The sequence below is a fragment of the Oncorhynchus gorbuscha genome, linkage group LG05, assembly GCF_021184085.1.
Source record: "Oncorhynchus gorbuscha isolate QuinsamMale2020 ecotype Even-year linkage group LG05, OgorEven_v1.0, whole genome shotgun sequence".
Taxonomy (NCBI): domain Eukaryota; kingdom Metazoa; phylum Chordata; class Actinopteri; order Salmoniformes; family Salmonidae; genus Oncorhynchus; species Oncorhynchus gorbuscha.
Window position 1 is genome coordinate 63,386,407 of NC_060177.1, and position 72,089 is coordinate 63,458,495.

The 72,089-nt window shown below is 43.4% G+C and overlaps 1 protein-coding gene across 7 annotated transcripts; it reads left to right on the forward strand.

The window, feature by feature from the left end:
- Window positions 1-6,577: 6,577 nt before the first annotated feature.
- On the forward strand, window positions 6,578-49,864 carry fgfr1a (fibroblast growth factor receptor 1a). Of its 7 annotated transcripts, none has more exons than XM_046350621.1 (18): window positions 6,578-7,273; window positions 20,242-20,422; window positions 36,173-36,421; window positions 36,549-36,638; window positions 37,270-37,442; window positions 39,280-39,403; window positions 40,524-40,714; window positions 41,361-41,511; window positions 44,413-44,603; window positions 45,045-45,190; window positions 45,321-45,442; window positions 46,064-46,174; window positions 47,353-47,579; window positions 47,661-47,783; window positions 47,902-47,972; window positions 48,100-48,237; window positions 48,422-48,527; window positions 48,771-49,864. In XM_046350621.1, the coding sequence occupies exons 2-18, from the start codon at window positions 20,335-20,337 to the stop codon at window positions 48,945-48,947; spliced, it is 2,478 nt and encodes an 825-aa protein (XP_046206577.1). In that variant the 5' UTR covers window positions 6,578-7,273; window positions 20,242-20,334; the 3' UTR covers window positions 48,948-49,864. The 7 variants fall into 7 exon arrangements, with proteins under 7 accessions (XP_046206577.1, XP_046206575.1, XP_046206574.1 ...); XM_046350619.1 differs by having other exon boundaries at window positions 6,579-7,289; window positions 44,413-44,609; XM_046350618.1 differs by having other exon boundaries at window positions 6,579-7,273; window positions 44,413-44,609.
- The last annotated feature ends 22,225 nt before the right edge of the window (window positions 49,865-72,089 follow it).

Consider the following 72,089-nt stretch of genomic DNA (forward strand, 5'->3'; position numbering starts at 1 on the left):
TGTCCTCTAGTAATTAAAATGGCTACTGACTCTCTCAAAGAAACTAAGATTAAACAAATGAATCTCAAAATGTATAGCCTCTTTTGCCTTTGCTATCCTATCATTATAGTGTTTGACAGAAGGCACTTATGAAAAATATAAATATAAAAGTAGACATTTCTTGGAAGAACTATATTAATCTGCTTCCTCAGATGGGGGTTGGAGTAAAGTATCCGGTTAAAGGAACCGAGTGAATAAATCACTAATCCATCAGCATATGTTCTGAATTTGGTCCCGTCTTTCATGTGTCTTTGGCATAATTCTGTAACTTCAAATTCATACCCCACACATTCATTTTCATAGTTGATGACCTAATGCTTTTATGGGCTCCTGAGTGGCGCAGCGGTCTAAGGCCCTTCGTCTCGGTACAAGAGCCGTCACTACAGACCCTGGTTCGGTCCCGGGCTGTATCACAACTGGCAGTGATCGGAGTCCCATAGAGTGGCGCACAATTTGCCCAGCGTGAAACCATCCCATTTACATCTAAGCTTTGTGTGATGAGCCTAGCTTTGGCAAGATTGAGTGCTGTGTAATAACGTGATGTGGTTTTTCAGCACGTCTGGGGCTTTAGCTCATGTGCTCCCCACTAATATGTAATTTGCCCAAGTCCTATAGTATGGGTTTTTGGTTCTGCTAAGCTGAGTGTTAGGCTTAGATGTCTAGGTCGTCTCAGATCATCCTTTGATAAGATATCTATTTCGAGTAGATTGTGTGAGGCACGATTATGCATAGATTTCATAATGAAGAGGCACTTTTGATACAATGCCCGAAAAATGAACGTGTTTTCTAACTGCATACAACCATCAACTCATGTTTCTGATCGCCAGTTCCAAGGCCACCTTACCCTTCCCAGCCCTAGAGCCTCCTTTTATGTTTGTGATGATGAACAGATAGGAAGATATTGGGGTTGTGAGGAAATTAATCTACCAAGTAGAAACTCTGCACTAGTTGCCTGGAGCTGTAGCCAATGCAGCAGCAGCAGGAAGATTATGCTTGTTCAGTTTTTCATTCGAGGATAATCGTACACCTATAATACCGGAGGAACACAATGCCATTGTTTGAGGCTTGTGAGATAGCTGGGGGGTAATTTCCACCAGTAAATCTATACAGCAGCTTTTATCCTGAGTGTCAAGACGGAGTTAGTGATAAGCTATGTGGTTGCTCCTCACATTGCATATCCATACAAATAAGCATAACCATACTCTGTCACCAACATAAACTCTGTTTTTTTTTGTATTTATCAATACAATAAAGACAACAAATTAAATAATACGAATTGATTTACTTTTTAATCCTATAGAATATTGATTTTGGCCTATCCCTTCCATCTCTGCCCCCTTCCATCTTCTGTACGGCAGAGCAAACTGGGACACATGTGTCAATGCATATGAGATTAGGAGAACTTCATTTATTAGACATGCAAATCAAATGAGACATGGCAGGGGTGACATAGCATCAAAGACAATATAAAAGAGAATATAAAAGAATATAGAGAATATAAAAGATGTGATTGATCAGAGTCAGAGAGCAGTTGCTTTTATGTTTTGTAGTGAGTAAGTTACCAGATGTACTCATACTGCTGCTATTTGAAATAGTGCCAATATCCTCATATGGTTCTCTATCAAGTTACTGTGAAGTGGTTTTAGATGTGACATACAGTATTAGCTTGCTATTGCCATCAAACATGGGTTTGACATTTCTGATCTCTTGGAATGTCTCAGCCAGAGAAAAAAAAGAAAAGCACATTTAATATTCACCACAAAACCTTATGTCTGACAGGATTTTATTTACCGGTATGTGTCATTATCTGTTGCATAGATACATCTTTAGGGTGCTTATGTACATCCTTCAAACCAGTTTATTTTATTTGTCCCCCTCCTCTCTCTCTCCCCCCTCTCTCTCTCCCTTCCTGCCCCTCCCTTCCCACTCTCTCTCCCTCTCCCTCTCTCTCTCTCTCCTTCTCTCTCTCTCTCTCTCTCTCTCTCTCTCTCTCTCTCTCTCTCTCTGAGTATGCTCCTCATTAGTCTCTGTTGGTCTGGTTCACACCTCATTGCCACCTCCATTCATTGCTATATTTGGTGATAAGCTCTCTTTATTAGGTCAATGGGGGCCTTTCAGATCTGCCTGTGTGCTCTCAAAAAGAATAAGACTGGGGGTAATGGACAATTAGGTAGATTTATTCTTTCTTTCTGGCATTTTCTGTAACAAGCTTCAGTAACTGCTTCCTGTTCTAAGCAACTAACTTGTAGCCCAGCCTGAGATGAGGTATTTGTCTTTCAGTAGCAGAATCTGTAGCATAATCTGAGAGTGCTCTCTATCAAGCTCAAAGTGGAAGGGATGTACAATCCTTTATATATATATATATGCCATTTAGCAGACGCTTTAAAAATATGTTGGGTGTGGTAGTTCTTTCACCAAAAATATACTGAAATGATATGTCTAATTGCCAACACATTGACCCTCATAAAGGGAAGAAATAAAGTTCAGATAGGGTTACATCTGGATTTTGTAGGTCATATGAAATGTTTCTTTGTCACATGTTTTGTAAACAACATGTGTGGACTAACAGTGAAATGCTTACTTACGGGCCCTTTTCAACAATGCAGATAGAAAGGAAATAGAGAAATAATAGAAAAGTAAAATACGTAATAATAAAAGTAATAACAGATACACAATGAGTATGTCAAGTTCTCCCTTGGAGAGGTGGGTGTGGAGTCAGGCGCAGGAGAGAGCAAATTGCAAGAAAGGGCGTTTATTTACAAGTACAAAGAACAGGAACAGGACCACAACAGTAGCCACAAAACGACAGGAACGCAGTCCAGAAAAAACACCTGTTCAACAGAACAAACCAAAATGCAACCCAAACAAATGACAGCTACATGAACAATCCCGCACAAACCCAAGAGGGTAGGGTGAGAATAAATACCCCACTGATAACCTAAACTAGAACCAGGAGAGCAACAAGACAGACAATAGCAATCGAAAAAGAAAAGGGATCGGTGGCAGCTAGTAGACCGACGACGACGACCACCGAGTGCCGCCCAAACAGGGAGAGGAGCCACCTTCGGTGGAAGTCATGACAGAGTAACAATAATGTGGCTATATACAAGGGGTACCAGTACCAAGTCAATGTGCTGGGGTACGAGGTCATTGAGGTCCATACAGTATGTACATATAACTAGGAAGAAATTGACAGATAGTAAACAGTAGCAGCAGCGTATGTGATGAGTCAAAATAGTTAGTGCAAAAAGTCAATGCAGATTGTCTGGGGTAGAAGCTGGCTTGGGAGTAGAAGCTGTTCAGGGTCCTGTTGGTTCCAGGTTTGGTACATTCGTACAGCTTTCCATGCGGTAGCAGAGAGAACAGTCTATGATTTGGGTGGCTGGAGTCTTAACATTTTGGGGACTTCCTCTGACACCGGTATAGAAGACTGGTATAGAAGTCCTGGATGGCAGGAAACTCAGCCCCAGGGATGTACTGGGCTGTACACACTACCCTCTGTAGGGCCTTGCAGATTGGATGCCAAGCAGTTGTCATACCAAGCCGTGATGCAGCCAGTCAAGTTGCTCTCAATGGTGCAGCTATATAACATTTTGATGATCTGAGGGCCAATGCCAAATCTTTTCATCCTCATGAGTATGAGGAGGCGTGGTCGTGCCCTCTTCAAAACTTGTGTTGGTGTATTTGGACCATGAAAGATACTTAATGATGTGGACACAACGGAACTTGAAGCTCTCGACCCGCTCCACTTCAGCCCTGTCGATGTGAATGGAGGCGTGCTCAGCCCTCCGTTTCCTGTAGTCTTCGATCAGCTCCTTTGTCTTGCTGAAGTAGAAGGAGAGGAAATATCACATTTACATAAGTATTCAGACCCTTTACTCAGTACTTTGTTGAAGAAACTTTGGCAGTGCTTACAGCCTAGAGTCTTCTTGGGTAGGACGCTAAAAGCCTGGCACACCTGTATTTGGGGAGTTTCTCCCATTCTTCTCTGCAGACCCTCTCAACCTCTGTCAGGTTGGATGGGGAATGTTGCTGCACAGCTATTTTCAGGTCTCTCCAGAGATGTTTGATTAGGTTCTAGTCCGGGCTCTGGCTGTGCCACTGAAGGACATTCAGAAACTTGTCCCAAAGCCACTCCTGTGTTTTCTTGGCTGTGTGCTTAGGGCTGTTGTCCTGTTGTAAAGTAAACCTTCACCTCATTCGGAGGTCCTGAGCGCTCTGGAGCAGATTTTCATGAAGGATCTCTCTGTACTTTTCTCTGTTCATCTTTCCCCGATCCTGACTAGTCTCCCAGACCCTGCCGTGGAAAAACATCCCCACATCATGATGGGGATGTTTTTCCACCACCATGCTTCACCGTAGGGATGGTGCCAGGTTTCCTGCAGACGTGACACTTGGCCTTCAGGCCAAGGACTTCAATATTGGTTTCATAAAACCAGATAATCTTATTTCTCATGATCTGAGAGTCCTTTAGGTGCCTTTTGGCAAACTCCAAGCAGGCTGTCATGTGCCATTTACTAAGGAGTGGCTTCCGTTTGGCCACTCTACCATGAAGGCCTGATTTGTGATGTGTTGCAGAGAAGGTTCTCCCATCTCCACAGAGGAACTCTGAAGCTCTGTCAGAGTGAACATGGTCATCTCCCTCTATTGCTCAGTTTGGCCGGGCAGCTAGCTCTAGGAAAGGTTTTGGTGGGTCCAAACTTCTTCCATTGAAGAATAATGGAGTCCAGTGTGTTCTTGGGGACCTTCAATGCTGCAGAAATGTTTTGTTACCCTTCCCCAGATGTTTAGCCTCGACACAATCCTGTCTTGGTGCCCTATGGACAATTCCTTTGACCTCATGACTTGGTTTTTGCTCTGACATGCACTGTCACTGGACCTTATATAGATAGGTGTATTCCTTTCCAAATCATGTCCAATCAGATGAATTTACCACAGGTGGATTCCAATCAAGTTGAACATTTCAAGGATGATCAATGGAAACAGGATGCATCTGAGCTCAATTTCTAGTCTCATAGCAAAGGATCCGAATATGTATGTAAATAAGGTATTTCTGATTTTAATGTTTTATAAATTTGAAAAATATATATAAAAAAACATTTTTCCCCCTTTGACATAATGTGGTATTGTGTGTAGATTGATGAGGATGTTTCATTTATTTAATCAGTTTTAGAATAAGGCTGTAACGTACTGTAGTTCACCGTGGCCTGCTGCTGCTGCTGACTATTAGTCAGTGAGCTGGCTGTTGCTGCGTGATTGAGTAAGTGATTGGTGGGGTTGGCTGGAGGGCTGTATGTGTGTTGAGAGCACTGGCTAAGAGAGCGCTGGAGCCGGCCGCTGAGTCATTTGCGCAATTCGTGATAACTTTTTAACAGTTGTACGTAGGCTATTTAGATTGTCATTATAGAGACATCTATTTCCAACCCTCTTCCCATTAAACATATGAACATGCGCATCAAGAAATAACAGCGACAAAGAATTGGAAAACAACATTAGGTGCATTAGAGCGCTTTAGATAAATTCGCTCAGAGCTGGTTTAAAGTTAACTGCATTCTAATGTCTGCTCATGGAAAACCGTATCAAGTTCTGGGGTTTTACGAATGCTTATTTTTTGGGTCTCTAGCCCCGCCGCGGCGAGTGGACATTTGAAATGGATGTTATGGAAATTCTATGCTTCTGTTATGGGGGGTGCGAAGTCCACAATGAAACTGACATTAAACGTGGAGAATGACACATTTGCATCTGTTGGCCATTTAGTAGTCTATACATTTGATTTGTGCCATTGAAGGCTACTGTAGCCTAACGTTACCATTTGATACGAAAAATATGTTGAAATTATGATATCGCTGGAGTCATTGCAAATCAATTTGTGCCACTTGTGTAGCCTACCTGGAGCTGGCAAACGGATTTAATAAATTTCCCATAATTTAAGTTGATTGTTGTTGTAGCCTTGTGTTATTATTCAAATATTCATGACCATGTTTAGTTCATTAATTGGAAGTTATGAATTGTGATCATGGTCACAGCTCCATCGCAAATGTATCATTCTCCATATTTATTGTCAGTATTATTGTGGACCCTGAAATTAGATGTAGACCTATCGGGGGCTATAAGCTACTTGCATCTAGCTCAGTAACTCATGGCAAAATTGAATTACAATCATAAAGCCAGATTTTATTCAGTAGCCTGTGCTTATTGAAATGACAAGTCAATTTCACAAATAGGTATTTTGGTGCGGCAGGTAGCCTAGTGGTTAGAGTGCTGGGTCAATAACCGGAAGGTTCCTGGATCGAATCCCCGAGCTGACAAGTTACAAAATCTTTCATTCTCCCTCTGAACAATGCAGGTAGGCCGTCATTGTAAATAAGATTTTTTTCTTAACTGACTTGCCGAGTTAAATAAAAAAATAAAATAAAAATAATTAACATCTGGCACATAGTAGTATCAATGGCGCTGTCCATGCTAAAATAGGTTTTTGGGTACTATAGTCCTCTATGGGTACGCTACAGCGGTGTTGCGGATGGGATGGCAGGGGGAGCCAGGTTTCTTCAATCCGAGTGATGCGAAAAGGCATTTGCTATGCGATGCTTAGGGGGAAGGCTTCCACGAGTCCGGAATCTCGTTGTCTATGCAGTCATTTGACCCAGGGTGGTGAGGAGAAGCCTGAGTCGAGAGAAGTTAGATAGGCATGAGCGCACAATTATTTTTTATTTTTTATACATTTACCCTCTGGTCTATCGGACAGTTAAATCATAGTAAAGGAATATTTGAGCCGGTTTGCTTTTTCTTCGTGAGTAAATGGATTTATGATAAAAGACGAACGGATTTTCTATCGATTCTAAAATCTATTAGAACTGGAGTAGGCGAAATTTGTGACAAAAGTACAACTAGACTCAATCATATTTTATTGTAGCCGATGTAGGCCTATGCTAAATGTTTTCCTCTTTCTACGTAGCTACTGACATTCTGAGTTCTATGTTCTGGGATTGGGCACGCTTTTCTCAGGAGCGATTTTTCTCTTGAAGCCTTGCGGATTTTATTTTATTTTAGGCAAGTAGGGTAAACGTGGGTAAAGACAAATCTCTTCTAAAAGTTTCCTCTTGATACTGGAGCGTCTTTACGGGCTAAAGTTAACGACGTTGGATATTCAAGCTTTTGTAAAGTTTTAACATCAAATCTCGCACTCTGAGTACGACATTTTTCTACGCTGGCTGTTTCGTCGACCCTCAAGAAGGTAGGTTTTTTTCAAGGTGGGAATTGGAATCATGACTTATTAAGGCTACATGTTCGGCACAGAGCGTGCGGTTAGAATAACTTTTAAGGAGGTATCTAGCATGATTTAGATCTGTATCAGGTATCCACATTATGACAGATACACACAGGTCTCAGCAAGGACATTTTGTTTGTGTTTTTTTACAGTTTGTAGTAGCACTAGACCCCCCTCCTATATGGAGTCCTTAGAGGGCATGTGTTTCTAGTTTGGAAACAAACCCTGACACTAATGACGCGACTAGAGCTTTTCTTTCCCCCTTTTTCACAGATTTTAGAATTTTGTTTTCCCTCTTGTGAAGTCGGTTGACAATTTATTAACATTTGGTGGTATTTTGTATTTTAATTTGTTTTTCATGTGCTTCATTGGTTGGGAAGAGTGGGGGGCAATTCATTTGCCATCTGTGGGCGCTCAGTCACCACTGCTAACACTTAGAGAGATAACATTAAAGTTGTCAGTATTTGTTGTAATTTATTGTGACTTTCCTGCTTGATCTCTTCAATTAGCCCACACATAAACTTACATTAGGATTCAAATGACCCTAGGTCAGTGTGCCATGCAAAATGTAAGTACATTTGGCATAGGGTTGTGCATCAGTTTGCATTTTAAATCAAGAAATGTTAGGGCATGGTGGCTATGCAATGTATTTTACTCTTTTCTTTATAATGTTTGATTTAATCATTGTTTGTCATTCCCAAGCTTTACCAAAGATATTATATAGCCTTTTCCTCCCTCACCTATGCTACTGACAAATTACAAATACAAGTCGGTGCTTGTTTTGACATAAAACACTTTTGCGCAATAATTAGCTTGAGTGCATCTTCAAAATTGCCAATCATCTGAAATGAATATCTGAAGAACAGTTTTAGTTTCCTTAGCATGGTTCATTTACACCAGCGAGATTGGAAGTCGGTGCCCTTACCTTTAAAAAATTAGAGGGTGTCATACTTTAAAGGTAGATGGGTCACCTTTTGCTTTAGAAGAAATCAGAGGAAGGGGACCACCATGCCCCTGCTCTCTCTATATATAGCACATCACTTCTTTTCTCGGCAACATTTCCAGTGGAGTCATGAAGTCATCACCCATCCTAACATCCCCAATCTTTTCAAGAGGGAAGACTCCTGATTTACACCAGCCAAGTCACTACACCATCATAGTCCATCTCCCTCAGGTTCAGCATCTTTGGATAGTTTTTAGGGGAAAGATGCTTCAGTACTCAAGAGGTGTTCTGTTAAACAAAAACAAGAAAAATATAAACAGGTTTTCGAGAATGAGCTCAGTCAAAAATGACACGCAGTGGCAAGAATGCACACGTTGAATGTACACAAAAAAAGTGTTTAGTGCGAAACAAACATTTACATTTAGCATACGCTCTTAACCAGAGCCACTTACAAACATACTCTCAAATGCTTATTGATTGAATCAGGCTTTCTTACTGTACAAGAACACTGCTTAGAGGTTTCAGTTACAGGTTTTGATTTCGGCCCCTCGGTTGTCAGTCCCAGGTAGGGGTACATACTTACTGGGAGAATAGCATATACAATGCAAACAGGTGACCGTGCTGTTTGCCGATTTAATCCTTACTTGTGACTCTTCTTGAAAACAACTGACCGAGATCTACCATCCCTTGCTATGTGAATTAAGGTAAAGGAAAATGTCCATGACACTCCATCTGGGTATCATCCTTTTGGCCTATGTGTTGCAAGGAAAATTTCTCCCTTCACTTTCTGTAGTACACACCTCAGTGAAACTCACTATGTGAAATCATCTGTCCGTCCCTAAAGCCCGCTTTGCCAATTTTAGTGTTGCTGATGTTGCCTTTCTTTGGAAGCAGGGTACGAATGGATAGTGTCAATGCACCCGAAAAATGTTACTCCAAGTTGGTTTGAAATAAGAGGGAGAGAATGGATGGTTGAGCTAAGAGGCATTCCCTTAAGGAGTTCACCAGGAAAACAGTTGTTCTGTTGAGCTGTAGGAAAGGGAGTTAAGAGTTTTCCTGCCCTCTAATTTACTGGGCTGCTGGGTTGGCACATCATTATTGTTGCTTGCTGTTGATGTGGAACGTTGTGGCGTTAAATAACTTAGCAATATGTTCTCGAATGTAGATTATGTATAACTTACACTGAGTTTACAAAACATTAAGAACACTGACTAGGTGAATACAGATGAAAGTTATCATCCCTTATTGATGTCACTTGTTAAATCCACTTCAATCAGTGTAGATGAAGGGGAGGGGACAGGTTAAATAAGGATTTTTAAGCCCGGAGACAATTGAGGCATGGATTATATATGTGCCTCTCAGAGGGTGAATGGGCAAGACAAAATATTTAAGTGCCTTTTGAATGGGGTATGGTAGTGTTTCTAATGTTTGGTTTACTCTGTGTATATCAAAAAATAGACTGAAGTTACACATCTTTTGAAATGGAGATCAGCTACAATACAATAATGAATGTGCATAATAACTCAAAAATAGTTGTACACTTGGGAAAATTCGAAGGACCTAACAAATGTGAATGCTGCCGTCATGTGAAAGCATAATAACTGGGTGTATTAGACACACTTAAGTCCTCAAAATTGAACTGACAACAAGGTTGTAGGCATGAAAACCAACAACAACGAGTCAGCCTATAGGGAGAAGGTAAGTGAACTGGCATTGTGGTGCCAGGACAACAACCTCTCCCTCAACATCAGCAAAACAAAGGAGTTGATTGTTGACTACAGGAAGAAGAGGAGGGAATACGCCCTGGTCCATATCAATGGGACTGCAATTGAGAAAGTCCACATCACCGAGGATTTGACATGGACCAACAACACCACCACTCTTGTCGGGAGGGCGCAACAGTGCCTTTACTTCCTAAAGTGGCTGAAGAAATGTGGCATGCCAGCCAGGTCCTCTCCAAATACTACTACTGCACCGTCGAGAGTGTCCTGACCAGTTGCATCACAGCCTGGTATGGGAATTGCTCTGTCCATGACCGCAAGGCCCTCCAGCGGGTGGTGAAGAAGGTTCAGTATATCACTGTGGTCGTGTTCCCACCCATCCAAGACATTACACAAAATGGTGCCAGAGGAAGCCCAATAGCACCATCAAGGACCCAGCCACAAGCTGTTCACTCCCTTACTATAGGGTTGATCTGAGCACCTGCACTGACTCCCTGCACCTTAGCACACACACACACCTAGACATACAGTGCCTTCAGAAAGTATTCACACCCCTTGACTTTGTCCACATTTTGTTGTTACAGCCTGCATTTTAAATGGGTTAAATTATAGATCTTGTGTCACTGGCCTACACACAATTGCCCATAATGTCAAAATGGAATTCTGATTTGACAAATTAATACAAAATGAGAAGCTGACATTTGAGTCAATAAATATTCAACCCCTTTTGTTATGGCAAGCCTAAATAAGTTCAAGAGTAAAAATGAGCTTAAGTCCCAATAAGTTGCATGGACTCACTCGGTATGCAATAGTGTTTAACATGACTTTTTTAATCATTACCACCTATTTGTACCCCAAGCATACATTTATTTGTAAGCCCCTCAGTCGAGAAAGTGAATTTCAAACACAAATTCAACCACAAAGACCAGGGAGGTTTTCCTTGCAAAGCAGAGCATCTATTGGTAGATAGGTAAAACAAACAAGACAATGCAGACATTGAATATCCCTTTGAGCAAGGTGAATGATTAATTACAGTTTGGATGGTGTATCAATACACCCAGTCACTACAAAGATACATGTGTCCTTCCTAACTCAGTTGCCGGAGAGGAAGGAAACCACTCAGGGATTTCACCATGAGGCCAATGGTGACTTTAAAATGGTTACAGAGTTTTATGGATGTAATAAGAGAACTGAGGATGGATCTACAACATTGTAGTTACTCCACAATACTAACCTAATTGACAGAGTGAAAAAAGGAAGCCTACAACTATTCCAAAACATGCATCCTGTTTGCATCAAGGCACTAAAGTAAAACTTCAATATAAACTGGCAAATAAATTGTCTTTGTCCTGAATACAAAGCATTATGTTTGGAAATCCAAATTCAGCAACACATCACTGAGTACCACATTCATATTTTCAAGCATGGTGGTGGCTGCATCATGTTATGGGTATGCTTTAGCCAGCAACATAGCACCCTACATCCCACTGATAGCTTCTCTCTGAAGCTAAGCAGGGTTGGTCCCTGGATGGGAGACCAGATGCTGCTGGAAGTGGTGTTGGAGGGTCCTTAGGAGGCACTCTTTCCTCTGGTCTAAAAAATAAATAATTATCCCAATTCCCCGGGGCAGTGATTGGGGGCATTGCTCTATATAAGGTGCCTTCTTTCCGATGGGACGTTAAACTGGTGTCCTGACTATCTGTGGTAGCTAAAGATCGCATGGCACTTATTGTAAGAGTAGGGTTGTTAACCACGGTGTCTGGCTAAATTCCCAATCAATCATACCATCATGGCAACCTAATTATTCCGAACTTCCATTTGGCTTATTCATCCCCCCTCCTCTCCCCTGTAGCTATTCCCCAGGTCGTTGCTGTAAATGAGAGTGTGTTCTCATTCAATTACCTGGTAAAATAAGGGTATAAAAGTAATCGGCAAGGACTAGGGAGGGATTTGGCATAAAACAGAATAGAGCTAAGCACAGGCAAAATCCTAGAGGAAAATGTGGTTCTGTCTGCTTTCCAAAAGATACTGGTAGACAAATTCACCTTTCAGCTTGACAATAACCTAAAACACATGGGCAAATCTACACTGGAGTTACATACCAAATAGTACATTGAATGTTCCTGAGTGGCCTAGTTAGTTTGGACTTAAATCGATTTGAAAATCTATGGAAAGACTTAAAAATGGCTGTCTAGTGATCGACAACCAACTTGACAGAGCTTAAATAATTTTCTAAAGAATAATGTGCAACTATTGTACAATCCAGGTGTGGAAAGCTCTTAGAAATGTACCCAGAAAGACTGACAGCTGTAAGCGCTGCCAAGGTGATTCAGGGGTTTGAATACTTTTGTAAATGGGATATTTCTATATTAAATTGTCAATAAATGCGTAAAGGTTTCTAGCATATTTTCACTTTGTCATTATGGAGTGTTGTGTGTAGATGGGTGAGAAAATATATTTAATCAATTTTGAATTCAGGCTGTAACAAGATAATGTGGAATAAGTCAAAGAGTATGCATACTTTCTGAAGGCACTCATACATGCTGCACACACACATTACAATGCATTATTGCAACCACTTGAAAGGAATTCCTCCCTCTGCAACTTTGTTGTCCACCTACAGTCCCATTTCCTGGTCGATCAAGGAAGTGGTTAATTTTATTTATTTAACCTTTATTTAACTAGGCAAGTCAGTTAAGAACAAATTATTATTTTCAATGACGGCCTAGGAACAGTGGGTTAACTGCCTGTTCAGGGGCAGAACGACAGATTTGTACCTTGTCACCTCGGGGGTTTGAACTTGCAAACTTCCGGTTACTAGTCCAACGCTCTAACCACTAGGCTACCCTGCCGCCCCGTTAATAGAAATTGGCGCATTATTTCACAGCGACCCCAGTTTTGGTAAAGCGTTTGAATCCGCCCTGAGGTTTTTCCTATAAAAGACCCCCAAATTTAAGGAATTGCTTAAGGTCAGATTTGCATCCCCCAAAAAAGCATAGCATTTCATGTCTATCATTCTAGGTGGCAATTTCCCCTGTCACAGCTACGTTCACTGTTATGACATGATCTGAGGGAGCTCTCTTATCCATTCTATTCGGCTGACAGGAGAAAGGTTTGAGGTTGAATAACCTGTAACATTAAATATGTTGTATATCTCCTTAAGTGTTCCTCTAACTGAATGACACAGCAGTCTTTTTACGGGCTCCTGACCAATTCTGACCAAAACCCCTTCAACTCATCCAGAACGCCGCAGCCCGTCTGGTGTTCAACCTTCCCAAGTTCTCTCACGTCACCCCGCTCCTCTGTTCTCTCCACTGGCTTCCAGTTGAAGCTCGCATCCGCTACAAGACCATGGTGCTTGCCTACGGAGCTGTGAGGGGAACGGCACCTCAGTACCTCCAGGCTCTGATCAGGCCCTACACCCAAACAAGGGCACTGCGTTCATCCACCTCTGGCCTGCTCGCCTCCCTACCACTGAGGAAGTACAGCTCCCGCTCAGCCCAGTCAAAACTGTTCGCTGCGCTGGCCCCCCAATGGTGGAACAAACTCCCTCACGACGCCAGGACAGCGGAGTCAATCACCACCTTCCGGAGACACCTGAAACCCCACCTCTTTAAGGAATACCTAGGATAGGATAAGTAATCCCTCTCACCCCACCCCCCTTTAAGATTTAGATGCACTATTGTAAAGTGACTGTTCCACTGGATGTCATAAGGTGAATGCACCAATTTGTAAGTCGCTCTGGATAAGAGCGTCTGCTAAATGACTTAAATGTAAATGTAAAATTGTGTTATTTTGTAGAGTTTGTTTCTGCTGATCTTACCTTTTTATGTACATAAGTTCCCGACATTGTTTCCTATGACTGTAAAGAGCTTCTGGACATCAACAGTGATCACTATCCTCGATTTGGATGAAGATCTCTATTTCAATGAGTCGGAAGCGAAGAACAAACTGCTCATCCAGGACCAGGCCCAAATCCCTGACACCCAAGAATGCCAAGGTAACATGTCTAAATGACCAACACCCCTTAGAGCGAACATCTGTAGCCATGAAATGCTTTCAAAGGCTGATCATGGCTCACATCAACACCATCATCCCAGACACCCTGGATCCATTTCAATTTGCATATCGCCCCAACAGATCGAGAGATGACGCAATCTCTATTGTACTCCACACTGCCCTTTCCCACATGGACAAAAGGAACACCTACTTGAGAATGCTGTTCATTGACTACAGCTCAGTCTTCAACACCGTAGTGCCCTCCAAGCTCATCACTAAGCTAAGGACCCTGGGATTAAACACCTCCCTCTGCAACTGAATCCAAGACTTCTTTACGGCCCATCCCCAGGTGGTAAGGGTAGGCAACAACACATCCGCCATGCTAACCCTCAACACGGGTGCCTCTCAGATGGGCATTTAAGTCCCCTCTTCTACTCCTTGTTCACCCACGGCTACGTGGTCTTGCATGACTCCAATACCATAATTAAGCTTGCCGACAACACAACGGTGGTCGGCCTGATCACCGATGACGATGAGACGGCCTACAGGAAGGAGGTCAGGAACCTGGCAGGAGTGGTGCCAGGACGCCAACTTCTCCCTCAATGTCAACAAGACAAAAGAGCTGATTGTGGACTACAGAAAATGGAGGGCCGAGCACACCCCCGTTCGCATCGACTGTGCTGTAGTGGAGTGGGTCGACAGCTTCAAGTTCCTCTGTGTCTACATCACTAAACACACCAACACAGTCATGAAGAGGGCACGACTATGCCTCTTCCCCCTCAGGAGGCTGAAAATATTTGTCATGGGCCCTCAGATCCTCAAAGTTCTACTGCTGCACCATTGCGAGCATTTTGACTGGCTGCATCACCCTTTGGTATGGCAACTGGTTGACATCTAACTGCAAGGCGCTCCCTGCCATCCAGGACCTCTATACCAGGCGGTGTCAGAGGAAGGCCTTAAAACTGTTCAGACTCCAGCTACCCAATTCATGGGCTGTTCTCTCTGCTACCGCATGGAAAGTGGTACTGGAGGGTTTAGTCTGGGGTCCAAAAGGCTCCTGAACAGCTTCTACCCCAAAGCCATAAGACTGCTGAACAGTTAATCAAATGGTTGCCCATTTGAACTCCTTTTTTTTGTTGCATTGACTCTTTAAAAAAACACTTGCTCTATGCACACTCTCCAGACTCTACCCACACTCTCACATATACTAAACCAACATGCATACGCTCAAACATAAAACACACACATGCATATTGACACCACACACACTACCAGTACCAGTCAGAAGTTTGGACACAGCTACTCATTCCAGGGTTTTTATTTTTTGTACTTTTTTTTTACTATATGTGAAATAAGCCATATGGAATCATGTAGTAACCAAAAAAGTGTTAAACAAATCAAAATATATTTGAGGGTCTTTGAGGGTCAGTTGTGTTGTGACAAGGTAGGGGTGGTATACAGATATCCCTATTTGATAAAAGACCAAATCTATATTATGGCAAGAACAGCTCAAATAAGCAAAGAGAAATGTGACAGTTCATCATTACTTTTAAGACAATTTCAAGAACTTTGAGTGCACCCGCAAAAACCATCAATGGCTATGATGAAACTGGCTTTCATGAGGACTGCCACGGGAAAGGAAGACCCAGAGTTAATAAGTCCATTAGAGTTAACTGCACCCAAATAAATGCTTCAACTGTTCAGAGGAGACTGCGTGAATCAGGCCTTCATGGCCAAATTGCTGCAAAGAAAACACTACTAAAGGACACCAATAAGAAAAAGAGACTTGCTTGGGCCAAGAAACATGACCAATGGACATTAGACCGGTGGAAATCTGTCCTTTGGTTCTGATGAGTCCAAATTTTAGATTTTGGTTCCAACCGCCATGTGTTTGTGAGACGCAGATTAGATGAACGGCTGATCTCTGCATGTGTGGTTCCCACCCTAAAGCATGAAGGTATGATGGTGTTGAGATGCTTTGCTGGGGACACTGTCTGATTTATTTAGAATTCTAGGAAAATGTAAGCAGCATGGTTACCACAGCATTCTGCAGCGATACGCCATCCCAGCTCGTTATAGCTTAGTGGGACTCTCATTAGTTTTTCAACAATGACCTAATACACCTCCATGCTGTGTAAGTGATATTTGACCAAGAAGGAGAGTGATGGAGTGCTGCATCAGGTGACCTGGCCTCCACAATCACCCGACCTCAATCCAGATGAGTTGGACATCAGAGCGAAGCCAACAAGTGTGATTATTCTACAACTTTAGAAAATAGTAAAAATAAAGAAAAACCCTTGAATCAGTAGGTGTGTCCAAACTTTTGTCTGGTATTGTCCATGTTGACACACTTACACACTTTTCACATATGCTGCTCCTACTCTGTCTATCCTGATTGTGTAGTCACTTTTACCCCTACCTACATGTGCATATTACCTCAACTGCCTCATACCCCTGCACATTGACTCAGGTGCGGCAGGGTAGCCTAGTGGTTAGAGCGTTGGACTAGTAACCGAAAGGTTGCAAGTTCAAATCCCCGAGCTGACAAGGTACATCTGTCGTTCTGCCCCTGAACAGGCCGTCATTGAAAATAAGAATTTGTTTATAACTGACTTGCCTAGTAAAATAAAGGTAAAATTAAAATAAAAAGTACTGGTACTCCTTGTATATAGCATTGTTACTATTTCCTTTAAAAAAAATCCATTGTTGGACAATGGCTTGTAAGTAAGCATTTCACTGTGAAGTTGATACCTGTTGTATTCGGTGCATGTGACAAATACATTTGATTTGATCTTCTATTTTTATTATGTGGGAAAGACCAAACCGGAACTGAAGACGATGAGTTTTGAGCATAAGAGCTCCATTTGCAACCTCGCATTTCAATAGCCATAATCTGGAACTAAGTACCTTGCATTATATGGGCATTGAAATGGTGAAGATGCCATGTAGGGGAGGAGATTGGGATAAATTACTTCTCCAAAGAGAGACATATTGGTTAGACCACTTGGGCAATCTTGCCCCAGCAGGTCTCAACGAGTTATGTTCCTTTTCTTGTTTTTTGTGGAAGGCTATAAATTTGTAGGACAAATATACCCTCCTATAGGCTTTAACATCACAATGTAGTGTGTGTGTTTCCCCCACAACTATGCCCACCTGTGTGTGGCCTGTATTGTTATCATAACATTGCCTCCTATGCATGCTGAAGACGGACTCATACCCCAAAATTTGTGCGGCAATACAAATAGGTTTAGTTAAGTTTATTCACCGTAGTGCTCTCCTATTGTTTTTTTTGGTTCTTCATGCACATACGACTAATAAAACTTAAACTTGAACCCCCATGGAGAGAAGCTTGGTGAATATGCACAGTAGACTGGCGCTGGGAGTGGAGAAATTAGTGGGGTTTGACTACAGAATCAAACGGAGAGCTAAGGAATTTCATGCATGGATTGGTGGATACAGTGAACAGTAATTACGGGGCCATGCTTGAACTTATACCCTGTCTCTGCATGTTTGGGTGGGAAGGAAAATAAATGCAACATAACTTTTCATTGTCAATGTGAAGGCAGAGCATTCTGATTTCTTAATAACTTCACGTTTTATCTTCAGATTTCTGTGTCTCTCTATAAAAGTGTTGTTTTTGCAGAACTCACCAGTCGTGTGTAAACTTCATTGCTCATTGATCCATCCATCATCTCTGTCTCAACTAGTGTGGCTCAGTGTGGATTCAGTGTGATCGTAAATTCAGTGGAAGCTATGTGACACAACCCCCCCCCCCCCCCACAGCTATTGTTTGGGAGAAAATGTTTTTGTTTACTTGGATAAATGTCTGCTTACTTTCAGTGTAATTGTATTGAAGCAGCCTTAGGGTCCCATTTCAAGGACCCATAAAAACAATATTAGTGTGAACTGTCAGAGGCTACATCTTTTGTAACATCCATGTTGAGGAGGATATTTTCACGCTAGTCAAGCTTTGCTGCAGACTCACAATGCATAATATGTCAATGACTGTTATTCTCCTTAGTTATAGGAAATGCTGAGAATAAATTAATTTCATGTCTTGTTCCTATTTTGTGTTCTTTTCTCAAAGTTTCCAGAAAAGACGAGCAGACCACAACCAAGGCCTGAACACTTTGTCCATGTCAATTATCCCTTTTATGAGAACTTAAAAATAACTGTCAAAGGTGATGGGTTTTTCTGATTGATGTAATATTCAGAAAACATTCACTCACCATTAGTGTGTGTCTTGTGCGGTATGTTTTTAGCATAGGCCTACAGTAAAAACACAGGTTGCACTTGACAAACTTGGAAGTGGGCCGTTGCATCATATTTCACTCCCCGAAGACCCCATTTGTTCCTTCATCACGAAACATTGTCTAAATGGTTGTGTAGTGGTCGCGCTCAGGGAACGTGGTTGGCTGTGTGGACTTCTGTCTGGCAGCTGAAGTGGATACTTGGAGCCTGACCAGGCACTGACTCACTGCTTACGGGCCTGTGATGACCAAGCTCCTTTATCCCCCGGGACCCTCTGATCCAACTCAGCTGCCGGAACACTGGGCCATTCTTGGAAAGTGAAATTGAATTTCTTTAGATGACAGTACAAGCAACATGTTTAAGTGGAGAACAGTTATGAAGACCATGAGAATTGACTGAACATTATTCCTCTGTCGAGTCATGGGGATGACCTGACCTCCACTGGATGTTTCCATTGGATTCTTTTCTGTTTTGCTTGGATCTGTAGAATCTGGATCACACCAACCTGCTTTTACATAAGTGAACTATGTGGACTGTTACCACATGCACTGACACATCCTATATCTCCTCACGTTTATTGCTGATTCATTCTAGAGATGATTAATATTTCCATATGTCTTTTAATGCTTGATACTTTGGACAAGCTGTAAGTTAATTGTGTATAGCCTACTTCATGATTGTTTTAATGCAGCAATTTGGCTAGTTCTCAGAAGCCTGCACCCTACAACAAGCATTTGTTTCACACCACTTGACAGGCATGAGAACAAATGGGGGTTGGGGCCAAAACCAACTGTTAGGTGATAGATCTGTAAGTGTGGAAACTACATCTTGGCTGCCTCTCTACAGGGGTATCACATAACAACCCTGAGTTTGGGGTCCTTTAACAAATTCCTAAAGGGGGATTATGGGAATTAGGGGCAAGTGTTAATCTCCCTGGCCAGATGCTGCAGGGTGATGGGGCGAGCAGATGTGCATGTGAGGGTCACCCACAGCAGCGTGTCTATTTACAACAAGTCCTCAGCTTCATTATGCCACCGACAGCCATGGGGAGCAAAACTCTCAATGCTCTTGGGATTACCCATCCCCCCCTGTCTGTGACATGAGCTCTGCTTGCCCAGATATCTATCGCCTTTCATGAATCCCTATAGGAATTCACCTTTTGTTTCCTCTCTTCATTCTTAATTGTATCGTCCTTGTTGTATCTTCGCAAGAAGAAGATTGTAGCCTTTTTTAGAACACGCTTATTTAAAGTTACTGGTTGTGAAGAAAGGTTTTTTAGATACTGTTGCATAGAAATACTTTTTGTTACAATGTGTGTTAAAATAACCTTTTTCCTCTGTGTAATTAGAGACTAGCTGTATGACATTTGAAACTCGCCTCCCAGGGTTTGTATGTAGTAATACTATTACGTACAGACCATGAAAATGTATCATGCCTCTTTTTTTTGTTTCTTTTGTTCTTACTTTAGAACTACGTAATACAATTTCACTTGTTTATTTTGTAATACCTGAACAATCTGATGCATGCTTTGTTTCTATTTTCTTATCACACTGGGATTATCTGCATTTGCAAAAAAATGCAAACCACCAAGCTCATTTGAAATTCAAAATCATGCTGTCCAAAAATTGATTTAAAAAAACAAATCAAATCAAACTGTATTTGTCACGTACAACGCCGAATACAACAGGTGTTTTATACCTTACCATGAAATGCTTACTTACAAGACCTTATTAATCAACAATGTTGTTTAAAAAATCTGCTGTACTTGTTCATGCTCAATTGTCCAGTGTTAGTCTTTACATGAATAATGAGTGAGTTTGGCATGAAAAGCAATAGATCCCTTGTGAGAAATCCGTCTGAGTGTTTCAGCACAGCTCAGCATCTACTCTTCCTCCGCACGCTAACTCTCAAAGCTCTCGTTTTATGCAAGGCACTCAACAAAGGCTCATAACTTTGCATTTGTGTTTGACATGCCTCAGTTGTGAGCACAGTTTCACCTTGTGGTGTTTTCGTTCCTCCAGGTTGGCACAGTGAATGGCTCAGTGCTGATTCCCCAGCGGTCCCGATGGCATTCCATTCACAGAGCAATCAACAGCTGTAGCGGCCCTCACAGGATGTTGGCGGTGCGGAGTACGCTGGTGGTTCTGGCCTTGCTTGCCCACATTTTACCATCCCAGGCCCGGCCTGCCATCCCTGATGAAGGTAAGGCTCCTGCCTGGCCTCTTTTAAAATATACACATATATGGCGCCAGTCCATCACCTAAATGTATGTCTTCTTGTGTGTCACATTTCTCTTTATCATGTTTTCTAGTCAAAATGAACCACAATATATTTTACTGGCTCTTATCCCAGACCCTTTTCAAATGGGTCATATGCTGGCCTTTTTTATTATTAATTTACATCCGTAGATGGATTTAGAGATGAGATGCAGTTATTTATTTTACAAGCACTCCATTTGACCAGTAATTCTTTAATTCCCCTGATCTCTGTAGCTGTGCAATAATCTGGAGACTTTTCCAGTGTTTGAAGTTTTTCCCTTTGTAGTCTGTGTAGCCCCCTCCCATTTCCCTGTATTTGATGTAATGTAGTGAGCCTAACTGGATCTAACTTGACAGGGCTGCATTTGTAACCCTGGAGACATTTCGCTGTATGCTCTCAGTATCTACTCTTTTATATTCTTGTAAAGCTCAGATGGCTAACTTCTAAGTTGCTTTTTCGTAGGCTACCTATTTGTTGCACAAGCTCAGCTGAAAAAAAAATGGAATAGAGTCACTGAAATAGAATCCTGAAAAATGTTTATTTGGGCTGAATTCCAGTACTGTAATGGCTGCCTGGACTTGTGGGTGGATAGTTTTGGGTGTTTACACTCTGGAATCGGAAGTAGAGTGCTGCAAATGGAATATAATAAAGCCCAGCATTATAATTAGAGTAATTATGAAAGAGGGTCTTTTTTTGGGCAGTAAGCCTTAAAATAAAACTAGGCAGAGCTGTGTTTATCCCAACACTGAGACAGGGAGGGAGTAAATAGCTCCCATCTGTAGCCTCAGGCCCAGGCAGCTACACTACATAGCTAGCAATTCCTGCTCCTATCCTCTCCTCCTTTGTAATGAAAATAGTTTTTTGTCACAGAGGGATGAGTTAACTGCCAGAGAAACTATAAATGAGCTGTACAACTTTTTAAAAACCTTTTATTTAAGGTTGGAACCCTTGGAGCCCTTTTTAAACCAAAGATATATGGTTTTTAAGAAAAGTGTATTTTTTACAGCTAGAATGAGAGATTTGAAATGGTGTTTTTTTTACATTGGATAAAAGTAGAGACTAAGAGCTAGAAAATTGTATATCATATACTACAGTTGAGGAACAATGTGAAAGTAATTCTGCTTTGAAAGTTTATCAACTTTTGAAAATATGGCCCTTAAATTTGGTACACGTACTGTAGAGCTCTTCTTTGTCTACACCCATTCAGCATACCCTCTTAAGTCTTAGCCCCACCCATCTCTTTTAAGGATTCACATGCATCAGCAACCTGGTGGCCCAAAATAGTATAACTGGTGTATTTTAACACCACTAAACCCATCCTTTTATATGTCAATATAGCAAACCAGGCAACTAAAAGCAACTTTCTAAACATATATATATATACACACACACACACACACACACACACACACACACACACACACACACACACACACACACACACACACACACACACACACACACACACACACACACACACACACACACACACACACACAGTGGGGCAAAAAAAGTATTTAGTCAGCCACCAATTGTGCAAGTTCTCCCACTTAAAAAGATGAGAGGCCTGTAATTTTCATCATAGGTACACTTCAACAATGACAGACAAAATTAGAAAAAAAATCCAGAAAATCACATTGTAGGATTTTTAATGAATTTATTTGCAAATTATGGTGGAAAATAAGTATTTGGTCACCTACAAACAAGCAACATTTCTGGCTCTCACAGACCTGTAACTTCCTCTTTAAGAGGCTCATCTGTCCTCTACTCTTTACCTGTATAAATGGAACCTGTTTGAACTTGTTATCAGTATAAAAGACACCTGTCCACAACCTCAAACGGTCACACTCCAAACTCCACTATGGCCAAGACCAAAGAGCTGTCAAAGGACACCAGAAACAAAATTGTAGACCTGCACCAGGCTGGGAAGACTGAATCTGCAATAGGTAAGCAGCTTGGTTTGAAGAAATCAACCTTGGTAGCAATTATTAGGAAATGGAAGACATACAAGACCACTGATAATCTACCTCGATCTGGGGCTCCACGCAAGATCTCACCCCGTGGGGTCAAAATGATCACAAGAAAGGTGAGCAAAAATCCCAGAACCACACGAGGGGACCTAGTGAATGACCTGCAGAGAGCTGCGACCAAAGTAACAAAGCCTACTATCAGTAACACACTACGCTGCTAGGGACTCAAATCCTGCAGTGCCAGACGTGTCCCCCTGCTTAAGCCAGTACATGTCCAGGCCCGTCTGAAGTTTGCTAGAGAGCATTTGGATGATCCAGAAGGAGATTGGGAGAATGTCATATGGTCAGATGGAGCCAAAATATAACTTTTTGGTACAAACTCAACTTGTCGTGTTTGGAGGACAAAGAATGCTGAGTTGCATCCAAAGAACACCATACCTACTGTGAAGCATGGGGGTGGAAACATCATGCTTTGGGGCTGTTTTTCTGCAAAGGGACCAGGACGACTGATCCGTGTAAAGGAAAGAATGAATGGGGCCATGTATCGTGAGATTTTGAGTGAAAACCTCCTTCCATCAGTAAGGGCATTGAAGATGAAACATGGCTGGGTCTTTCAGCATGACAATGATCCCAAACACACCGCCCGGACAACGAAGGAGTGGCTTCGTAAGAAGCATTTCAAGGTCCTGGAGTGGCCTAGTCAGTCTCCAGATCTCAACCCCATAGAAAATCTTTGGAGGGAGTTGAAAGTCCGTGTTGCCCAGCAACAGCCCCAAAACATCCCTGCTCTAGAGGAGATCTGCATGGAGGAATGGGCCAAAATACCAGCAACTAGTGTGTGAAAACCTTGTGAAGACTTACAGAAAACGTTTGACCTCTGTCATTGCCAACAAAGGGTATATAACAAAGTATTGAGTAACTTTTGTTATTGACCAAATACTTATTTTCCACCATAATTTGCAAATAAATTCATTAAAAATCCTACAATGTGATTTTCTGGATTTTTTTTCCCTCATTTTGTCGGTCATAGTTGAAGTGTACCTATGATGAAAAATACAGGCCTCATCTTTTTAAGTGGGAGAACTTGCACAATTGGTGGCTGACTAAATACTTTTTTGCCCCACTGTGTGTGTGTATATGTATATATGTATATATTTATTTTTCCAAGCTTGTTAGCTAACGTTAAGTTAGCTGGCTAGCCAGTTCAAATAATTGCCACATCATATAGTTGATAACGTCGTAACTTTTGCTAATTTGTATTAATTATTACAGAAAAATAAACTCACACCAAGATAATTATTTAAAAGTTTATAGCAAGCTAATTACAGCAAATAGCCTACGGTTGTGAGTCCCGAAATAAAAGCAGGGCATTCTACTGGATCATTTTAGAACTTGGACACTTTCGTTGGCCTAACGTTATATCCTAATTTGATTCTGGTGAAGGTCATGTTGTTCTTCACATTACCGTCTCTGGTAAACACATACTCTATGAAATAAAATCAAAGTTTCACATGCACATGATATGGTACCTTGCATAGGGGAGTCTTTTGTTTAGACATGTAGCTAGCTAGCCAGCTAGCTAAACAATTAACCGTAATCCCAACTCATAATGTTAATACCCTGCATGAATCTGCAGGAAGCTAATCAACTATTAGCTAGCCAGCTAGCTATCATTAGGCTATATAACTAGCAATGCAAATGGCTCTGAGATACGAATAATGTTACTACACAGATCATACACTTAATGTTAGCTAACGAGCCAGCCAGTTAAGTGGAGGAACAATGTGCTTTAACTTAAATGTTTAAAATCTGAAAATGTAGCTAGATAGACTCTCTTACATGGATGCATGCTTCTCTTTCACGGATGCCATGGTTGCTCTTATTTTTGTATTTAATTAATTAGGCAAGTCAGTTAAGAACAAATTCTTATTTACATTGATGGCCTACCTCGGCCAAACCCTCCCCTAAACCAGACGACGCTGGGCCAATTATGCGCCGCCCTACGGGTCTCCCGATAACGGCCAGTTATGATACAGCCTGGGATCGAACCAGGGTCTATTATAATGCCTCTAGCACTTAGATGCAGTGCCTAAGACTGCTGCGCCACTCGGGAGCCATTACAATATAATCCAGAGATGGGTGTTTCATACAACAGCCTTCTGTGTGTTCTCTTTTCGACTCCACCCGCATATCAGATGCCAGAATTTCTCACCTCCTTAGCTATCCTACTCTGCTTCCACCGGAAATTCTACTGATTTCAAAACTGTCCACTAGAAAGTGTAGAGAAACACTTTTGCAGTTATTTGTGATATCTTTCAAAAAAAGCTATGTTAGAAAGGATTACCTACACATACTGAGCAGCCCTTCAGTTACAGACTGAAGCATTCTACATGGTAGACCAATCGCAGCTCCTCTCTCGGCATGTCCAGGCCATCCATTATCTCAGCCAATCATTGCTAGCTGGAAGGTTCCAGTCTTTTCCTGTGGCTAAACCAACTAGGCTCGTCATTTAATTGTATTCATATTTACAGATGGTATACAAGTTGGTTGTTAAGTTCACAAGTTCCAGAAGGCATTTCTGCCAAAAAACAAATTTTGATTAAAAAAAGTTAAGTTTATGTTCAAATGCCTCTCGTGTGAAGTAGTGACGCGTGACATACACCTAGTTTCCTGAAACAAGTTACATATTGCCGGTGGGGAACATGATGCATTGTCTTTCTCCAAACAGTTTTCATACCCAAATGGTCAGGTACTATCTAGGGCCCCCTCTGCATTTCCTCCAGTCCCTTCCTTCCCTGTGGTCTCCCGCTGGGGGACTGATCTCTTCAGCTGTCCACAAACCATCACGGTAGAAGCATTTGGTCATGTTCTTTTTGCATGTGGGTGAGAAACAAAATAGCTTATGTGGAAATTGTCATGTTTTTAGGCCTCAGGACAGGAGGACAGCACAGTCAAAAGATTCCACTGGGAAACACTATATCATTCTAGGAAGGGCCTTTTAATCCCAATCCTTCTCACAGACAAACAAGCCACAAACAAATACTCAAGCCTCCACATGTTTATAACACTCAAGATGGTGAGTGCGCTAAGATAACTTACTTGAAAATACAAAGAGAAATACTATTTTGCCTGTGCTTAGCTCTATTCTGTTTACCTCCCCAATAAAAACCAAGCATACCCATAACATTATGCAGCTACCACCATGCTTGAATATATGAAGAGTGGTAGTCAGTGTTGGATTTGCACCAAATGTGTATGTACACCCCTTCAAATGATTGAATTTGGCTATTTCAGTCAAACACGTTGCTGACTTATATATAAAATCGAGCACAAGGCCATGCAATCCCCATATACAGACATTAAGCAGTAGAATGTCTGGTACTTTCAATATGGCACCATCATAGGATGCCACCTTTCCAACAAGTCAGTTTGTCAAACCTCTGCTCAGCAAGAGCTGCCCCGATCAGCTGTAATTTATGTTATTGTGAAGTGGAAATGTCTAGAAGCAACAACGGCTCAGCCATGAAGTGGTAGGCTACACAAGCTCACAGAACAGCACCACTAAGTGTAAAAATGGTCTGTCCTTGGTTGCAACACTCACTACCGAGTTCCAAACTGCCTCTGGAAGCAACATCAGCACAATAACTGTTCGTCAGGAGCTTTATGAAATGGGTTTCCATGGACAAGCAGCTGCACACAAGCCTAAGATCAACATGCACAATGCCAAGAGTTGGCTGGAGTTGTGTAAAGCTCGCCGCCGTTGGACTCTGAAGCAGTAGAGACGCTTTCTCTGGAGTGATGAATCATGTTTCACCATCTGGCAGTCCGACTGACAAATCTGGAATTGGCAGATGCCAGGAGAATGCTACCTGCCCAAATGCATAGTGCCAACTGTAAAGTTTGGTCTGGGGCTGTTTTTCATGGTTTTAGGCTATGCCCCCTAGTTTCAGTGAAGGGAAAATGTAATGCTACAGCAAGTCCCCGCAGCATTGTTCCAACATGTATTGGAAGCCTTCCCAGAGGCTGTTATAGCAGCAAAGGGCGGAATAAGATGTTTGACGAGCATGTGTCCACATACTTTTGACAACGTTGTGTATGACGCTTTGTATTCATGACAAGTAAAACTTGAAAATCATGTTAAACACTATTATTGCACATAGTGAGTCCATGTAACTTATTATGCGACTCAATAAGCACATTTTTACTTCTGAACTTATTTATACTTGCCATTAGACGGGGTTGAATAATTATTGACTCAAGACATTCCAGCTTTTCATTTTTTATTAATTTGTAAAAAAGTCTAAACATAATTTCACTTAGACATTATGGGGTGTTGTGTGTAGGCCAGTGACACAAAACCTCAGTTAGCTCCTTTTTAAATTCAGGCTGTAACACAACAAAATGTGGAAAAAGTAAAGGGGTGTGAATACCTTCTGAAGGCACTGTATACAGAGAGAGAGGTTAAAGGCACTGTATACAGAGAGAGAGGTTAAAGGCACTGTATACAGAGAGAGAGGTTAAAGGCACTGTATACAGAGAGAGAGGTTAAAGGCACTGTATACAGAGAGAGAGGTTAAAGGCACTGTATACAGAGAGAGAGGTTAAAGGCACTGTATACAGAGAGAGAGGTTAAAGGCACTGTATACAGAGAGAGAGGTTAAAGGCACTGTATACAGAGAGAGAGGTTAAAGGCACTGTATAGGTTAAAGGCACTGTATACAGAGAGAGGTTAAAGGCACTGTATACAGAGAGAGAGGTTAAAGGCACTGTATACAGAGAGAGAGGTTAAAGGCACTGTATACAGAGAGAGAGGTTAAAGGCACTGTATACAGAGAGAGAGGTTAAAGGCACTGTATACAGAGAGAGAGGTTAAAGGCACTGTATACAGAGAGAGAGGGTTAAAGGCACTGTATACCGAGAGAGAGAGGTAAAGGCACTGTATACAGAGAGAGAGGTAAAGGCACTGTATACACTGTATACAGAGAGAGAGGTTAAAGGCACTGTATACAGAGAGAGAGGTTAAAGGCACTGTATACAGAGAGAGAGGTTAAAGGCACTGTATACAGAGAGAGAGGTTAAAGGCACTGTATACACTGTATACAGAGAGAGAGGTTAAAGGCACTGTATACAGAGAGATAAAGGCACTGAGAGAGAGAGGTTAAAGGCACTGTATACAGAGAGAGTTAAAGGGTTAAAGGCACTGTATACAGAGAGAGAGTTAAAGGCACTGTATACAGAGAGAGAGGTTAAAGGCACTGTATACAGAGAGAGAGGTTAAAGGCACTGTATACACAGAGAGAGAGAGGTTAAAGGCACTGTATACAGAGAGAGAGAGGTTAAAGGCACTGTATACAGAGAGAGACTGTACAGAGAGAGAGGGTTAAAGGCACTGTATACAGAGACACAGAAAGCACTGTATACAGAGAGAGAGGTTAAAGGCACTGTATACAGAGAGAGAGAGGTTAAAGGCACTGTATACAGAGGCACTGTAAAGGCACACAGAGAGAGGTTAAAGGCACTGTATACAGAGAGAGAGAGGTTAAAGGCACTGTATACAGAGAGAGAGAGGTTAAAGGCACTGTATACAGAGAGAGAGGTTAAAGGCACTGTATACAGAGAGAGAGGTTAAAGGCACTGTATACACAGAGAGAGAGGTTAAAGGCACTGTATACAGAGAGAGAGAGAGGTTAAAGGCACTGTATACACAGAGAGAGAGAGGTTAAAGGCACTGTATACACAGAGAGAGAGAGGTTAAAGGCACTGTATACAGAGAGAGAGGTTAAAGGCACTGTATACAGAGAGAGAGGTTAAAGGCACTGTATACAGAGAGAGAGGTTAAAGGCACTGTATGTTAAAGGCACTGTACAGAGAGAGAGAGGTTAAAGGCACTGTATACAGAGAGAGAGGTTAAAGGCACTGTATACAGAGAGAGAGGTTAAAGGCACTGTATACAGAGAGAGAGGTTAAAGGCACTGTATACAGAGAGAGAGGTTAAAGGCACTGTTACAGAGAGAGAAAGGCACTGTATACAGAGAGAGAGGTTAAAGGCACTGTATACAGAGAGAGAGGTTAAAGGCACTGTATACAGAGAGAGAGGTTAAAGGCACTGTATACAGAGAGAGAGGTTAAAGGCACTGTATACAGAGAGAGAGGTTAAAGGCACTGTATACAGAGAGAGAGGTTAAAGGCACTGTATACAGAGAGAGAGGTTAAAGGCACTGTATACAGAGAGTGGGGTTAAAGGTACTATACCTGCTGAACATCAGGGATGTTATGGTGCTAATGAAGTAGACATGAGGGGTCCAGATGGAAATGTTGGCCATTTGAAAAACTTTAAGCAAAGGTTATCCCATTAATGTAAACGTTTGCGTTTGCTAATAGACCCTGTGTTCTCACTTCCTGCTATTCCTGTCTGCTATTCCACTCTGGCAGGAAATCCCAACAGTCATTCACATGGCATATTGCTTCCTATCTGGACGCCAGCACAGGTTCTATAGACTGCTGCCTATATGTTCCGTTTTTGGATTCAGTCCTGCGCTCATAGACTCATTCACTATTTTTTTTGTTCAAACCCTATCTTGCATGCTTACTTCTCGGTCAAAATACCTTTCATGATGTTGTGTAATTAAGTTGATTTTTCAGGAATGTCAATCAATTTTTCCAAATAGTTGGAAGAAAGCATGCAAGCAGGAATATTCCAGCTGGGGTGCTTTCTGAAAATATGGTCTCTAATCCAATCATTGAAGCAGGAGGATTAACTGAGCCACAATTTCCTAATGGGCTGAGTTACACACAGATACCACTTACTGAATGTAAATGAATGTTTTCATAACAATCGGAAATCGGTAATTGTGGACACCGATTTTGACGATTTAAAAAATATATATATTTTTTTACACCTTTTTTATTAAATCTTTATTTAACTAGGCAAGTCAGTTAAGAACACATTCTTATTTTCAATGACGGCCTAGAAACGGTGGGTTAACTGCCTTGTTCAGGGGCAGAACGACATATTTGTACCTTGTCAGCTCGGGGATTCAATCTTGCAACCTTACGGTTAACTAGTCCAACGCTCTAACCACCTGCCTCACAAGGAGCCCGCCTGTTACGCGAATGCAGTAAGAAGCCAAGGTAAATTGCTAGCTAGCATTAAACCTAATCAATCATAATCACTAGTTATACACATGGTTGATGATATTACTAGTTTATCTAGCGTGTCCTGCGTTGCATATAATCGATGCAGTGTGCATTTGCGAAAAAGGACTGTCGTTGCTCCAACGTGTAGCTAACCATAAACATCAATGCCTTTATTAAAATCAATACACAGAAGTATGTATTTTAAACCTGCATATTTAGCTAAAAGAAATCCAGGTTAGCATTTCACCAGGTGAAATTGTGTCACTTCTCTTTCGTTCATTGCACGCAGAGTCAGGGTATATGCAACAGTTTGGGCCACCTGGCTCATTGCGAACTAATTTGCCAGAATTTTACGTGATTATGACATAACATTGATGGTTGTGCAATGTAACAGGGATATTTAGACTGGATGCCACCCGTTAGATAAAATACGGAACGGTCTGTATTTCACTGAAAGAATAAACGTCTTGTTTTCAAGATGATAGTTTCCGGATTTGACCATATTAATGACCTAAGGCTTGTATTTCTGTGTGTTATTATAATTAAGTCTATGATTTGATAGAGCAGTCTGACTGAGCGATGGTAGGCACCAGCAGGCTCATAAGCATTCTTTCAAACAGCACTTTCGTGCGTTTTGCCAGCAGCGCTACTGTTTATGACTTCAAGCCTATCAACTCCCGAGATTAGGCTGGTGTAACGATGTGATGTGAAATGGCTAGCTAGTTAGCGGGAGCCCAGGTAGGAGCGAGGAGAGGTACGAAAGTTATACTGTTACACTGGCAATACTAAAATGCCTATAAAAACATCCAAAGATGTATGAAATATGGTATAGAGAGAAATAGTCCTATAATTCCTATAATAACTACAACCTAAAACTTCTTACCTGAGAATATTGAAGACTCATGTTAAAAGGAACTACCAGCTTTCATATGTTCTCGTATTCTGAGCAAGGAACTTAAACGTTAGCTTTCTTACATGGCACATAATGCACTTTTACTTTCTTCTCCAACACTTTGTTTTTGCATTATTTAAACCAAATTTAACATGTTTCATTATTTATTTGAGGCTAAATTGATTTTATTTATGTACTATATTAAGATAAAATAAGTGTTCATTCAGTATTGTTGTAATTGTCATTATTACAAATACATTTTTAAAAAATCGTGTGATTAATCGGTATTAGCCTTTTTTGTCCTCCAATAATCGGTATCGATGTTGAAAAATCATAATCGGTCGACCTCTAATGTCTGCTCCTCAATAGTGATGACAATGTTGTACTTGCTGTTCCCAGCTGTAATCATAAAACTGGATTGACTTTGCTTCACAACAGTGACCTGTACATTTTGTACATCTTTCATGGGATATTTATGGGGCGTCTGCAGCTAGATTAATAACTAATGTTGACATAGCCTTATCAGGTTTAGGACGAGGAGGAAAAAAACAAGCAAGATCATGGCCCCACACAGAGCATGGTGGAGCCCTTAACGTTTTAGCCCAAGTCTCAATTGGATAGTTCTGGGCTTCCCGTCCCCCCCCCTTCCCTTTGGTTTTGTTTTTGAGGAGAAAGTTGATCCTACCCCCTGGCCCCTTTTCCTGCTGGGATTAAGGGCCTGTCAGACATATGTGATCCAGGAAATACCTTTACTAGGCCCAACTGAGGGTCACCATGGCAACTGGCACTAGAACTTGCCACTGCAGGCCCTAACTCGCACGCGCTCTCTCTCTCTCTCTCTCCCTCATTCTCTTGTGCACACGCTCTTTCTCTCTCCCCCTTTATTGTTGAGGGGCCTTTGTTGAGATGGAGGGAGGGATTACTGTGATCAGGTTTGCTAACGTTGTCCTGAGGGTATGGTATATGGGTGTGCTCCCTGTGTTGGAGGAAGAGCCTAGTATATGTTACATGTAGCAGTGTGCTGTATGTTCAGTCTTCACTTCATTATGAACGCACCAAGAATCTGTCTTCTTTGGACCCAGGAAGAGAGTAGATTCAACAACACTAACTTTTCTTTACATCAATCTGTAGGTTATCTGTTCATAACCAAGCGATCTTTAGATTATGTCTAGAAGCATTTGGGATTCCACGTTCTTGGAATCATAATTGTTGGAATGTATGGATTTTAATCCATCAAGGATATACAGTGGGGCAAAAAAAGTATTTAGTCAGCCACCAATTTGTGCAAGTTCTCCCACTTAAAAATATGAGAGAGGCCTGTAATTTTAATCATAGGTACACTTCAACTATGACAGACAAAATGAGAAAAAGAAATCCAGAAAATCACATTGTAGGGTTTTTCATGAATTTATTTGCAAATGATGGTGGAAAATAAGTATTTGGTCACCTACAAACAAGCAAGATTTCTGGCTCTCACAGACCTTCTTTAAGAGGCTCCTCTGTACTCCACTCGTTACCTGTATTAATGGCACCTGTTTGAACGTGTTATCAGTATAAAAGACTCCTCTCCACAACCTCAAACAGTCACACTCCAAACTCCACTATGGCCAAGACCAAAGAGCTGTCAAAGGACACCAGAAACAAAATTGTAGACCTGCACCAGACTGGGAAGACTGAATCTGCAATAGGTAAGCAGCTTGATGTGAAGAAATCAACTGTGGGAGCAATTATTAGGAAATGGAAGACCTACAAGACCATTGATAATCTCCCTCGATCTGGGGCTCCACTCAAGATCTCACCCCGTGGGGTCAAAATGATCACAAGAACGGTGAGCAAAAATCCCAGAACCACACGGGGGGACCTAGTGAATGACCTGCAGAGAGCTGGGACCAAAGTAACAAAGCCTACTATCAGTAACACACTACGCCGCCAGGGACTCAAATCCTGCAGTGCCAGACGTGTCCCCCTGCTTAAGCCAGTACATGTCCAGGCCCGTCTGAAGTTTGCTAGAGAACATTTGGATGATCCAGAAGAAGATTGGGAGAATGTCATATGGTCAGATGAAGCCAAAATATAACTTTTTGGTAAAAACTCAATTCGTTGTGTTTGGAGGACAAAGAATGCTGAGTTGCATCCAAAGAACACCATACCTACTGTGAAGCATGGGGGTGGAAACATCATGCTTTGGGGCTGTTTTTCTGCAAAGGGACCAGGACGACTGATCCGTGTAAAGGAAAGAATGAATGGGGTCATGTATCATGAGATTTTGAGTGAAAACCTCCTTCCATCAGCAAGGGTATTGAAGATGAAACGTGGCTGGGTCTTTCAGAATGACAATGATCCAAAACACACCGCCTGGGCAACGAAGGAGTGGCTTCGTAAGAAGCATTTCAAGGTCCTGGAGTTGCCTAGCCAGTCTCCAGATCTCAACTCCATAGGAAATCTTTGGAGGGAGTTGAAAGTCCGTGTTGCCCAGCAACAGCCCCAAAACGTCACTGCTCTAGAGGAGATCTGCATGGAGGAATGGGCCAAAATACCAGCAACAGTGTGTGAAAACCTTGTGAAGACTTACAGAAAACGTTTGACCTCTGTCATTGCCAACAAAGGGTATATAACAAAGTATTGAGAAACTTTTGTTATTGACCAAATACTTATTTTCCACCATAATTTGCAAATCAATTCATTAAAAATCCTACAATGTCATTTTCTGGATTTCTTTTCTCTCATTTTGTCTTTCATAGTTGAAGTGTACCTATGATGAAAATTACAGGACTCTCTCATCTTTTTAAGTGGGAGAACTTGCACAATTGGTGGCTGACTAAATACCTTTTTGCCCCACTGTAGGTACGTGAGATGTACAGATAGTTGTGACAGAGGAGCAATGAGAATGGCAAAGGATGCAGAACATGTATTTGGGCCACAGTGTTTGTGACAGACATTACCATCTGGAAATGGCAAAGATGGCTTTTTTCACTGTATAGCCCAGTCCGCAGCCTATAGCTAGGATTCAGACCACTTTGTCCTCGAATGCTTTTCCAGTGTCTACTCAACAAATTTCCCCGTAAAGAGCAAGACTCCCAGGCAAGTTTAGCTTGTGACGCTGTGTGCTTTTGTAACCAGACAGACAACACCGTTGTGATGGACAATGTGTCAACATAATTGGGTTACCCCCTCCCCCTGGTCAACTATGTAGTCGTAGAGAACAGGGGCTCAGGTGTCTATCTCTGTGTCGCCGTCCTCCTCCCCATTCCTCAAATCTAATTCCACCTTCCTCTCCCGAGGAGCTCCTTGCCAGCCTCACAATTTGGCCCTTGACTAATTCGGGGTGAGATTTAATTTAAGGGAGAGGATAGGCAGGGATTGGGTGAAGAAGGTACGAAGCTGTAGCTCGATTTTCAGCTCTGCAAACGCAAACAAGAGCCTAGATTCAATAAGCTGCCCGTGAATGTGGATGATGGTTCTTTCAGGGACATTGAGGAAAGAGCTGCTCCCTCGTCTTTGTCATTCCTTTCTCATGTAGCTGGGCACAACATTTAGACTAATGGTCGCATTACAGTATATGAGCTTTTTGGACATTTACCGAATGTCAGACGTTGCGGATTTTAGGTTGAGTTTTTTGCACTTTTGATTTTTGCACTTTTTTCTTCAATGCATTTCCTCAAGACTGGTTGTTGTGGATACTATATGCTGTCTGTCTCCTGCTGTATACTATTACATAAATGTTGATATGCATCTCCCAGTATCATATGAACAATTGAGTCTTGTCTGTGGTTTTACTATTTGCCCGGTGATTAAGCTATTGGGTTAGTTGGACCTAGCCTGCATTTTCTATGTATACTATTGTACTGGAAGGTACTCAGCCCTCAAAATCTAATTTTATTTGTCACATGCTTTGTAGGTGTAGGACAACAATCGGTGTAGAATAACAGTGAAATGCTTACTTACTGGTCCTTTTCCAACAATGTAGGGATAAAAAAATAGAAACTGTGACACAAGGAATAAATACATACTGAATAACAATAACAAGTAAGATTAACATGGCTATATACAGGGAGTAGAACATAACATGGCTATGTACAGGGAGTAGAACATAACATGGCTATATACAGGGAGTAGAACATAACATGGCTATGTACAGGGAGTAGAACATAACATGGCTATGTACAGGGAGTAGAACATAACATGGCTATGTACAGGGAGTAGAACATAACATGGCTATGTACAGGGAGTAGAACATAACATGGCTATATACAGGGAGTAGAACATAACATGGCTATGTACAGGGAGTAGAACATAACATGGCTATATACAGGGAGTAGAACATAACATGGCTATATACAGGGAGTAGAACATAACATGGCTATGTACAGGGAGTAGAACATAACATGGCTATGTACAGGGAGTAGAACATAACATGGCTATGTACAGGGAGTAGAACATAACATGGCAATATACAGGGAGTAGAACATAACATGGCTATGTACAGGGAGTAGAACATAACATGGCTATGTACAGGGAGTAGAACATAACATGGCTATGTACAGGGAGTAGAACATAACATGGCTATGTACAGGGAGTAGAACATAACATGGCTATGTACAGGGAGTAGAACATAACATTGCTATGTACAGGGAGTAGAACATAACATGGCTATGTACAGGGAGTAGAACATAACATGGCTATGTACAGGGAGTAGAACATAACATGGCTATGTACAGGGAGTAGAACATAACATGGCTATGTACAGGGAGTAGAACATAACATGGCTATGTATAGGGAGTAGAACATAACATGGCTCTGTACAGGGAGTAGAACATAACATGGCTATATACACAAGGAGTACCAGTACTGAGTCGATGTGCAGAGGTACAAGGTTGTTGAGGTAGCTATATACTGTACATGTAGGTAGGGGTAAAGTGATTAGGCAACAGGATAGATAATAGACAGTAGTGTGTGTGTGTGTGTAGTCGGTGCAAAGAAATATCAATACAGGTAGTCCGGATAGCCATTTATTAGCTATTTAGCAGTCTTGTGGCTTGGGGGTAGAAACTGCTCAGGGTCCTGTTGGGTCCAGATTTTGTGCATTGGTACTGGTTTCCGTTTGGTAACTGGGAGAACAGTCTGTGGCTTGGGTGACTAGGGTCTTTTGAAAAATGTTTGGGCCTTCCTCTGACACTGCCTGGTATAGAGATCCTGTATGGCAGGGAGCTCTGTCCCAGTGATGTACTGGGCTGTACGCACTACCCTCTGTAGCGCCTTGCGGTCGGATGTCAAGCTTGCCATAGCATACTAAGCGGTGATGCAACCAGTCAAGATGCTCTCAGCGGTGCAGCTGTAGAACATTTTGATGATCTGAGGGCCCATTCCAAATCAACCTCCTGAGGGAGAAGAGGCGTTGTCGTGCCCTCTTCATAACTGTGTTGGTGTGTTTGGACCATGATAGCTCCTTAGTGATGTGGACACCGAGGAACTGGAAGCTCTCAACCCGCTCCGCTACAGCCCCGTTAATGTGAATTGGGGCGTGCTCTGCCCTCTGTTTCCTGTAGTCCAAAATCCGCTCCTTTGTCTTGTCTTAACAAGATTGAGGAAGAGGTTGTTGTCCAGGCACCACACTGCCAGGTCTCTGACCTCCTCCCTGTAGTCTTATCGTTGTCGGTGATCAGGCCCTCACTCCTTTCCCTGTTTGTACCCTAGTCATCCCTGTGCCACCTGTGGAAATCCAAGCAGAGCGCTACACCCTTTACCCTGGGGACCGACTGGAGCTGAGCTGTAAAACCGAGTCAGTCAATTGGACCAAGGACCATGCAGTGGTGGTGGACGGGGAGCACACACGCTTACGAGACGGCCAGCTGGAGATCGAGGGGGTGGAGCCGGCTGACTCTGGCCTGTACACCTGCGTCACCTTTGGCAACCACAGCTCTTACTTCTCTGTCAATGTCACAGGTAAGGTCAAAGCTACCACTGAGGGCACAAATCACTGGTCCTGTAGAGAGAAACAATTCAAGGTACGTGGTAATGCAGCTAAGCCCAAGTCAAATGACATATATTGTCCTATCTGCCTATTCACCAGTTGATATCCTGGCATCCTCTGAAGATGAAGACGAGGAGGATGAGTCTTCCTCAGAGGAGGCAAAGATGTCTAGCAGTCAAAAGCTTTTACGTAAGTGTCTGATCCTCCTAGTCCTACCACCCGTCACTGGAATGGTAGACCAGGTCTGGGCGTGGACCCTATTCTGCTCCTGTTGAGGTTAATGCCCTGAACTTAACATGACAGCCCTGTTTCCTGTTACATTTCATATGTGATTCACTTATTAGGCATTTGCTGTTCATATAAGAGTGATTTGTTCACAGTTGTGATTCAGAGGGCCAGTAGCACCCCACACTGCTGTTTACACTTGAGTAAGGAATGTCACACTGGTGACTGAACTCAGTACATTCCAGACGTCCCCTGATTACTGTTTGTCTACGCTGCGTTATAAAGCCAGTCAGGCGTGGTCAGCTGGCTACTGCCGTCTGGTGAACGCCATGTGCCCACAGGGAAGTAAGCAGCTAGCGTGGCGGGCACCCCTGACGACGACCTTGGGCCCCAAGAGACTAGGCAATCCTATACTGGAGTTTTGTATGTTTTTAAGCAAAACTGGAAATTGTCACTTGACTTGTACTGTTTTTGTGGATCGTTGTATAGAACTCTCCTAAGCCAGATGGAAACTACCTGCACACACAATTGTTGTCAATTCTTCTGTCAGAATAGGTGTTTTAAGTGTTCTCTCTTTCTCCCCATTGTTCCTCAGCAATGGCCCCTCAGTGGGCTCAGCCCGAGAAGATGGAGAAAAAGCTGCATGCTGTCCCAGCCAGTAAGACGGTCAAGTTCCGCTGCCAGGCCAGTGGAAACCCCACCCCAACACTCAAGTGGTTCAAGAACAGCAAGGAATTCAAGAGGGATCAGCGCATCGGGGGCTTCAAGGTAAACCCCCTCCCTGTATTCACCTCTTGGTACTGGATGGCTAGAGACCATACTGTATTATCCTAATTGAATATCCCCAAACTCCCTGAACATGAGTGCAGGTGTGATGGTGATCTCGTCACTGTTAAATCACCAACCCCCACCCCCAGCATTAGAGGCATGTCACACCTGACTAGGGAACAATGCAAAGTGAAATCCAATGCCACAACGGGAGGATTGTGCCACAAAAAAGCATGCCTCGAGGATGGCAATTTTAGCCCTGGAGGCAGAATACGCCTGGCTGTCCTCATTTAACATATCTGGGTATCTGCTGTTTACAGCATTTGTTTTCAGTCCAGATTTCTCTGCGTATAGCAAAACCAACTTCTCAAAGGAAATTTGTTTATAATGAGGAGACGGAATAAATCCTGCAGATCTCCCCCATCTCAGTGCTGGGGAGCAGGACAGGACAGCTCACTGTCACAGAGGAAGTGAGATGGGGTAAACATTTCACAATAATGGGCGTGGTGGTGATGAGTCTGTTTCCTTTTCTTTTCCCTGGTGCAGATAGCATGTGTATACTGTGCGCTTGGCTTTTAAAGTTGACCATATCTGTGCCGTGGTGCGGACGAAGGTGAGTGTGTTGGCTTGCGACAGACTCATGTAGGATGTGCTGGGATGTTGTAGGAGTCTAGGGTCCTGTGCATCTGCTCTTCCCATCAAGGTGTTGTCCAGCCATGTCCTCGGCCCCCCCCCACCGGGGACACATTAAAGAGTTTCCTTTCAGCTGCCTTCACTCCGCCACGCAGCACACTTTACCATCTGGCTGCTGTTTTTTCAGTCAAGGTGCAAAGGTCTAGATGGGCAGCTGGGGACGTCTATGAACGAGGCTCGCCGCCCAAACCCCCTCCCCCGCGCTTTGGTTTTATGACCACAGCTCCATTGTTTATATAGTCTTAATGTATGGAGAGGGCAGGCAGGGGGAATAACACAGACCACATGTATTAACCCAAGCACAACACATCTGGCCAAAAGCAGCTGTGGAACCCCAGCTCATTTAAGCTAAATGAGGGAAACCTTAACGCAGGCTCTGTGTACGAATGTTTGATGTCGCCATTGCCTGAGAGGTTTGTTAGTTTAATCACACACTGCCGGTCTTGGTCAGATATATGGAAGAAAAATAATAACTTGGAATATAGAGAACAGGATTTAGCCTTAAATGTGCATAGGATGTAACCTGGTCATAGTCAACTACACTTTTTCCCAGAGCAGGTTGTGACAAGTCATGTAACCACTAAGAAAACCGTTTCCCCGCTCCAATACGTTTCCAAGAGGGCATTAATGTACTGTGCCTCAAGCAATGGAGCACAATCTAGTTTTATATGACATGGGAAATAGTCTCCTGATAGCAAGTTCCTCCTCCTTACCATGGATGTTAAAATAAATACAAGTCATTTTGGTTTGATCTGCATTTCATTACACATCATTGAACTCGTAAATGTTCCCCCATTTTGTATAAATAACTAACTAGCAGCATGACAAATTAAATGTGCTCTTGAGAGGTTATGTACACCCCAATGTCAAAGAAAATAATAATTCCAGAAATGAACTTATGAATGAGTAGTGTTGTATCAGGCTTGGCTTGTCAGGCTGGCTGGCATCTTATTTTATCATCTAGACACAAGTGTCTCACTAAAGTGTTTTATAGTAGGTGTTACAGGACGTTTTGTGAAAGTCTGGGTCTTTGGGGATCTATTTAAGTCTCAGTGCTTCGGTTGGACCAGCTGTCACCTGGAAGTGCTTTCAATACTTCCTCCTCTGACTAAATATTTGACCTTTTCTCTTCTCCAATTTGCAGGTTCGAGAACACATGTGGACCATCATCATGGAGTCAGTGGTGCCATCTGACAAGGGGAACTACACCTGTGTAGTTGAAAACAAACATGGAAGCATCAACCACACTTACCAGCTGGATGTTGTTGGTAAGTCTCTTTCCTCTCCGGGTCATTTCTATCTGGGAAATTCCTTGCTAATCCATTCACCTGGTTTAATCATCAATTGGATATTTATGTAGCTTAAGTGTGTTGTTGGTTCAATATCGCTAATGGTTTACAACACTCGGCCCTGGTAATCAAAGTAATGGTATGCCCTTTTTCCAGGGAGAGGGTCATATGGTCTGAACTGTTGTCAAATGAGCATTTTTTTTTTATTAACCTTGTTTACGTTGTGGCCCTGCCAATGAAGCTGTCTGAAAAGGTGCAATTATTATTTAATCCTGGACCTGCCCTGTGACTTACTCATGCTCCATTGGTTCTATAAATCAAAGCTCCACCTCCACAGACAGTGGTGTCTCCTGGGATATTTGCGGCCAGGGCCTGTGTTGGCGTGACTTCACTCCCCAACCTCGGTCAACTGTGAGATCATTTTGCAGACAGAGTAATTCTACAAAATGTGTGCGAAGCGCCACACTCATCTCTGTATCAGGAAAGCAAATGAAGCCTGAACATTTTGTTTCCCTGCCAGATGCTGGGCTCATTAGTATGGTTTGGCAAGTTATCAGTCATCAAAATGGCACCCGGAGAACATTTCTCTCTCAGGGCAATGGCTCGAAACTTGTCTGCAAGCTTGTGTTTCCAGTAATTTGGGAAAAATAGCAGCAATTATACAGGCGGCAGAGTAGTTGGGGGAACTGCTATTTCCCTGGCTGTGAAATTACCGTCTGTAAGTAGTGAAAGGACATGAGATCTGGGTAACCTTGTAACCTGGCCTGAGATCAACCTCTACCAAGGCCAGACTGACAGAGCTGTCCTCCTCCTGTTGTCTTTTACTTTCCCAGATCAGCCATGCCTCAATGCTTATTCATTACTGGAATGAACTAGAAACATAGCCTAATCATTTGCTGTTGTTTTCCAATGATAATCCACGGTGGCTTTTACCAAGGTATTTCTGTTGCGCTGACCGCTAGGATTCTCCACGACTATGTCTTTGTGTCTTCGTATGTGATTTAAGGTGTGCCTTTGTATGTTATCGCTGTGTGTCTTTTTTGTTATTAATGTTTGTATTTTAATGTGATTGTCGTGCGTCTGTGTGTATCCGTTGCAGAGCGTTCCCCACACAGACCCATCCTGCAGGCCGGGCTGCCAGCCAATCTCACTGCGGTGGTGGGCAGTGATGTGGCGTTTGAGTGTAAGGTGTTCAGCGACCCCCAGCCTCACATCCAGTGGCTGAAGCACATCGAGGTCAATGGGAGTCGCGTGGGTCCTGATGGCTTACCCTACGTCCGCGTCCTCAAGGTAGGGGCTCTTAGCGCACTGACTGGGTCCACCACCAGTCTACACAGGACACAACATAGCTGCGTTTGTTCTGTTCAGTCAGGAACTAAATGTGAAAACCTCCATTAAGTAAGAGATGACACCCTAAGTTATGCTTGGGGGAATGCAGACGTACAACTGTGTAGTAATACAGCCAAACCGTATTAGAATTCAATGAAATTGTGTAGTACAGTCTTAAGCGCATGTTTTTGTTGAGTAGTTTGTATCATTTTTATTTCCTGTTGCATCATGTCTATTATAACCCTTCAAGACTGTCTGGCAAAGGATGGCAAATAGTATCCCTCTTCGAGGATGTGGCAGGTAGGTAGCCTAGCAGTTAAGAGCGTTGGGCCTGTAACCAAAAGGTCTCTGGTTCTAATCCCCAAGCCGACTTAGTGAAAGGCAAGGCACCTTAATTGCTTCTGTAAGTCACTCTGGATAAGTGTCTACTAAATGACTAAAATGTACATTTTATCCCTCTATATAAGTAGTTTTCTGTGGCTTGTAAAAGTCTATGCTTGAGAGGGGAAAGTCGATGCTAACAAATGATTGTGATCTCATTCAACAGAGACATTTGTTACAACCTCATCTTGATTTGTTGTTGCACATGACATGTTTTTGTTTGCAGCACTCTGGGGTCAATAGCTCGGACACTCAGGTGTTGACCCTCTACAATGTGACTGAGGAGGAGAGCGGGGAGTATATATGTAAAGTGTCCAATTATATAGGAGAGGCCAATCAGTCAGCCTGGCTGACCATCGTCAGGCATGAGGCCCAAGGTAACCGCCCCACGCAGTAGCAGCACATAGAGAGATCCTCAGCCAGGGGCTGCTAGGGCCACCTGGAGACCTAGGGACTTGTTTAGGGATGGCCTCAGCTGTTTCTCTCCTCCCTCGCTCCCTCCCTCCTTCTATCCCGCCTCAGTGCTCCTGACTGTAAATTACACTATGGAAAATTCCCAGCAGAGCGGTTGAATGTGTTTAGTCTTGCTTTATGTTGGACTGCTTTCTCTTTCCTGCCCCATGCCTCTCCCGTGCCCTCCTAATAAGGGCCTCTCCTGCCATCCACTGCTGTTACTTTCACTCCCTCGCCCTTCAAAGTCTTCTGCTCAGATCTCTGACTGCCTCTCTCTTATTACTGCCTTGTCTCCCCCCCTACTTTCAGCTGTCTTACTCAGCCTTTCCCTGAGCTCCTGCTGTTTGTCTTGTGGATTTGTTGTATAGTGAAGTGTGTGTGGCCTTGAGTAATTTTTTTTTTTTTAACCTTTATTTAACTAGGCAAGTCAGTTAAGAACAAATTCTTATTTTCAATGACGGCCTAGGAACAGTGGGTTAACTGCCTGTTCAGGGGCAGAACAACAGATTTGTACCTTGTCACCTTCCGGTTACTAGTCCAACGCTCTAACCACTAGGCTACCCTGCCGCTACCCTGAGTGTGTGTGCTCTGCTGAGGGGTTTTCCATGTAGCCCATCTCTTGCATGCAGAGATGAGTCTTTAGGGTATGGGATGTCCTTCCCTGCTCCTTCTCAAATGGTGATGGTCCAGTGAAGGGTTCAGTGCTGCGGTGCGGTCTCTACCTAACGAGCTCCTCCACTAACTGACTGGAGGGCAGATATGGGTTTTTACTCTTGGGGGGGGATGGTGTTGGACTGAGAGGGGAGTATGAACACCCCACCCACCCTCTGTCCTGTCCCCTCCTCTACCAGAAGTCTTTCCCTTTCAGAATCTTTTACTCATGCCTCCATTTTTCCTCTGGGCCTCTTGTTGGGTCTGCTTCCATTGTTCTTTTCTAGACTGCTGGCCTTAACACCACGGACAAGGAAATGGAAATCCTCCAACTGAGGAATGTGTCTTTTGATGATGCTGGGGAGTATACCTGCTTGGCGGGCAATTCTATCGGGTTCTCTCATCACTCTGCATGGTTGATCGTTTTTAAAGGTATCAATGGTTCTCTCCTCTGATCTCCTCCCCCCCCCCCCCTCTCCACTTTGGCTTGACCATCCACTGCCCACATTTATCTGAATATGGTCTCTGTAGACCCTACTTCAGTGAGCAATGTGGATGTGTGTGGAAGCCAGGCCAAGTTGTGATACTAACCTTCTCCCTTCCCCTGTCAGCATGGTTCCATGCTCATCCAACCTTTCTGGACGGGATGGTATGGTCCATGTTGAGAAATGATTCCCAGAAATCACAGAATGCCAAACAACCCATCTGACCCATAAAATCTACCTCAACTGACAACTCCTGAATCAGAAAGTTTAGGTGTTTCATACCCTTTTTACATAAATGACCATTTCCTCTGCCAATTTCATAATCATTTGTCAGCTTTCCACATTGTTTCAAATGGTTAACGGGTAACTTTACAATGCACTTCTACTTGACTGCCTTAAGATGAAGTTTTCCATTCAGAAGGGGTTGTTTGGCAGTACTGTTGGTGTTTCACTCCAACTTGTCTCTCCCATTCTGGTTTCAATTTGGTGTTTACATTTGATTCTGTGTGAGGCTGATGTTTTCTGACAAGCACTACAAATGACATATATCCCTGATGTCATTTCCTGCTGTGAGGACGAAGCCTGCTCTTAAGGCTAGCTTTGATAATTGGCTCACTGTAGTGGACGGCCCATTCTTCTGGGTTGGAATAGGCATTTGTCCAATTATCAAGCTGCTTGTCATTCAGCCTCAAGACACAAGGACAGCTCACTTGTGTTGCTGGTGTTTGTGTCATTCTGGTGTTTTTCGGAAAGCGAGGTAAAAAGAAACATCCAATATGTTAATTTTAAACTATATTGTAACATTTTGGAGATAATTAGATTAAACATTTTATCTTTTGTGTCTTCAGTACATAGGTAGTTTTGATCCTCAGAGTGAGAGACCATGTCACATTTTGTAATGTCTGAATTACAAGGGAATCATAATGACAATTGTTTGTACCAACAATCACCACACAAGCCGCCATTTTAAAACCAAACTGGGCTTTTATGCAGAACCACCATTTTATGTGCTCTAAGGAAGTCAGAATGGGACATTTACTTTAAATACATAATTAGCTTAAGTTAAACTACTGAACACATTATATGTATAACATATATATATATATTACATTTATGAATGAGTGTATGTTTGAAAAATTTGTATTAGTGTGGAGTGGCATGGTTTTTGTCTGTGATGTTAACACGCGTTGTCCTGAATAACCGAGCCTTTGCACACACAAATAAATACATTAAAATAAGATGGTTTTAGGAAGCTAAGATTGAACTTAATGTACATCCGTGTTAATGCTCATCCGTTTGCACAAGGCTCTGTATTATTTGGGTTTGTCCCAGCTCAAGAGGACTTGGCCATTCTCTGCCACTAGAGACTATGGCTGCTGGTCAAACTGGCAAAGAATGTGGAGTGAAACCCTATGCCTGAAAGAAGTGGTTATGGTGCCACAATAGGAGTTTGTGCTCCGCTCTCTGTGCCAGTGGTGTTAAGGGCTCTGTTTTTCTGTACATGTCAGCTGAGTGGTCTTAGTGAATGTATCAGGGTGGTGTTTGTGTGTTTGTGTGTGTGTGTTCAGTGTTTTTGTTACATGCCTGTTGTGAAAGTCCGATTGATATTTGAGAATGCATGGACCTCTGTTGTGTGATTTGACCCTGTGTGGCTGACCTATTGTCCCCCATCGCGTTGCCCTCATCCAGCAGTCCCCCGCTCCCCACCACCCAACCAAACCTACCTGGAAGTGCTGATCTACTGTGTGGGCTTCTTCCTCATTGCTGTCATGGTGGCTGTGGCCATCATCATCAAGATGCGCACCTCGTCCAAGAAAAGTGACTTCAACAGTCAGCTGGCTGTCCACAAGCTGGCTAAAAGCATCCCCCTGCGCAGACAGGTAACAGAAAGTAGATAGGGGGTTTGACATCTTTATACCTTTTCTGCTTTCTCATCCCATTTAGTGTAATCTTTATGGTATCTTAATATATTTTTTTAACGTATTCCTATCACTTGTTCTTATCAAATGGAAGTGTTCATTATCTTGTGAAAATAAAAAACCTTAATTCCTCGAGCTGCTGGTTCCTCAGAGGCCCATGAGGTGAGTCAGGTTGGTATGAGTAGAGGACAGGTGTTCGTCTCATCCTGCTATCTGCTTCCACTGGGATTCAAGTAGTTTTAGTTGTTACATTTTGTGTCATCAGACTTATTTAAGTAACATTTAGAAGGGTTAACATAATAATTTTCTGTCCACACACTGGATATCCTTCTGTCTGTCTGCCTCTGTTGTTCCTTCCCTGGCTCCACTATGAGAGAGTAACGGCAGGCTTCTGTATTACAGGTGTCAGTGGACTCTAGCTCCTCCCTCCACTCCGGGGTGATGTTGGTGCGCCCCTCCCGCCTCTCGTCCAGCGGCTCTCCTATGCTGTCTGGGGTGTCTGAGTACGAGCTGCCCCAGGACCCACGCTGGGAGCTGCCCAGAGACAGGTACACAGATGACTGGAACACACCTATTAAATACAGACATAACATCACACTCCTTTGAATGGGAGCATTGCCTGTCTGTTTCAATCATCTCACATTTGTTTGTTTTTTCCTATCCCTGTGACCCACTTAGACTGGTGCTTGGGAAGCCCCTGGGAGAAGGCTGCTTTGGCCAGGTGGTGATGGGAGAGGCTTTAGGGATGGACAAAGAGAAGCCAAACAGGGTCACCAAAGTGGCCGTCAAGATGCTCAAATGTAAGTCAAGGTTTTTTCTTCTTCTCATAAACCATATCAAACCTGTGATTTAGGCACATGGCTGGGTTGCTGATACTGCATGTTGGGAAGTTATTTCAAATGCAAGGAGTACAGAATTGAGCAGAAAACCACAACTGCTATTACAGGATGGGAGGAGAGTTCTACTTAGTGCTGTGATGCACAGACATAAGAGGCATCTGCCACTGGCTCCTGGCCACTGTGCAAATGGGAGACCAGAGTAAACATTTATGAGAACCCCTGGGTTTGGATATATGACAGGGTTCATAAAACTGTGAAGAGTGGGTTGTAGGAAAATATCCATTTATTGCTTGGTACTTTTTAAGTGCCTCCCCCCAGAGAGTGCTGCCTTCACCCCCCCCCTCCCCCCTACCTGCATGTCCCTCTGAAAGACTTTCCCCTACAGTTGGTGCCTTTTGAAACATTTTTAAATAGGGTATGTAAATTTACTTTGAAATCATTTTGCAAAGCAGTGTGCTTTGCGCTGTACAGAACTGGGATGTTTTACATGAGAACTCTTTTTGATTTGCCAATCATAGAGTTCAGGGTTGGGTGATTTGTTCTAATGAGTCTAATTTCTGTCTCATTTTTCCCTCCCCTCAGCTGATGCTACAGAGAAAGACCTGTCAGATCTGATCTCCGAGATGGAGATGATGAAGATCATTGGGAAGCACAAGAACATCATTAATCTGCTGGGAGCCTGTACCCAGGATGGTAAGTCTCACACTTTTACACTCCCTTCAAATCCTTCATTCAGAAAGGCTGAAAACATGTTTCGGTTTGGAGAGAGGAGTGAGTGTTTTGGGAATGTGTTTTTAGACCATTGCGTTGTTCAGTTCTTTAACAAGACCACAAAAAGCACAGCATGATCATATCAGCATGCAGAAATGTGTGTAATGGTATGAGTAAGGGGATTCTGACACCAACTTCCGAGCTCTCAGTTTGAGATGACCACAGCTGCTGCCAGGGTTGCCATATCTTTCAAATCTTGACTGACAAACCCTGGCACCATGAGCTGTGTTCTGCTGGGGGGGAACATTAGCCTTCTCTGACCCTGCTGTGAACATTGGAAAGCTCTCTGTTCTAAATATCATGTAGCAGAACACAGGAGGCTGCTCTTTGTCCTGTCTGGTCCCTTGAGAACTTCCAGTCCGTTATTGTAGGAATCTGTTAGCATTTCACACCTTATTACCCAGACCTGTTTGACATACAAACTTTCATCTTTGGCAAAATGTTTAAGTCTTTGCATTTACTTACTATAGATGGTGATGGAGAAATGTGTTTTTTTCTTCACACGGCATACAAGTGTTAACAGACATTTGGTTTCTTTTTCTTGTTCTTTAGTTACAGCTTGTAAATTCTTAATGCCTTGATTTGTAATGGTGTTTTTCCCTGACCACAAAATAGCTGTCCAGAATACACCATTACTCTTCGCACTCATTGGCATGTTAGGAGAAAGATACAGCTGTTGGTTATAATTCAGAGCTTAACTCTCTCACCATGACCCCTCCACCGCTCAGTGACATCCCTCCTCACCGCTGGAAATGCTGTTCTCTGACAGCAAAGATGGTGTGCTCCTGTCAGTCTGTCTTGTTGCATTAGGTGTCACCATTAAAAAAAAAAAAAAATTTGACTTTTATTTAACCAGGCAATTCAGTTAAGAACAAATTCTTATTTTCAATGACGGCTTAGGAACAGCGGGTTAACTGCCTGTTCAGGGGCAGAACGACAGATTTGTACCTTGTCAGCTCGGGGGTTTGAACTTGCAGCCTTCCGGTTACTAGTCCAACGCTCTAACCACTAGGCTACCCTGCCGCACCATAAAGGGTATTTCAAATGTCACTTCCTCCAGTGGCGTTGAGGAGTGAGTGCACCCTTGTCTCCCTCCCCAGGCCCTCTCTATGTTATTGTGGAGTATGCCTCCAAGGGAAACCTCCGGGAGTACCTGAGAGCTCGGCGGCCACCAGGCATGGAGTACTGCTACAACCCTGACCAGGTGCCCATAGAGAACATGTCTATCAAAGACCTGGTGTCCTGTGCCTACCAGGTGGCCCGCGGCATGGAGTACCTGTCCTCTAAGAAGGTAACATCAGGATCCGACTCTACCTACATCAGCACAGTTGAGTATAGAGTACCCAGTAAAGATGCAGTGAATGTACCAGGACGCCTGGACCTTGTTCTTATGTGTGTCTGTGTACAGTGTATCCACCGAGACCTTGCTGCCCGCAACGTGCTGGTGACCGAGGACAACGTGATGAAGATCGCAGATTTTGGCCTGGCCAGAGATATCCACCATATTGATTACTATAAGAAGACCACCAATGTCAGTGTGCTACTAATTACCTACCTCAGCCATGCCAATCAATGTGATAATTGCTTCCCCTGACCTTATTCCATCTCCTGTGTCAATTTGCCAATTTACACTAGCATTTAACTCATAGGGTCGTTTACCAGTCAAGTGGATGGCCCCAGAAGCTCTATTTGACAGGATATACACGCACCAAAGTGATGTGTGAGTATGGACGAAATACATATTTACCATATTTGGAATGGGCAGAAGTTGGCCAGATACCCGTGGCTTGTATGATGTGACCTGTGTGTTGACTAATGGGGCTTTTCCTGTCCGTCTGTATCTGCAGATGGTCTTTTGGGGTGCTGCTGTGGGAGATCTTCACCCTGGGGGGCTCGCCGTACCCGGGGGTCCCTGTAGAAGAGCTGTTCAAGCTGCTGAAGGAGGGCCACCGCATGGACAAGCCCTCCACCTGCACTCACGAACTGTAAGCCTCCTTCCTCAGTGTTCTATCACTAGAATGGACGCGGTGGGTTTATCCCAGAGCACAGGGATGCAGCTGTTGCAACGACATTGACCTCTGATAATAAAAAAGACAGGCAAGCCAGCAGCAGAATTAGGACTCTTTCCCGCTCTCTTATTCTCCCTCTCTATTCTCTCCTCCCTCCCAGATACATGATGATGAGGGACTGCTGGCATGCCGTTCCCTCTCACCGGCCCACGTTCAAACAGCTGGTGGAAGACCTGGACCGCACCCTGGCCATGACGTCCAACCAGGTGAGTCTCCACATTAAGCACGCCTCAGCAGTTCACACAGAGTCAACAAAGGTGATAAACTCACATCCTTGTATTACTGTCAGAACCAAATGCTACATGGTAAAATGTTGTGTTTACTTGATATTTAAGCCACTTGTCTGTATGTGGGTGTGAAATGGATGATATCCAAAGACAGATATATGACTGTGTTCTGGCCAGTGTGTCCAATCCTCTCTCATAAATCCCATCTGTGTGTGTTTGCAGGAGTACTTGGAGCTGTCTGTGCCTCTGGACCAGTATTCCCCCAGCTACCCTGACACTCGCAGCTCCACCTGTTCCTCTGGCGAGGACTCTGTCTTCTCCCACGATGCTGGGGCTGAGGAGCCCTGCCTGCCAAAGTTCCCTCCCCATTCCAACGGGGTGGCCCTCAAGAAGCGCTGATACCTCACTCCCCTCAAACACCCTGACATTCCTCTTACTGTCGTTCCTTCTCTGCACCACTGGCCTGGTATGAACTCTCCCAACCCTCCCAGAGACTAGGCAAAACACTGGTGGAGAGTGGGACAAAGCTTAAGTCTGAAACTTTTAAACGTACCGGTTGGGCATCAAGGACTCAAGACTGCAGCAGTTTCTTGGCTCGTGATTGAAGTGGATATGTTTTCGGGGCACTTTGTATTGCTGGGATTGTCTTTCTTTTTGTGTCAAACGGTGCAGGAGAAAGAAAGACTCATTTCTCCACTTTGGGCATTCCATGGAACAAGATAAACAGACCGTACTAAACTGAAAGAATTATGAATTGGATGGATCTGAGTTAGGATTTTGTCTGTTGTATTTTTCCAATGTTCATCAATAATAAATGAAATTATTTTGCTTTTAAGACCAAATCCAGAGAATATATTAACAAGGGACAGTCATACAGTTCCTTCAGAAAGTGTTCACACCTCTTGACCTTTTCAAAATGTTGTTGTTACAAAGTGCGATTAAAATCGATTGAATTATCATTTATTGTCAACGATCTATACAAAATAGTCATATCTAGGTGGAAGAAAAATATTATGGAAAAATATGAACAATAAAACACTAATATACCTTGATTAGATAAGTATTTATATTCCTGAGTCAATACATGTTGTAATCAAACTTGGCAGTGATTCCAACTGTTAGTCTTTCCTGGATTGTAAAATATCTGCCCATTATTCTTAAAAATGTTATTCGTGATCATTCCTAGACAGTCATTTTCAAGTCTTGCCATAGATTTTCAAGCCAATTTAAGTCAAAACTGTAACTAGGCCACTCAGAAACATTCAATGTCATCTTGGACAGTGTACTCCAGTGTATTTTTGGCCTTGTGTTTTATATGATTGTCCTGCTGAAAGGTGAAGTTGTCTCCCAGTGTCTGTTGGAAAGCAGACTGAACCAGATTTCCCTCTAGGATTTTGCCTGTGCTTATTTTTATCCCCCCCAAAAAGCTCTAGTCCTTGCCGATGACAAGCATACCCATAACACGATGCAGCCACCACCGTGCTTGAACATATGAAGAGTGGTACTCCATGATGTGTTGGCTTTGCCATAAACATAACACTTTGTATTCAGGACATAAAGTTGAATTATTTTGCAGTTTTACTTGCATGCATGTTATGGAATATTTTTTTAACCTTTATTTTAACTAGGCAAGTCAGTTAAGAACAAATTCTTATTTACTATGACGGCCTAGAAACATGACGGCAGAACAGGGGCAGAACAACACATTTACCTTATTAGCTCGGGGATTTGATCTAACAACCTTTCGGTTACTGGCCCAATGCTTTAACCACTAGTCTACCTGCCGCCCCAGGTACAGGCTTCCTTCTTTTCACTCTGTCATTTAGGTTAGTATTGTGGAGTAACTACAATGTTATTGATCCTCAGTTTTCTCCCATCACAGCCATTAAACTCTAACTGTTTTAAAGTCTCTTTTGGCCTCATGGTGAAATCCCTCTACGGCAACTGAGTAAGGAAAGACGTCTTGTATCTTTGTACTGATACACCATCCAAAGTGTAATTAATAACTTCACCATGCTCAAAGGGATATTCAATGTCTGCTTTTTTATTTTTACCCATCTAGCAATAGGTGCCCTTTGCGAGGCGTTGGAAAACCTTCCTGGTCTTTGTGGTTGAATCTGTGTTTGAAATTCACTGCTCGACTGAGGGACCGTACAGATTATTGTATGTGTGGCGTACAGAGATGAGGTAGACATTTTAAAAAAGCATGTTAAAACACTTATTGCAACTTATTATATGACTTATAAAGCAAATGTTTACTCCTAGACTGTAGGCTTGCCATAACAAAGGGGTTGAATACTTATTGATTCAAAACATGTCAGCTTTTCATTTATTTAACTTGACATTATGGGGTATTGTGTTTAGGCCAGTGACACAATCTCAATTTAATGTATTTTAAATTCAGGCTGTAACACAACAAAATGTGGAAAAGGTCCAGGGGTGTAAATACTTTCTGAAGGCACTCTACCTTGTATATGTTGGTGCAGTGGTCAGTTATTTCATTCATATTACAATCTCCTTGTAAATACAGTTAAATTTATAAATATGAATATATATTTACACAGCACTCTTTATTTTTATTACCATGTTTTTTATTTTCTTTTTGTACAAGGAAGCTTATTTTTGATCCATTTGAGTATAGTCCATAAGGGGAGTTGCTACATGAAAATAACTATAAATTGTATTAAATATTACTTGGCCAGTTTTTGCTATTTCTACATTTGTCAGCTTTGCTTTTTTTTACCATTAATCAATTGGCTGCTTAACCACTAGTGGAAACATATGTATTTTCTATCAATCTTTTCAGGTCCAAATGGTTTTTCATGACAACCTGCAATATAGCCTTATTCTTAGCTCAATGTCTGCAGTTGGTGTCGATCAGAGACCCCAGCAATGTTCCTTTTACCAAACTCCATGCTGTAGTTGTGCGTGCATACATATGTTTAATGTCTGAAGTGTATGCTTGTGTACTTGTACGTTGTGGGAGTGTGCGTGTGAGGGTTTAGTCTTTTATGTACCTCTTCCCATTCATGATCTGTCGTTTATTTGAAGTATGATCACAACTGTAAAGATTTCTAGTTGTTAACCATGCTTATTAAAAAGAACCAGAATTCTATGCTTTAGATAACACCATGCACTTTCATTGTGCATGCCTGCCATGTTATGACCGTATCCTCTTCATGCTTTAACAGGAGGTCCGTTTGTTTTCAGGGATCTTCTGATAAAGGTTTGCAGAGCACTTATGTCGTCGTAAAAGAATTACATTAAATAAAATGCTATCGAAAAAAACAAATCAATAAAGCTTTCAGAGTTTGAAAGGACTTAATAAACAGGTGCATAAATATCTTGATTTTTGTTGTTTATGATGTAAATCATACTTACGAAGATGGACTGATGGCCACTTCAATCTCCTACCCATTTAGTGTAGGTTACTGGGGGCGATTAAATATGATAATGTGCTGCTGACACCAGAAGAAATGTCCGCTAGTACAGAGAGCCGTGGGCAGCCGTAAACATTAAATTTATTACAGTGTAAATGGCTTGGTTTGGCTGGCTCTCCAGTGCCATCCATCAACCCCCACAGACCCTGATACCCATGTCTGCCTCTGGCTTCCTGCTATGGGCTGATGCATCACCTGGATTGCTGTCTCCATGCAACAGGCTTAAACTAGCGCCACACAGTGGGACAGCTCCTGATCCCTGTTAAGAGCTAACTTTGACTGCTAGGTTCAATGGAAGTAGCCTTTATTGCCTACGGAATATCATTGCTGAAGGTAAATATGGAAGGATGCAAGAACGAGTTCGATTTTTGATTCATGTGTGAGCTGTTTTATCCTTCAGACCTGTGTATTTGAACTGAAATATGTAATGTCAACTAATGACTAATTGCTGCAGGAGGGATGAAGTGAACGTTTCAAATGGCACTGTTTTGAGAAAAGACCTTTCCAGGGACATAGTGCCTCATCTGTCCTTTACCAGGTAATGAGAAACCGCCTCTGTTCCCTTCCTGGAATCTGAGAGGCCAATGATGTCACCGGAATGTTGTTTTTTGGAGGAATTGTATTAATCCCTGGAAACGCGTACTAATAAAAGGTACATCTGTGTGCTGTGGTTGAGGTGACAGTCAAGGGCTCCATATAGGAATAGAATGGACTCCAGGAACATGGGTTTATGGACAGCTAATGCATTGCTAAGATGGCAGGTGCAATTAAATGGATGGTATTATGCCTTTGACAGATGGTCTAGGAAGAGTTGGGTGGGGCAAAGTTAAGTGGGTGGGGCAACGCTAGGTGATGTCTTCAAACATCACTTTTTGTTCATCGTTGTCATTAGGATGTGCTGAACATACTCAGTCTTTGAGACTGAGAAAAACAAGCATAGTGTGAAGAAATAACAGTCAATAAAAAGTCCTCATTTGAAGTCTGAGAATGATATTTTAAAACAATGCTTCAGCCTCAAGAAAATGCCTGATTTAAATGCATAATGTTTCCACAGAGTGCTGTATTAGTTATTGGTGTTTTCACACTGACCCTGTCCATGGCTGTAGGGACTCAGATGAATTGCTTTATTTTCTTGTTTACTTAAGTTGTCCTGATTTATTCCACCTTGGGCTCCAAGTCTCTGTTTTTCAAGCAACACAAATCCTCCATTATTGTCCACACTTTGTGCCCTGTCAGGACTGACAGATGACCTGCCCTTCACCTTGCAGACTCCCCACAGAGGTGACGCATTGTCAATCAGACATCATTATTCACCTTCAATAGCAAGTGAAGCTTGTGAGGATGGCGGGGGGTACTTGCTTATTAAAGCCTCCACGAGAGAGAGGAGTGGTGACATCAGCCTGTTGTTGTGCGCCTCTGGCTGTCACATCGCAATTGAGCCGATTATTTATGGGAACAAGGGAGGAGAAAGTGGAGGGGGCTGTCAATGCACATGAGGGGTAGAAGGGGACAAAAGGGAGCGGTACAATGCAGGTGCTCATGAATATCAATTCGGCCAGCTTCCATCTGCTATGAGTTGTGGAGGAGACCGAGTCCCGTCTCCCGTCAATTCGGCCAGCTTCCATCTGCTATGAGTTGTGGAGGAGACCGAGGCCCGTCTCCCGTCAATTCGGCCAGCTTCCATCTGCTATGAGTTGTGGAGGAGACCGAGGCCCGTCTCCCGTCAATTCGGCCAGCTTCCATCTGCTATGAGTTGTGGAGAAGACCGAGGCCCGTCTCCTGTCCTAGAGGCAGAGTGTCTCCACATGCTGAGCCCAGAGTGTGAGGGGGCAGTGCCCAAAGTGAAGGGTGGGCACATTCCCAGAGTGAGGGGCCACTGTGCTGTTAGAGCCGATGAACATACTGGTCTCTTTAATAGCCACTGAGGGTTCAGTCTGTATCTGTGAAGCGCTACAGATTGCGTGATAGAAATGTAAAGGCCATTTCCGTTTCAGACGACATATGCAGCATTTACCGTGAATGTGGTCTCTGCTATCTCAGGAACATTGCCTTTAAATGTCAATCACACTATAACTCTGAACTTCTGTGATACGGATGGAATAGAGCCCTAAAACCATGTCACCTATAATGAGCTGTAATCAAGACTTACAACCAAAAATAAATATTTTGAAGGACAAATGCAGACAAGGAAGGAAAAATGTGGTCTGTGAATTACTCAGTAATAACGTCAGAAACAATATATTTTACTTTCTCAAGTGGGTTGTTTCGCCAGCCTCTTTATTGAGGGTTAGTTGATGATCATCTGTGTTTTCATCCTACTGTGGCTACTGTGGTTTTGGGTTGTAGTTCAGTTCTTGCAACACAGTTTGCAGTGGAACAAAATACGTAATCTTTTTATGATGATGTAAATGTTTTCAAAAGAAAAGGATAAAGAAAGCAGCAGTCTCAGCAGTATAGCATAGAATTTCTAACAGCACACTGAGGTAAATATGACAGCTGTTGGCAGGGAGTATACATGCACTTTGGCTGTTGATGCAGGGGTCTCTGTTGAGGGCTGGGCCCCTGTCTATGGGATGGCTGTGTCTGAGACAGGTCCCCAGTGCCCTCTGCTCACTGGGACAGAACTGACAGTCGGGGGTTATCGTAGGGCGAGGCCTGTCACTCACTGGACATCACAGTATTGTCTCTCAGTATCTGCCCTGCTCCTCCCTCCATGCCCATCATGGGAGCGGTCTTGTACTCAAAGGGAAAGAATCAACTTGTCATTCACACGTCACAGAGAAAGGGAAAACTAATGCATGCAGTGTCGTCCAGCCACATTCATATCCTCTCTGATCTACTAATAGCCACTCTGAAAACATAGCCTCTTTGAGACATTAAAATGTTTGTGGGGGAGACCAGGGGCAATTCCAATAGGGGGCAATTGTAACATTTTGAGTATCTCCAAACAGAAACAAGTTACTTGTGATGAAACTCACTCAGTTCATGCCCATTTAGGTTCTTTCCCTGCTTGACATTTTGAGCCAAATGTCAGATTTTTATACTGTCCTGGGCATTACATTTACATTTAAGTCGTTTAGCAGACGCTCTTATCCAGAGCGACTTACAAATTGGTGCATTCACCTTATGACATCCAGTAGAACAGTCACTTTACAATAGTGCATCTAAATCTTAAAGGGGGGTGAGAAGGATTACTTATCCTATCCTAGGTATTCCTTAAAGAGGTGGGGTTTCAGGTGTCTCCGGAAGGTGGTGATTGACTCCGCTGTCCTGGCGTCGTGAGGGAGTTTGTTCCACCATTGGGGGGGCCATAGCAGCGAACAGTTTTGACTGGGCTGAGCGGGAACAGTACTTCCTCAGTGGTAGGGAGGCGAGCAGGCCAGAGGTGGATGAACGCAGTGCCCTTGTTTGGGTGTAGGGCCTGATCAGAGCCTGGAGGTACTGAGGTGCCGTTCCCCTCACAGCTCCGTAGGCAAGCACCATGGTCTTGTAGCGGATGCGAGCTTCAACTGGAAGCCAGTGGAGAGAGCGGAGGAGCGGGGTGACGTGAGAGAACTTGGGAAGGTTGAACACCAGACGGGCTGCGGCGTTCTGGATGAGTTGTAGGGGTTTAATGGCACAGGCAGGGAGCCCAGCCAACAGCGAGTTGCAGTAATCCAGACGGGAGATGACAAGTGCCTGGATTAGGACCTGCGCCGCTTCCTGTGTGAGGCAGGGTCGTACTCTGCGGATGTTGTAGAGCATGAACCTACAGGAACGGGCCACCGCCTTGATGTTAGTTGAGAACGACAGGGTGTTGTCCAGGATCACGCCAAGGTTCTTAGCGCTCTGGGAGGAGGACACAATGGAGTTGTCAACCGTGATGGCGAGATCATGGAACGGGCAGTCCTTCCCCGGGAGGAAGAGCAGCTCGGTCTTGCCGAAGTTCAGCTTGAGGTGGTGATCCGTCATCCACACTGATATGTCTGCCAGACATGCAGAGATGCGATTCGCCACCTGGTCATCAGAAGGGGGAAAGGAGAAGATTAATTGTGTGTCGTCTGCATAGCAATGATAGGAGAGACCATGTGAGGTTATGACAGAGTCAAGTGACTTGGTGTATAGCGAGAATAGGAGAGGGCCTAGAACAGAGCCCTGGGGGACACCAGTGGTGAGAGCGCGTGGTGAGGAGACAGATTCTCGCCACGCCACCTGGTAGGAGCGACCTGTCAGGTAGGACGCAATCCAAGCGTGGGCCGCGCCGGAGATGCCCAACTCGGAGAGGGTGGAGAGGAGGATCTGATGGTTCACAGTATCGAAGGCAGCCGATAGGTCTAGAAGGATGAGAGCAGAGGAGAGAGAGTTAGCTTTAGCGGTGCGGAGCGCCTCCGTGATACAGAGAAGAGCAGTCTCAGTTGAATGACTAGTCTTGAAACCTGACTGATTTGGATCAAGAAGGTCATTCTGAGAGAGATAGCGGGAGAGCTGACCAAGGACGGCACGTTCAAGAGTTTTGGAGAGAAAAGAAAGAAGGGATACTGGTCTGTAGTTGTTAACATCGGAGCATTAATGTCCAAGAATTCAAACTGGCATAATTTTCATCACTATATGCTGGCTAAATATTGACATGTGTCACTATTGTTGTCTCTTGCTAGGCACATGATGTTTTGTTGTGGCTGCTCAATCTAAGCAGCCAAATGATGAAAACAACCCAGTGGGCACAGACGTCATTTCAACGTCTAGTTTTGATATACATTTTGTGGAGTTGTCAACTAATGGAAAATAAAATACAAATTCACCATGACATTGGATTTAGGTATGAAATTCCCTTACATTGATGACTTCTTGTGAATCCAAATCACTTTTCTACATTGATTCAACGTCATCACATGTTATATTTTTTGTGGAAATGTCGTGGTAACAAAGTTGATTTAATCAGTTTTTGCCCAGTGGGAAGTGATTTTACCTTTAAGATGGTATGAATTATACGTGAATTATACAAATACTAACTAACCAAATAATACCAGCCTTGGGGTCCTGTAGGGTGCCAAAGAAGTTGTAAACAGATATGATCTGGGCACCATCAGACATTTCAAGATGTTTTGAGCGGAACTGAATGGCCATGCACAAACAGGGGTTGTTACTGTAAATATTGCTTACATAAAAATACTTACATTCACCGGCCAGTTTATTAGGTACATCCATCTAATACTGGGTCGGACACCCCTTTGCCTCCAGAATATCCTGAATTCTTCAGGGCATGGATTTTACAAGGTGTCGGAAATGTTCCACAAGGATATCGGTCCATGCTGAAGTGATGGCATCACGCAATATATTCATGCTGTGAACAGCCTATTCCATCTCACCCCAAAGATGCTCTATTGGGTTTGGTCAGCAACAATGTTCAAATACGCTATAGCGTTCAATCATTGCTCACTTGGTATCAGGGTACCTAATGTGTGCCAGGGAAACATTCCCCAAACCAGTACACCACTGCCACAGGCCTGAACCGTTGACACCAGGCAGGATGGGTCCATGGACTCAAGCTGCATAAGCCAAATCCTGACTCTGTCATCAGCATGACACAACAGGAACTGGGATTCGTCGGACCAGGCAATGTTTTTCCACTCCTCAATTGTCCAATTGTCCAGTGTCAGTGATCGCGTTCCCACTGGAGCCACTCGTCTTGTTTTTAGCCGATTAGAGTAGAAACCGGTATGGTCGTCTGCTGCAATAGCCCATCTTTGACAAGGATTGAGGAGTTGTCGTTCTGCACACCTCTGTTGTAGTGCGTTGTTATTTGTCTGTTTGTGGCCCACCTGTTAGCTTGCACGATTCTTGCCATTCACCTTCAACCTCTCTCATCAACAAGCTGTTTTTGCCCACAGGACTGCCGCTGACTGGATGTTTTTTGTTTGTTGTACCATTCTCGGTAGACCCTAGACACTATCGTGCGAGAAAACACCAGGAGGGTGGCCATTTCTGAGATACTGGATCTGGTGAGCCTGGCACAGACAATCATACCATGCTCAAAGTTGCTTAGGTCACTCATTTGGCCCATTCTAACATTCAATCAAACAGTAACTGAATGCCTCGATGCCTGTCTGCTTGCTTTATATAGCAAGCCACGGCCGCGTGACTCACTGTCTGTAGGAACAATTCATTTTCATTGATTAGGAAACAGATGTTTAATTTATTTTTATTATATTTAAACTGTATTTAAGCAGGGAATCATGCTGAGACCACAGCCTCTTTCACAGATGAGCCCTGATTGAAAACATCAATAAACAACTATTACACTATACATATCTATATACACATCAATGACAAATTACATGAAAAAAAAACACAAAACACATTAAAGAAACACAATTACATGAAACAAACACATTATTCAGTTAAAAGGCCCTCTAACATTCCCAGAATTGCCCTAGAGGCACCAACTCCACCAACCCTGCTCGCTTTGAGATGATTCCACGTGAGGCGCAAAAAAACAAAAATCAGATTTACCTAACTCAGTGGAGATTGAAGGGATTTCCAGGGTCATCCCGGAGTCCAGGTCTGGTAACCTATACGTCTGAAGGTTAACAATGAGGTAAGGTATGGCGTAAGTTTATACAAGAGGGCTTTATTGACAAAAAGAATGCAATGCATCAATCACGAGACTTCAATGAGGGCCAGCCTACATTCTGATACAAAATGCAATGATGTGTACTGAACCTATCGCCCGTAATAAAGTGCAATGTGATTTTCTTATATAAAAAATAACTAGCCTAGTTCAAGTGATCTCTGAGCAGTAGAGTAAAAGACAAACATTGTTACAATTGCCCCTAGTCTCCACTACAGATGTATATTGTGTAAAAACATTTGGTGACTAATTCTTTCCATAAATGAGTGATTATGACTGTGAAAGAGGAGGACTGGAGTGGACACTGTGGCAAGAAGCTATTTGATTCAAGCATTGATGGAGTCTGTCTGGTAGTGTGGGTGTGGTTGGGGAAGAGCAGATGGAGGACAGTGGTTTTGTGTAGGTAGGTGTAAAGCTACCAGTGGATGGATGTGTCTTGTTGACAAGGTGTGTTGCCCTCCTCCTCACAAAAGTGTTGCCTACAGGCATGGCCCCTCCTCTTTCCCACCGGATCAACTTTCTTCTGCGTTGGAATGAGAGTCAGACACTTCCTCCAGGCTGAGACATATAACCTGGTCTTGCTAGGGCCTTTATCAAACAGGATCAACTGGTGTGCCAAGCCATTGCTCCCCTGTCCCCACGGGCAGGAGGATACCTGCACATGCATTCCTCCAACACATCCCACTCCCAAGAGGCATATCACATATCTTTTATGACTGCTCCGCTCAAATGGGGAGATGGTTGCTCTGCATAATACTGCATGATAGCGAGCTATGATAAAGACATGCTTGGTTGTTGGAGATTTCTGAGCTCCCCTGGTATTTCTCAAAATATCAACATCGAAATGCTGCTCAACAGACATCCCACTGTCTTGGAAAAAGGTGGGAATTGATATCTAGACCGACAAGAGACTTATCAAGGTTGTCTGCTTAGAACAGTGGTAAATGGAAAAAGTAATCTGTTTTCCCAGTAATGTATAAAGGATGAAGACACCAGTTATTGATGGTGTGACAGATTGGTGTGGCTAGTGTCACATGTTCCCCGGAGGATACTCTTGCCTACCCCAGAGATTTTCTCATCTTGGTTCTATTTCCCGGCTGGCTGCAGCGAGCCTTTTGAGTGTTCCCTATGCTAGTCAAAGTGAGTGACGAGATAGGGGAGGGAATGAATCAAAGCAGGGTCATTGTCCTCAGGACTCTGTCTGTCTAATCATATCACTTGGCCTGCCCTGAGCCATATCTCTTCATACTCTCTTTAATTAAATTGAGTCTGTGATGAGATTACCTGACTGACATACCATCCTATGTGTAACTCTGAGCCCCAGCATGACAACATGGGGAACACATACAATATATTATACTTGTGTTTTTTTATGGTTGTTTTGTATTTTAGATGATGTAGGTCACAAAACAAACAGTAACATACTGTATCATATCGCCTTTCTGCAGAGCAGCAGATAACATTTCAGCCCACCTGCTACACCCCTAAAATGTAATCTGCTCTGCAGCAAGTAGCCTAAGTAAAAAGGTTTTATCCTCCGTTTTTTATTGACTAATATTAAATAATCAGAAGCTTTATTGGTATGTTTGTGACATTTGGATTGCCTGTAAAAGACAGTCATCAAACGTGACAGAACAGTGTTGGATGGGACCTGTTGTGACAAACACTTACCTTATTGGATTTTGGTCAAATGGTTTATTGATATAGTTGGATGTGTTTGAGCCTGAATCACTGGGCATGCTGCTGGCTCCTCCAGGACTTTGATGTCACCATGTCCCTTTGAGCTCTTTTGGCTCTTAGTGACGTCTAAGGTTGCAATGTGTTCGAGTTGCGTCGGGGGTAACTTTAGCATTTTAGCTAACCCTTCCCCTTATTCTAAACTTAACCCAATTCACCTACTTCGTAAATTCACTTAACCTTTATAGTTTTAGTTCCCCTAACCTTTCACATAAATTATCCCAACCTTTGTAACAACGTAAATTCTCCCCGTAATTCTCATTTGTTGTTACTATGCAACAGGCAACCTGGTCTCAGAGAAAGAGGTATAATTAAATACTTCCACAAGATACATTTCGAGTTACTTCTTCCAATTCGAATGCTATTGTATGACGAGGTAAAACAATTATACTATAGTCCTCTAATTCCTATGATATTGTATGATATTGTATGACCGCTATTTCATTCATAATATAAACGTAATGTAACATATCATACTGAGTGTCACAGATTTACTTACAGAATAATATTAATATTAAACTAACCCTTGTCATTAGTTCACCTAAAAACCAACATAAATTCACCCAATAATTCTCCTTTGTTGTTTTGAAGCAAGAAGCAAACTGGTCTCAGAAAGAAGCATAATACTTTTAGTCCTCCAAGACTTATGATATTCAAAAACTCAATCATGGACATTCTTACTGACAGTTGTGACTGCTTTGCATGATGTATTGTTGTCTCTACATTATTGCCCTTTGTGCTGTTGTCTGTGCCCAATAATGTTTGTATCCTGTTTTGTGCTGTTACCATATTGTGCTGCTGCCATGTTGTGTTACTATCATGTTGTGTTGCTACCATGCTGTGTTGTCATGTGTTGCTGCCATGCTATGTTGTTGTCTTAGGTCTTGTGTGTTGTAGGTTGTGTTGTCTGTCTTGTCATGACGTGTGTTTTGTCCTATATTTTTATTTAATTTATTTTACATTTTTAATCCCAGCCCCCTGCCTCCATAGGCAGCCTTTTACATTTTGGTAGGCAATCATTGTAAATAAAAATGTGTTCTTAACTGACTTGCCTAGTTAAATAAAGGTTAAATAAGTCAATTTGAAAAAATACATATTCCAACTCGATTGCAGCTGTACTACCAGTTAAGACGTATAATACTATACATCCTCTAATTTGTATGATTTTGTACAAATGCTATTCCATTCATATAATTTTATAACTCATTCAAGATTTATGATAATTTACATTACCCAATTCATCCAATTCGTAATGTAACGTAACATATCATACATTACATGGAGTGTCACAGATTTACCTACAGAATAATATTAATATTATCCGCACCTTTGTCCTTAGTTCACCTAACCAATGTACAGTTGAAGTCGGAAGTTTACATAAACTTAGGTTGGAGTCATTAAAACTAGTTTTTCAACCATTCCACAAATGTATTGTTAACAAACTATTGTTTTGGCAAGTCAGTTAGGACATGTACCTTGTGTATGACACAAGTAATTTTTTCAACAATTGTTTACAGACAGATTATTTCACTTATAATTCACTGTATCACAATTGCAGTGGGTCAGAAGATTACATACACTAAGTTGACTGTGCCTTTAAACAGCTTGGAAAATTCCAGAAAATGATGTCATGGCTTTAGAAGCTTCTGATAGGCTCATTGACATCATTTGAGTGAATTGGAGGTGTACCTGTGGATGTATTTCAAGGCCTACCTTCAAACTCAGTGCCTCTTTGCTTGACATCATAGGACAATCAAAATAAATCAGCCAAGACCTCAGAAAATAAATTGTAGACCTCCACAAGTCTGGTTCATCCTTGGGAGCAATTTCCAAATCTCTGAAGGTACCACATTCATCTGTACAAACAATAGTATGCAAGTATAAACACCATGGGACCATGCGGCCGTCATACCGCTCAGGAAGGAGACGTGTTCTGTCTCCTAGAGATGAACATACTTAGGTGCGAAAAGTGCAAATCAATCCCAGAACAACAGCAAAGGACCATGTGAAGATGCTGGATGACCATAATGACCATTGTTATGTTTGGAGGAAAAAGGGGGATGTTATGCAGGTGAATGAGGACCCAAAAGCGACTTAACAGAAACAGAGTCTTTATTCCAGTCTTTAACAAAAACGATAATTCTTAAAGTCAAAACAGGAAAACTGAAATCCTCTAGTCAGTAGAGGGGAACAACTGGAGATGCGACCACAGACTGCAGGTCGCTTCGGGAAGGCGCAGGCCGTAGCTGATATAGATACCTGCTCACACGCAGCATCTGAAGAAGGCAAAAACACGACGGAACAAGAACACAGCACAGCAAACATCAAACAAGGATCCGACAAGGACAGAAGCGGAAAACAGAGGGAGAAATAGGGACTCTAATCAGAGGGCAAAATAGGGGACAGGTGTGAAAGAGCAAATGAGGTAGTTAGGAGAATGAGGAACAGCTGGGAGCAGGAACGGAACGACAGAGAGAGAGAGCGAGAGAGGGAGAGAGGGAGGGGGAGAGAGAGGGATAGAAAGAGGGAAAAAACCTAACAAGACCAGCAGAGGGAAACGAATAGAAGGGGAAGCACAGGGACAAGACATGATAATCAATGACAAAACATGACAGGGGAGGCTTGCAAGCCGAAGAACACCATCCCAACCGTGAAGAACGGGGGTGGCAGCATCATGCTGTGGGGGTGCTTTGCTGCAGGAGGGACTGGTGCACTTCACAAAATAGATGGCATCATGAGGTAGGAAAATTATGTGGATATATTGAAGCAACATCTCAAGAGATCAGTCAGGAAGTTAAAGCTTGGTCTTAAGGACAACAAAGTCAAAGTACTGGAGTGGCCATCACAAAGCCCTGACCTCAATCCTATAGAAAATGTGTGAAAAAGCGTGTGCGAGCAGGAAGGCCTACAAGCAGGAAGGCCTACAAACCAGCTCTGTCAAGAGGAATGGGCCAAAATTCACCAAATTTATTGTGAGAAGCTTACCTGAAACTTTGTTGTCCACCTACAGTCCCATTTCCTGGTCAATCAAGGAAGTGGTTAATTTTATTTATTTAACTAGGCAAGTCAGTTAAGAACAAATGATTACTTTCAATGATGGCCTAGGAACAGTGGGTTAACTGCCTGTTCAGGGGCAGAATGACAGATTTGTACCTTGTCAGCTCAGGGGTTTGAACTCGCAAACTTCCGGTTACTAGTCCAACGCTCTAACCACTAGGCTACCCTGCCGCCCCAACCGTATGGTTCTCAATCAGGGACAGCAGTCTATCGTTGTCTCTGATTGGGAACCATACTTAGGTAGCTTTTTCCCACAGAGTTTTTGTGGGTAGTTAATTTCTGTTTAGTGTTTTGCACCTTTCAGGACTGTTTCGGTTATTCTCTTTGTTATTTTGTTATAGTGTTCAGTTTTAATAAAGAAAGCATGAACACTCACCACGCTGCGCTTTGGTCCGATGATTCCTCTTCTTCAGACAACGAATACCGTTACACTGCTGCAGTTGATAAGTTCATTACAGTTACCAGCCTCAGAAATTGCAGCTCAACCTGCAGCTAACCTGCCCTGGAGCAGGTTAGTTCTGAAGGATTGGTTGCCATAGAAATGTACCTGACCAAACTTGCCTGGTTAAATAAAGGTAAAATAAATAAATAAATACAAAACAAAACAAAGAAATACAAAAACATAGAAAAAGGAACATAGAATGCCCACCCAAATCACACCCTGACCAAACCAAAATAGAGACATAAAACAAATAAATACAAAAACATAGAAAAAGGAACATAGAATGCCCACCCAAATCACACCCTGACCAAACCAAAATAGAGACATAAAAAGCAAGCAGAGGTAACAAAGGTCTGCTTATTAAGCCCCTAGAAACACATTGGGCTCATTCTGGGCAGATTTTGGCAAGAGTGAACACTCTGGTTTGATCTCTTCCACTGTACTGGAGAAACCATCTCAGCAAAGGAAACAGTGCCCCTCTCTCTTATGAAATTTAGCCCATGTATCCAATGCTGTCTGGACAAAAAAGAGTATGACATGCCATACTCTTTTTGTCCAGACAGAAACAGATACATGGTATACCCATACTGAGACAGAGGAGCGCAATTTCGCTAGCTCGGATGCTTTATCAGAGATTGTTGCATCTTTCTGTCGGTGCGCTTCTCTGTCAAATAAATGGTCAGTATTTCAATATTTTATTTGGACGAGCATGGAGGTACGGTAGGATTGGCCCTCCCATAACACCGGCCTGGCTATCAGTCCTCAAGACATGATAACTTACTTCAAATCAAATCAAAATCAAATTGTATTTGTCACATGCGCCGAATACATCAAGTGTAGAATTTACCATGAAATGCTTACTTACAAGCCCTTAACCAACAGTGCAGTTTAAGAAGTAGAACATGTTTTCCAAGTAGACTAAAATAAAAAGTAATAACAAAAGTAACACAATAAGAACAATAACGAGGCTATATACAGGGGGCACCAGTAGCGAGTCAGTGTGCGGGGGTACAGGCTAGTTGAGGTAATCTGTACATGTAGGTGGGGGCGAAGTGACTATGCATAGGTAACAAACAAACAGCGAGTGTAGAAAAGGGAGGGGGGGGGGGTCAATGCAAATTGTCCGGTGGCGATTTTATGAATTGTTCAGCAGTCTTATGGCTTGGGGGTAAAAGCTGTTGAGGAGCCTTTTGGTCCCAGACTTGGCGCTCCGGTGCCGCTTGCCGTGCGGTAGCAGAGACAACAGTCTATAACTTGGGTGACTGGACTCTCTGACAATTTTATGGACTTTATGGACCTCTGACACCGCCTATTATATATGTCCTGGATGGCAGGAAGCTTGGCCCCAGTTATATATTGCGCTGTTCGCACTAACCTCTAAAGCACCTTACGGTTAGATGCCAAGCAGTTGCCATACCAGGCGGTGATACAACTGGTCAGGATGCTCTCGATGGTGCAGGTGTAGAACCTTTTGAGGATCTGGGGACCCATGCCAAATCTTTTCAGTCTCCTGGGGGGGGGGGTGATGTGGACACCAAGGAACTACAAGCTCTCGACCCACTCCACTACAGCCCCGTCAATGTTAATGGGGGCCTGTTCGGCCTGACTTTTCCTGTAGTCCACGATCAGCTCCTTTGTCTTGCTCACATTGAGGGAGAGGTTGTTGTCCTGGCACAACACTGCCAGTTCTCTGACCTCTTCCCTGTAGGCCGTCTCGTCGTTGTCGGTGATCAGGCCTAATATTGTTGTGTCGTCAGCGAACTTAATGATGGTGTTGGAGTTGTGTTTGGCCACGCAGTCGTGGGTGAACAGGGAATACAGGAGGGGACTAAGTACACACCCCTTTGGGGCCCCAATGTTAAGGATCAGCATGGCAGACTACTCTTCCCACCTGGGGGCGGCCCGTCAGGAAGTCCAGGATCCAGTTGCAGAGGGAGGTGTTTTGTCCCAGAGTCCTTGGCTTAGTGATGAGCTACGTGGGCACTATGGTGTTGAATGCTGAGCTGAAGTCAATGAACAGTATTCTCACATAGGTGTTGCTTTTGTCCAGGTGACAAAGGGCAGTGTGGAGTGCGATTGAGATTACGTCATCTGTGGATCTGTTGGGGCGGTATGCAAATTGGAGTGAGTCTAGGATGTCCGGGAGGATGCTGTTGATATGAGCCATGACCAGCCTTTCAAAGCACTTCATGGCTACCGACATGAGTGACACAGGGCGCTAATAATTTAGGCAGGTTACCTTCGCTTCCTTGGGCACAGGGACTATGGTGGTCTGCTTGAAACATGTAGGTATTACAGACTCGGTCAGAGAGAGGTTGAAAATGTCAGTGAAGACACTTGACAGTTGGTCCGCACATGCGCTGTGTACACGTCCTGGTAATCCGTCTGTCCCAGCGGCTTTGTGAATGTTGACCTGTTTAAAGGTTTTGTTCACATCAGTTACCGAGAGCGTTATCACACAGTCATCCAGAACAGCTGGTGCTCTCGTGCAAGCTTCAGTGTTGCTTGCCTCGAAGCGAGCATGAAAGTACTTCATCCAATTCTTATGCTATTGTACGACCAGGTAATATGTGTGATACCATATGTCCTCTAATTTGTATGAATTTGTACGACCTCTATTTGATTCATAATGTAACCTAACATAACGTAACATATCATACTAAATGGATTGTCACAGATTTACGTAAAGAATAATACGAATTGCCCTGAGAACACATAGGCCAAACAGAGAGCTCCCTTTTCAGGCTGCTTGACCCTGGCTCAGGATATGGGATGTGGGTTAGAATCATAATTTAAAAAGTAAATGTTGTGAACACTGTAAGAGTCATGCCAGTGACGCACAGTAGCAGTTATCCAAACATGTTGGATCGCCACAGGTAACAGGCCGGGGCAATGAGGTAACTGAAAAGGCTCCAATTTAGAGGTGACTAGCTTTAGTTCTGAATAAACATGTGACACACAGGAGAGGGAATGGTGGGGGTGGAGCACAGGCTGGTAGAGGAGAAAAGAGAGCTTTACACAGTCAACTGCTTCTAATCCAAAGTTTTTGAAATGGGTGGAGGGGGTTGCTACTTTTTGGCTTGGATCTCATTTGCAGGAAAGGCGAAATGTCCTTTCCAAAAGCACAGCTGTTTATGCTATACCTGTGGGAGACATGCTGACTGGACAGAGGAAGCTGTTGTGCTAATCTCCAAGTTTTACTCCTCACTTCTGCTGCTGTCCTCTACAGCAGGCAGCCCCTTGTTTTGTCTAAAGTATTGCACTATTTACACTCAAATGAGTAGAGCACATGGTTGAAAATAACTGCTTATAGAGTAAGACTCCAACAAAATGTTATTAGAAAAGAAAGTTCTCAAAGAGTTCTTTCTTTTAAGCCTTGTTTATACCTGGCGCTAACATGGATCCTTTGTCCTGATCTTGTCCACATTCTTATTGTGCCCATTTGTCCAGACATGCGTCTGAAACATGTATTAAAATATGATATTCTTTCAAAATAGTATTATTTATTTATTTTAACACACATATTGATGCCATAAGTCCATAGTGCCAGCTGTCAATGATTTTAGAAGGTGGAATAGTTATGATTGAAATAGTTTCACTTTCCAGATCCGCATACAGTGCGTACCTGACTACCTCCTGAGGTGGTCAGGAAGATCTGATCTCAATCAGATCACAATGAATTTTTTAACCGTCCTGTCTAAAATTTTGTGCACAGTCAGAATGTGGACAAGATCAGGACAAAGGATGCATGTTAGTGCCAGGTATAAACGGGACTTTAGACTGTGTTATAAATGAAAGTATGAGGTAAAGGGCAAGGGAGGTAGTAGTGAATGAAAACCCTGACAGAGAATGCCATTTTGTCAACTCTAAGGTATATGAATCTTCCAGGTAGACTTTAAAAGGGTAAAAACATTTTTGTTGTTGTTGTAATGCTATAATTGAGAACACATATACAAACAATACCATTGAAAGCTAAGGTTGTTATGCAGGTGAATGAGGACCCAAAAGTGACTTAACAGAAACAGAGTTTATTCCAGTCTTAACAGAAAACGACTAATCCTGAATTCTTTCACAGGTAATGTCCAAACAGGAATTACTGAAATCCTCTAGTCTGTAGAGGGGAACAACAGGAGAAGCGGCCACAGACTGCAGGTCGCTTCGGGTTGGCGCAGGCCGTAGCTGATAGAGACACCTGCTCACACGCAGCATCTGATGAAGGCAAAAACACGACAGGACGGAACAAGAACACAGTACAGCAAACAAGGATCCGACAAGGACAGAAGCGGAAACAGAGGGAGAAATAGGGACTCTAATCAGAGGGCAAAATAAGGGACAGGTGTGAAAGAGTAAACGAGGTAGTTAGGAGAATGAGGAACAGCTGGGAGCAGGAACGGAACGATAGAGAGAGAGGGAGAGGGAGAGAGATAGAGAGAGGGAAAGAACCTAATAAGACCAGCAGGGGGAAACGAATAGAAGAGAAAGCACAGGGACAAGACATGACAATCTATGACAAAACATGACAGTACCCCCCCCACTCACCGAGCGCCTCCTGGCGCACTCGAGGAGGAACCCTGGCGGCAACGGAGGAAATCATTGATCAACGAACGGTCCAGCACGTCCCGAGATGGAACCCAACTCCTCTCCTCAGGACCGTACCCCTCCCAATCCACTAAGTACTGGTGACCACGTCCCCGGGAACGCATGTCCATGATCTTCCGTACCCTGTAAATAGGTGCGCCCTCAACAAGGACGGGGGGGGGGGGGAGACGAACGGGGGCGCGAAGAAAAGGCTTGACACAGGAGACATGGAAGACTGGGTGGACGCGACGAAGATGTCGCGGAAGAAGAAGTCGCACTGCGACAGGATTAACGACCTGAGAAATACGGAACGGACCAATGAACCGCGGAGTCAACTTGCGAGAAGCTGTCGTAAGGGGAAGGTTACGAGTGGAAAGCCACACTCTCTGACCGCGACAATACCTAGGACTCTTAATCCTACGTTTATTGGCGGCTCTCACAGTCTGCGCCCTATAACGGCAAAGTGCAGACCTGACCCTCCTCCAGGTGCGCTCACAACGTTGGACAAAAGCCTGAGCGGAGGGAACGCTGGGCTCGGCGAGCTGGGACGAGAACAGAGGAGACTGGTACCCAAGACTACTCTGAAAAGGAGATAGCCCGGTAGCAGACGAAGGAAGCGAGTTGTGAGCGTATTCTGCCCAGGGGAGCTGTTCTGCCCATGACGCAGGGTTTCGAAAAGAAAGACTGCGTAATATGCGACCAATCGTCTGATTGGCCCGTTCTGCTTGACCGTTAGACTGGGGATGAAAACCGGAAGAGAGACTGACGGAAGCACCAATCAAACGACAGAACTCCCTCCAAAACTGAGACGTGAATTGCGGACCTCTGTCCGAAACGGCGTCTAACGGGAGGCCATGAATTCTGAACACATTCTCAATGATGATTTGTGCCGTCTCCTTAGCGGAAGGAAGCTTAGCGAGGGGAATAAAATGAGCCGCTTTAGAGAACCTATCGACAACCGTTAGAATCACAGTCTTCCCCTCTGACGAAGGCAGACCGGTAATAAAGTCTAAGGCGATGTGAGACCATGGTCGAGAAGGAAAGGGAAGCGGTCTGAGACGACCGGCAGGAGGAGAGTTACCTGACTTAGTCTGCGCGCAGTCCGAACAAGCAGCCACGAAACGGCGCATGTCACGCTCCTGAGTAGGCCACCAAAACCGCTGGCGAATAGAAGCAAGCGTACCTCGAACGCCGGGGTAGCCAGCTAACTTGGCAGAGTGAGCCCACTGAAGAACAGCCAGACGAGTAGAAACAGGAACGAAAAGAAGGTTACTAGGACAAGCGCGCGGTGACGGAGTGTGAGTGAGTGCTTGCTTTACCTGTCTCTCAATTCCCCAGACAGTCAACCCGACAACACGCCCTTCAGGGAGAATCCCCTCGGGGTCGGTAGAAGCTACAGAAGAACTGAACGCCGATAGAAATTTGCGAAACCGAGAAAGCGCTGCAACTCGACACGTGACTTAGGGACGGGCCAATCGCTGACAGCATGGACCTTAGCGGGATCCATCTGAATGCCTTCAGCGGAAATAACAGAACCGAGAAATGTGACGGAGGAGACATGAAAGGCGCACTTCTCAGCCTTCACATAGAGACAATTCTCTAAAAGGCGCTGGAGGACACGGCGAACGTGCTGAACATGAATCTGGAGTGATGGTGAAAAAATCAGGATATCGTCAAGGTAAACGAAAACAAAGATGTTCAGCATGTCTCTCAGTACATCATTCACTAATGCCTGAAAGACAGCTGGAGCATTAGCGAGACCGAACGGCAGAACCCGGTATTCAAAATGCCCTAACGGAGTGTTAAACGCCGTTTTCCACTCGTCCCCCTCCCTGATGCGCACGAGATGGTAAGCGTTACGAAGGTCCAACTTAGTAAAGAACCTGGCTCCCTGCAGAATCTCGAAGGCTGACGACATAAGGGGAAGCGGATAACGATTCTTAACCGTTATGTCATTCAGCCCTCGATAATCCACGCAGGGGCGCAGGGTACCGTCCTTCTTCTTAACAAAGAAAAACCCCGCTCCGGCGGGAGAGGAAGAAGGCACAACGGTACCGGCGTCGAGAGAAACAGACAGATAATCCTCGAGAGCCTTACGTTCGGGAGCCGACAGAGAGTATAGTCTACCCCGGGGGGGAGTGGTCCCCGGAAGGAGGTCAATACAACAATCATACGACCGGTGAGGAGGAAGGGAGGTGGCTCTGGACCGACTGAAGACCGTGCGCAGATCATGATACTCCTCCGGCACCCCTGTCAAATCACCAGGTTCCTCCTGAGAAGAGGGGACAGAAGAAACAGGAGGGATAGCAGACACTAACATTTCACATGACAAGAAACGTTCCAGGATAGGATAGAATTACTAGACCAATTAATAGAAGGATTATGACATACTAGCCAGGGATGACCCAAAACAACAGGTGTAAAAGGTGAACGAAAAATCAAAAAGGAAATGGTCTCACTGTGGTTACCAGATACTGTGAGGGTTAAAGGTAGTGTCTCACAAATGATACTGGGGAGGAGACTACCATCCAAGGCGAACATGGGCGTGGGCTCCCCTAACTGTCTGAGAGGAATGTCATGTTTCCGAGCCCATGCTTCGTCCATAAAACAGCCCTCAGCCCCAGAGTCTATCAAGGCACTGCAGGAAGCTGCCGAACCGGTCCAGCGTAGATGGACCGACAAGGTAGTACAGGATCTTGATGGAGAGACCTGAGTAGTAGCGCTCACCAGTAGCCCTCCGCTTACTGATGAGCTCTGGCTTTTACTGGACATGAAATGACAAAATGTCCAGCAGAACCGCAATAGAGGCAGAGGCGGTTGGTGATTCTCCGTTCCCTCTCCTTAGTCGAGATGCGAATACCTCCCAGCTGCATGGGCTCAATACCTGAGCCAGTGGGAGGAGATGGTTGAGATGCGGAGAGGGGGGACACTGTTAACGCGAGCTCTCTTCCACGAGCTCGGTGACGAAGATCTACCCGTCGTTCTATGCGGATGGCGAGTTCAATCAAAGAATCCACGCTGGAAGGAACCTCCCGGGAGAGAATCTCATCCTTAACCTCAGCGTGGAGTCCCTCCAGAAAACGAGCGAGCAACGCCGGCTCGTTCCAGTCACTGGAGGCAGCAAGAGTGCGAAACTCTATAGAGTAATCTGTTATGGATCGATCACCTTGACATAGGGAAGCCAGGGCCCTGGAAGCCTCCTGCCCAAAAACTGAACGATCAAAAACCCGTATCATCTCCTCTTTAAAGTTCTGATACTCGTTAGTACACTCAGCCCTTGCCTCCCAGATAGCTGTGCCCCACTCCCGAGCCTGTCCAGTAAGGAGTGATATGACGTAGGCGATACGAGCTCTATCTCTTGAGTATGTGTTGGGCTGGAGAGAGAACACAATATCACACTGGGTGAGAAAGGAGCGGCACTCAGTGGGCTGCCCAGAGTAACACGGTGGGTTATTAACTCTTGGTTCCGGAGATTCGGAAAACCAGGAAGTAGCTGGTGGCTCGAGACGGAGATTCTGAAACTGTCTTGAGAGGTCGGAGACCTGAGCGGCCAGGGTCTCAACGGCATGACGAGCAGCAGACAATTCCTGCTCGTGTCTTCCGAGCATCACTCCCTGGATCTCGACGGCTGAGTTGCGAGGATCCGTAGTCGCTGGGTCCATTCTTGGTCGGATCCTTCT

Bases quoted from the DNA above. Each gene is read 5' to 3' on its own strand.
- fgfr1a (XM_046350619.1), top strand. From the start codon at position 20,335: ATGTTGGCGGTGCGGAGTACGCTGGTGGTTCTGGCCTTGCTTGCCCAC. The intron at 40,715-41,360 runs GTAGGGGCTCTT...TTTTGTTTGCAG, and splicing joins CCTACGTCCGCGTCCTCAAG to CACTCTGGGGTCAATAGCTC. The intron at 47,784-47,901 runs GTCAGTGTGCTA...TTTAACTCATAG, and splicing joins ACTATAAGAAGACCACCAAT to GGTCGTTTACCAGTCAAGTG.